Here is a 72,089-nt window from a genome sequence, read left to right as displayed (position 1 = left end):
TGTCCTTGCGTTGTCTCAGACCTGTTTGTGAGAGCTCCTGTGTATTACCTGGCTGTCTGACGTCCTTCCTGGTTCCTGATCCCTGGCTTGTTCCTGACTCTGCTGTTCTCCTTGTTCCTGATTCCGGCTCGTCTGACTACTCGCTTTGGCTCCTGACTCGGCTTGTCTGACTACCAGCTCTGGTTTTGATTCCTGGCTTGTTATTTGACTTGTGGACTTTTTATTATTTTTTGCTATTAATAAAGGTGTGATTTTTGCACTTCTCGTCTCAGTCTGATTCCTGGCACCCTGACAACATCCCAAGATGGCACTGGGTCACAGCTAATTACCATTACCCTACTGGAGCAGGATGCTGTGAGGGCTGACGATCGGGCCTTGATGGAATGCAACGAGATTGCAAACAATGCTACTACACTGGAAATGCATTTACCAAGGGAGCACAGGGAGGCCAGACAAAACCACCGACTAAAGTTCACACCATAAGATATCGCAGAATTTCCCAGCACCATACCCCAAAAAAGCAAAGTGAAGACGGCTCTATTGAACAGAGATACTGGGACTGCTACTGAGGGAATCATTATCCCCATACACCCGACCGCTACAACTGCAGTGAATGCAAGGGGGATCTTGCCACTGTGGAAGTGGTGATGGGAAACTAAATGTGACACCAGTCTGGAGAGATTATTCCCGAGTCACTGAGAGGTTGTACTTCCAGCATGAGAACCCATTGCATCTCAGTACACCTACTGCTAGTGAGAAAGCCTCCAACGATTATTCTCTCCCTCAATAATTTGGTGGACTAGTTGTGAACACAAGACAGGAGCTTTTTGCCAGTGCCAGGGAGGGTGTCTTATCACAGCGGCACAGGACCGGCATTGGGTAAATTAATTTGATATGGATATGAGCGATCCTCAACACATGAGGGATGCTGCTCACTACAGCCTTTACCTGGAGAGCTGTATCTATACTATGTTAAACATTCTCACCAATACTCATTATAGCTTATGTACATACCAATTGAAGATATTATGTTAGAGACATTTAGTTCCCTTGTCTGTTAAATAATAGTATAGAATGTCAGTAGATAAACTCACTTTTTTGACCAAGCCTTAATAATAAGGTACAGTTCTAGAACCGGTACCAGATGAAGTTTAAATTAACCTGATATGTCCTTATGCCATACTTTGAAGATGTGGGACATATGTATTTCTTGTTAACTTTGTTCTCTACCATTGGATTACATTTATATGATGTAGGCACTATATATTTGCATTTGTTCAATGGTTTTAATGTTGATGTTCTCTGACTATTACATTCTAATCTAAGCTTCTCTAAGCCTACTGCATAAGTTTCCTTCTGACTTATGGTTTAATTTTTATTGTGGGGAGTATTACTATGCATATTATGAAGTTCAATACTCTGGGCTCCTCAGCAGACATGGGTATAGTACATTAGGTGAATCTAGTTATGTAGGGTATGTAGTGCTTAATATCGTTAATAAGTGAATGTGAGGCCATTCTATATATTGCACTTGGACATGTAATATAGTTGAGTGACCTTGGTCTCTAGCCTATATACACCTATCGTAATAAGGGAGATTGTAGATGTATAAGATATCTCGCTTACCCAACAGGAGTAATCTAGCTACAATCGCTTGCTAACCTTTGTACTAGCTAATTTTTTTGGATTCTATAGTTGGCAGGGCTGAAATTTAGTCCTAAATTAATACAGGTCTTAATATACTCTAATGTCCATAAACCTTCTATACTATTTACCTAATGCCCAGCTAATATTTCCTGTCACCTATGTCATCACATTAATATAGCACCAATTCACTATTATAATATTCTGTGCTGTATAGGTGTCGAAGAGTGCACTGTTCGCTTACTTGACCACAAATAGTTGTTTTCAATGTTGTTATGCAGGATTATAAGATAAATAATGCCAACCCTGCTTGATATGAAGAATAATTTACAGTTAAGCCCTGTTTCCTACTTTTTATCCATACTCTGACTACTAATATAGTTATGTTTCGCTAACTTTTTTGCCCAAGTATCTCCGCGCTCCCCCCCTACTCCATTGGGCTTACATTGTAAGCATAGGAAAATGTATCCTATATAAACTCTACCCCTATATGCCTTTATTTGTTATATACCCCTATATTATCCTCAAGCCACTATGTAATAATACTAGAGGTCCAAGTGCGTCCATTACCTTTAACATGAGGTATACCTATTCCTAGTTTATTTTTACATTCTACTCTAGGGGAAATTGATCAGATTTACATCACCATGAAATCCGTGACCAAAACTACAGGAAAAGAGGTTTGGCTGAGAGTACATGGGTAACTTACCTAATAATAATTGTGTTTGTGTGTTAAAATTTTATGCTATACCTGTAAGATATAAGATACACAGTAGTGACATTTTATGCCATTTTTGATGCTAATGCTTGGACATATGCTTATGTCACTGATTGTATTGTGATCATGCCACTGTTTGTATACTGTATAATCTCAAATATAAAATGTTGAAAAAATATATATATATTTTTTATTATATAGCGTTATTATGAGTGTAACTCTACTTTGCAATGTATTTTTGATGTGTTTTGTAACTTTTTTGTTCTGTGAAACAGTTAACCAGACTAAAGTCACGGTAATCATTCTAGCGTAAATTGCGTTTGCGCTCAAGTGATCACGTTTACTTTCAACTCGTAATATGAGCAATAAGGCCAATGAGCGCAAACACACGCTGGTAATTTAGGCTTTTTAAAAGTTTTCATAGTGCAATTATTAGATATGTGCAAAGCTAAAAATGTTGCTTCGTTTCGTTTTCATTAGTTAAATAAATAATTTAGTTTAAAAAAAAAAAATTGTTTCAGCAAAATAATTATGTTAAGTTAAATAGGCCTAGATTTGGAGTTTTGGCGGTAACGACCCGAAAAACTAACGCCGGCTTTTTTCTGGCCGCACCATAAAAATAACTCTGGTATTGAGAGTCCACATAAAGGCTGCGTTAGGCTCCAAAAAAGGAGCGTAGAGCATTTTTAACGCAGCTTCAACTCTCGATACCAGAGTTGCTTACGGACGTGGCCAGCCTCAAAAACGTGCTCGTGCACGATTCCCCCATAGGAAACAATGGGGCTGTTTGAGCTGAAAAAAAACCAAACACCTGCAAAAAAGCTGCGTTCAGCTCCTAACGCAGCCCCATTGTTTGCTATGCGGTAACCCTTCCTACGTCTGCACTTAACACTCTAACATGTACCCCGAGTCTAAACACCCCTAACCTTACACTTATTAACCCCTAATCTGCCGCCCCCGCTATCGCTGACCCCTGCATATTATTATTAACCCCTAATCTGCCGCTCCGTAAACCGCCGCTACTTACATTATCCCTATGTACCCCTAATCTGCTGCCCTAACATCGCCGACCCCTATATTATATTTATTAACCCCTAATCTGCCCCCCACAATGTCGCCTCCACCTGCCTACACTTATTAACCCCTAATCTGCCGAACGGACCTCACCGCTATTATAATAAAGTTATTAACCCCTAATCCGCCTCACTAACCCTATAATAAATAGTATTAACCCCTAATCTGCCCTCCCTAACATCGCCGACACCTAACTTCAAACATTAACCCCTAATCTGCCGACTGGAGCTCACCGCTATTCTAATAAATGTATTAACCCCTAAAGCTAAGTCTAACCCTAACACTAACACCCCCATAAGTTAAATATAATTTAAATCTAACGAAATTAATTAACTCTTATTAAATAAATTATTCCTATTTAAAGCTAAATACTTACCTGTAAAATAAACCCTAAGATAGCTACAATATAAATTATAATTATATTATAGCTATTTTAGGATTTATATTTATTTTACAGGTAACTTTGTATTTATTTTAACCAGGTACAATAGCTATTAAATAGTTAAGAACTATTTAATAGCTAAAATAGTTAAAATAATTACAAATTTACCTGTAAAATAAATCCTAACCTAAGTTACAATTAAACCTAACACTACACTATCAATAAATAAATTAAATAAAATACCTACAATTACCTACAATTAAACCTAACACTACACTATCAATAAATGAATTAAATACAATATCTACAAATAAATACAATTAAATAAACTAACTAAAGTACAAAAAATAAAAAAGAACTAAGTTACAAAAAATAAAAAAATATTTACAAACATAAGAAAAATATTACAACAATTTTAAACTAATTACACCTACTCTAAGCCCCCTAATAAAATAACAAAGCCCCCCAAAATAAAAAAATGCCCTACCCTATTCTAAATTACAAAAGTTCAAAGCTCTTTTACCTTACCAGCCCTGAACAGGGCCCTTTGCGGGGCATGCCCCAAGAAATTCAGCTCTTTTGCCTGTAAAAAAACACATACAATACCCCCCCCAACATTACAACCCACCACCCACATACCCCTAATTTAACCCAAACCCCCCTTAAATAAACCTAACACTAAGCCCCTGAAGATGTTCCTACCTTGTCTTCACCTCACCGGGTACACCGATCCGTCCTGGCTCCAAAATCTTCATCCAAGCCCAAGCGGGGGCTAGACATCCATCATCCAACGGCTGAAGAAGTCCAGAAGAGGGTCCAAAGTCTTCATCCTATCCGGGAAGAAGAGTAGATCCGGACCGGCAACCATCTTCTTCCAAGCGGCATCTTCTATCTTCATCCGATGAGGACCGGCTCCATCGTGAAGACCTCCAGCGCGGACCCATCTTCTTCAGGCGACGTCCAACTGAAGAATGACGGTTCCTTTAAGGGACGTCATCCAAGATGGCGTCCCTCGAATTCCGATTGGCTGATAGGATTCTATCAGCCAATCGGAATTAAGGTAGGAAAATTCTGATTGGCTGATGGAATCAGCCAATCAGAATCAAGTTCAATCCGATTGGCTGATCCAATCAGCCAATCAGATTGAGCTCGCATTCTATTGGCTGATCGGAACAGCCAATAGAATGCGAGCTCAATCTGATTGGCTGATCGGATCAGCCAATCGGATTGAACTTGATTCTGATTGGCTGATTCCATCAGCCAATCAGAATTTTCCTACCTTAATTCCGATTGGCTGATAGAATCCTATCAGCCAATCGGAATTCGAGGGACGCCATCTTGGATGACGTCCCTTAAAGGAACCGTCATTCTTCAGTTGGACGTCGCCGGAAGAAGATGGGTCCGCGCTGGAGGTCTTCACGATGGAGCCGGTCCTCATCGGATGAAGATAGAAGATGCCGCTTGGAAGAAGATAGTTGCCGGTCCAGATCTACTCTTCTTCCCAGATAGGATGAAGACTTTCGACCCTCTTCTGGACTTCTTCAGTCGTCGGATGATGGATGTCTAGCCCCCGCTTGGGTTGGATGAAGATATCGGAGCCAGGACGGATCGGTGTGATACCTGGTGAGGTGAAGTCAAGGTAGGAAGATCTTCAGGGGCTTAGTGTTAGGTTTATTTAAGGGGGGTTTGGGTTAAATTAGGGGTATGTGGGTGGTGGGTTGTAATGTTGGGGGGGGGTATTGTATGTGTTTTTTTACAGGCAAAAGAGCTGAATTTCTTGGGGCATGCACCGCAAAGGGCCCTGTTCAGGGCTGGTAAGGTAAAAGAGCTTTGAACTTTTGTAATTTAGAATAGGGTAGGGTATTTTTTTATTTTGGGGGGCTTTGTTATTTTATTAGGGGGCTTAGAGTAGGTGTAATTAGTTTAAAATTGTTGTAATATTTTTCTAATGTTTGTAAATATTTTTTTATTTTTTGTAACTTAGTTCTTTTTTATTTTTTGTACTTTAGTTAGTTTATTTAATTGTATTTATTTGTAGATATTGTATTTAATTCATTTATTGATAGTGTAGTGTTAGGTTTAATTGTAGGTAATTGTAGGCATTTTATTTAATTTATTTATTGATAGTGTAGTGTTAGGTTTAATTGTAACTTAGGTTAGGATTTATTTTACAGGTAAATTTGTAATTATTTTAACTATTTTAGCTATTAAATAGTTCTTAACTATGTAATAGCTATTGTACCTGGTTAAAATAAATACAAAGTTACCTGTAAAATAAATATAAATCCTAAAATAGCTATAATATAATTATAATTTATATTGTAGCTATCTTAGGGTTTATTTTACAGGTAAGTATTTAGCTTTAAATAGGAATCATTTATTTAATAAGAGTTAATTTATTTCGTTAGATTTAAATTATATTTAACTTAGGGGGGTGTTAGGGTTAGGGTTAGACTTAGCTTTAGGGGTTAATCCATTTATTACAGTAGCGGCCAGATTCGGTCGGCAGATTAGGGGTTAATAATTGAAGTTAGGTGTCGGCGATGTTAGGGAGGGCAGATTAGGGTTATTGAGGCGGGAGTGAGGCGGATTAGGGGTTAATAACTTTATTATAGTAGCGGTGTGGTCCGCTCGGCAGATTAGGGGTTAATAAGTGTAGGCAGGTGGAAGCGACATTGAGGGGGGCAGATTAGGGGTTAATAAATATAATATAGGGGTCGGCGGTGTTAGGGGCAGCAGATTAGGGGTACATAAGTATAACGTAGGTGGCGGTCGGCAGATTAGGGGTTAATTATTGTAGGTAGCTGGCGGCGACGTTGTGGGGGGCAGGTTAGGGGTTAATAAATATAATATAGGGTTCGGCGGTGTTAGGGGCAGCAGATTAGGGGTACATAAGTATAACGTAGGTGGCGGTCGGCAGATTAGGGGTTAAAAATATTTAATCGAGTGGCGGCGATGTGGGGGGACCTCGGTTTAGGGGTACATAGGTAGTTTATGGGTGTTAGTGTATTTTAGAGCACAGTAGTTAAGAGCTTTATGAACCGGCGTTAGCCCAGAAAGCTCTTAACTACTGACTTTTTTCTGTGGCTGGAGTTTTGTCGTTAGATTTCTAACGCTCACTTCAGACACGACTCTAAATACCGGAGTTAGAAAGATCCCATTGAAAAGATAGGATACGCAATTTACGTAAGGGGATCTGCGGTATGGAAAAGTCGCGGCTGAAAAGTGAGCGTTAGACCCTTTCCTGACTGACTCCAAATACCGGCGGTAGCCTAAAACCAGCGTTAGGAGCCTCTAACGCTGGTTTTCACGGCTACCGCCAAACTCTAAATCTAGGCCTAAGAGCAGTTGCAGTATGCATTGACACTGTGTCAATGCATACTGCATCTGCTCTTACAGCTAGATTACGAGTTGTGCATTAGGCTTAAAAAGCAGCGTTAAGAGGTCCCAACGCTGCTTTTTAACACCCGCTGGTATTATGAGTCTTGCAGGTACAGGTGTACCGCTCACTTTTTTGGCCAGACTTGGAAATACCGCAAATCCACTTACGTCAATTGCGTATCCTATATTTTCAATAGGACTTGCATAGCGCCGGTATTACGAGTCTGCCAAAAAGTGAGCGGTACACCCTCTCCTGTCAAGACTGGTACCGCATTTTAAAGTCAGTAATTAAGAGTTTTACACTACAACGCTGTAGCATAAAACTCTTAACTAAAAGTGCTAAAAAGTACACTAACACCCATAAACTACCTATTAACCCCTAAACCGAGGCCCCCCCACATCACAAACACTAAAATAATTTTTTTAACCCCTAATCTGCCGAACCGGACATCGCCGCCACTATAATAAATGTATTAACCCCTAAACCGCCGCAGTCCCGCACCGCAAACAATAGTTAAATATTATTAACCCCTAATCTGGCATCCCTAATATCGCTGACACCTACCTACATTTATTAACCCCTAATTTTCCGCCCCCAACGTCGCCGCCACTATACTAAAGTTATTAACCCCTAAATCTAAGTCTAGCCCTAACCCTAACCCCCCCTAACTTAAATATAATTAAAATAAATATAAATAAAATTACTATAATTAACTAAATTATTCCTATTTAAAACTAAATACTTACTTATAAAATAAACCATACGATAGCTACAATATAACTAATAGTTACATTGTATCTATCTTAGGGTTTATTTTTATTTTACAGGCAAGTTTGTATTTATTTTAACTAGGTACAATAGTTATTAAATCGTTATTAACTATTTAATAACTACCTAGTTAAAATAAATTCAAAAGTACCTGTAAAACAAAACCTAACCTAAGTTACAATTACACCTAACACTACACTACAATTAAATTATTTCCCTAAATTAAATACAATTAAATTAAATAATCTAAAGTACAAACCCCCCCACTAAATTACAGAAAATAATAAACAAATTACAAGATTTTTAAACTAATTACACCTATTCTAATCCCCCTAACAAAATAAAAAAGCCCCCCCAAAATAAAAAAGCCCTACCCTACACTAAATTACAAATAGCCCTTAAAAGGGCCTTTTGCGGGGAATTGCCCCAAAGTAATCAGCTCTTTTACCTGTAAAAAAAATTACAAATCCCCCCAACATTAAAACCCACCACCCACACAACCAACCCTACTCTAAAACCCACGCAATACCCCCTTAAAAAAACCTAACACTAAACCCTTGAAGATCACCTTACCAGGAGAAGTCTTCACCCAAACGGGCCGAAGTCCTCAACGAATCCGGCAGAAGTGGTCCTCCAGACGGGCAGAAGTGGTCCTCCAGACGGGCAGAAGTCTTCATCCAGACGGCATCTTCTATCTTCATCCATCCGGCGCGGAGCGGGTCCATCTTCAAGACATCCGACACAGAGCATCCTCTTCTTTCCACGGTGACTGAAAAATGAAGGTACCTTTAAGTGATGTCATCCAAGATGGCGTCCCTTCAATTCTGATTGGCTGATAGAATTCTATCAGCCAATCAGAATTAAGGTAGAAAAAATCCTATTGGCTGATGCAATCAGCCAAAAGGATTGAAGTTCAATCCTAATGGCTGATCCAATCAGCCAATAGGATTGAGCTGGCATTCTATTAGCTGTTCCAAACAGCCAATAGAATGCGAGCTCAATCCTATTGGCTGATTGGGGTTAATAATATTTAACTAGTATTTGCGATGCGGGAGTGCGGGGGTTTAGGGGTTAATATGTTTATTATAGTGGCGGCGACGTTGGGGGCGGCAGATTAGGGGTTAACAAGTGTAGGTAGGTTGCGGCGACATTGGGGGCGGCAAATTAGGGGTTAATAAATATAATGTAGGTGTCAGCGATGTTGGGGACAGCAGATTAGGGGTTCATAAGTATAATGTAGGTGGCGGCGGTGTCCGGAGCGGAAGATTAGGGGTTAATAATATAATGTAGGTGTCGGCGATGTCGGGGGCGGCAGATTAGGGATTAATAAGTGTAAAATTAGGGATGTTTAGACTCGGGGTTCATGTTAGGGTGTTAGGTGTAGACATAAAATGTATTTCCCCATAGGAATCAATGGGGCTGCGTTAGTGAGCTTTACGCTGCTTTTTTGCAGGTGTTAGACTTTTTTTCAGCCGGCTCTCCCCGTTGATTCCTATGGGGAAATTGTGGACGAGCGCGTTACACCAGCTCACCGCTAACGTAAGCAGAGCTGGTATTGGAGTGTGGTAAGGAGTAGAATTTTGCTCAACGCTCACTTCTTGTCTGGGTTGTGAAAACCCGTAATACCAGCGCTGTCTGTAAGTGAGCGGTGAGCATAAACTGCTTGTTAGCACCGCACAGCTCAAAACGAAAAACTCGTAATCTAGCCGTTAGTGTTTTAACTGTCTGTGATCACTGAAGCAGTTCAGACACAGATCCTCAGTCAGTAATCTCTTCAATAAGGGTCAAACTACTCTATCATCCAAATATGACTGCTGCTAAAAGTAAGTTGTAGCTTCTATACTATAGTAAAATGGTCCAAGTCCCCTTCTCTAAATGTGTTTGAATATGTGTGCATGACTGAGCTTTAAAATATTATGTTAATGCTACTAAGGTTTATACACAGTATATATATATATATATTTATATATGTATATATGTGTATATATATATATATATATATATAAATATATATATATATATATATATATATATATATATATATATATATATATATATATATATACAGGTAGCCCTCAGTTTACGCCGGGGTTAGGTTCCAGAAGGAATAGTTGTAAATAGAAACCGTTGTAAATTGAAACCCAGTTTATAATGTAAGTCAATGGAAAGTGAGGGAGATAGGTTCCAGGCCCCTCTCAAAATTGTCATAAGTAACACCTAATACATTATTTTTAAAGCTTTGAAATGAAGACTTTAAATGCTAAACAGCATTATAAACCTAATAAAATAATCACACAACACAGAATATATAATTAAACTAAGTTAAATGAACAAAAAGATTTGCTAAACAGCATTATAAACCTAACAAAATAATCACACAACAGACTTCACTTGCATTTTTCTGCAAACAGTTATTTCTATGCATTCCAATTTGGACTGTTTTATAGACAGGAAGATCTTGTTCCTTTGAAATCTGCTCGATAGCTCAGGTTTGGTTAAACTGATTAATTTCAGCTTGCTTGGCTTTGCCGCAACACCAGCGGACAGCTCCACCTACTGGCTATTTTAATAAATGCACTGCTTCTCAATGCTTTTCAATAGCAGTCACATGACTGGAAAAAAAGGTTGTTATTCTGAAACGGTGTAAATTGAACCGTTGTAAAACGAGGGCCACCTGTATATATATATATATATATATATATATATATACTGTGTACACAAGTCCTGGTGAACATTTTCTAAAAAAAGTCACATTATACCCTAACCAAAAAATATTATGGCCGAAAAACAGCCTAAAACTAAGGGGGGTGGGGGGTGGCGGGGCAGCAGAATTTATAGTGCCTAGGGCAGCAATCAACCTAAATACGCCACTGGCTTACACTAATAAAACCTAACATTACTAAAAATAAAAAATCCTAAGATTACTAAAAAATTAAAATTACAATTACAAAAAATAATAAACACTAAAAAAAAAAAAAAATTACCATTACAAAAAACTTCTGCCCGTCTGGAGGACCACTTCTGCCGGCTTCGTTGAGGACATCTTGCCGCTTGGATATAGGTGGTGGCGATGTTAGGGGCGGCAAATTAGGGGTTAATAATATTTAACTAGTGTTTGCGAGGCGGGAGTGCAGTGGTTTAGGGGTTAATATGTTAATTATAGTGGTGGCGATGTCCGGAGCGGCAGATTAGGGGTTAAAATTTTTATTATAGTGTTTGTGATGCGGGAGGGCCTCGGTTTAGGGGTTAATAGCGGTAGTTTATGGGTGTTAGTGTACTTTTTAGCACTTTAGTTATGAGTTTTATGCTACAGCGCTGTAGTGTAAAACTCATAACTACTGACTTTAGAATGCGTTACGAATCTTGGAGGTAGAGGGTGTACCGCTTACTTTTTGGCCTCCCAGGACAGACTCGTAATGCCAGCGCTATGGAAGTCCCATAGAAAAAAGGGTTTACAAAGTTTACGTAAGTCGTTTTGCGGTAAGGCCAAAGAAGTGTGCGGTGCCCCTAAACCTGCAAGACTCGTAATAGCAGCGGTAGTGAAAAAGCAGCGTTAGGACCTGTTAACTCTGCTTTTTCATCTTAGCGCAAAACTCGTAATCTAGCTGATCATTATCCAAAAAAATTTAAATTATTCCTATTCTAATTCCCTGTTTAAAAAAAAAAAAACACCCACCCTAAAAAAAAAAAAAACCTAATCTATAATAAACTACCAAGGGCCCTTAAAGGGCCTTTTGTAGGGCATTGCCCTAAAGTTAACAGCTCTTTTGCAAAAAAAATAAAAACAAACACCCCCAAACATTACAAACCCCCACCCCCCAAAAACATAAAATAAAAATAAACCTAATCTACCCATTGCCCCGAAAAGGGCATTTTTTTATGGGCATTGCCATTAAAAGGGCATTCAGCTCTTTTTTGGCCCATTAAAAATAAAAAATGCCTAATCTAAAAAAAAAAAAAGAAACCACCCCAAATATATAAAAAATCCCATTACAAAAATTTACAAACTTAGGCCTAGATTTAGAGTTTGGCGTTAGCCGTGAAAACCAGCGTTAGAGGCTCCTAACGCTGGTTTTAGGCTACCTCCGGTATTTGGAGTCACTCAAAAAAGGGTCTAACGCTCACTTTTCAGCCGCAACTTTTCCATACCGCAGATCCTCTTACGTAAATTGCGTATCCTATCTTTTCAATGGGATTTTTCTAACTCCGGTATTTAGAGTCGTGTCTGAAGTGAGCGTTAGACATCTAACGACAAAACTCCAGCCGCAGGAAAAAAGTCAGTAGTTAAGAGCTTTCTGGGCTAACGCCGGTTCATAAAGCTCTTAACTACTGTAGTCTAAAGTACACTAACACCCATAAACTACCTATGTACCCCTAAACCGAGGTCCCCCCACCTCGCCGCCACTCGATTAAATTTTTTTAACCCCTAATCTGCCGACCGCCACCTACGTTATACTTATGTACCCCTAGTCTGCTGCCCCTAACACCGCCGACCCCTATATTACATTTATTAACCCCTAACCTGCCCCCCACAACATCGCAGCCAGCTACCTACAATAATTAACCCCTAATCTGCCGACCGCAAAGCGCCGCCACCTACGTTATACTTATGTACCCCTAATCTGCTGCCCCTAACACCGCCGACCCCTATATTATATTTATTAACCCCTAATCTGCCCCCCTCAACGTCGCCTCCACCTGCCTACACTTATTAACCCCTAATCTGCCGAGCGGACCGCACCGCTATTATTATAAAGTTATTAACCCCTAATCCGCCTCACTAACCCTATAATAAATAGTATTAACCCCTAATCTGCCCTCCCTAACATCGCCGACACCTAACTTCAATTATTAACCCCAAATCTGCCGACTGGAGCTCACCGCTATTCTAATAAATGTATTAACCCCTAAAACTAAGTCTAACCCTAACACTAACACCCCCCTAAATTAAATATAATTTTAATCTAACGAAATTAACTCTTATTAAATAAATTATTCCTATTTAAAGCTAAATACTTACCTGTAAAATAAATCCTAATATAGCTACAATATAAATTATAATTATATTATAGCTATTTTAGGATTAATATTTATTTTACAGGTAACTTTGTATTTATTTTAACCAGGTACAATAGCTATTAAATAGTTAAGAACTATTTAATAGCTAAAATAGTTAAAATAATTACAAAATTACCTGTAAAAGAAATCCTAACCTAAGTTACAATTAAACCTAACACTACACTATCAATACATTAATTAAATAAAATACCTATAATTATCTACAATTAAACCTAACACTACACTATCAATAAATACATTAAATACAATACCTACAAATAACTACAATGAAATAAACTATCTAAAGTGCAAAAAATAAAAAAGAACTAAGTTACAAAAAATAAAAAAATATTTACAAACATAAGAAAAATATTACAACAATTTTAAACTAATTACACCTACTCTAAGCCCCCTAATAAAATAACAAAGCCCCCCAAAATAAAAAAATGCCCTACCCTATTCTAAATTACTAAAGTTCAAAGCTCTTTTACCTTACCAGCCCTGAACAGGGCCCTTTGCGGGGCATGCCCCAAGAAGTTCAGCTCTTTTGCCTGTAAAAAAAACATACAATACCCCCCCCAACATTACAACCCACCACCCACATACCCCTAATCTAACCCAAACCCCCCTTAAATAAACCTAACACTAAGCCCCTGAAGATCTTCCTACCTTATCTTCACCATACCAGGTTCACCGATCGATCCAGAAGAGCTCCTCCGATGTCTTGATCCAAGCCCAAGCGGGGGGCTGAAGAGGTCCATGATCCGGCTGAAGTCTTCATCCAAGCGGGGCAGAAGAGGTCTTCCATCCGATTGAAGTCTTCATCCAAGCGGGATCTTCTATGGTCATCCATCCGGAGCTGAGCGGCCAATCGGATTGAACTTGATTCTGATTGGCTGATGGAATCAATAATTTATATTGTAGCTATATTAGGATTTATTTTACAGGTAAGTATTTAGCTTTAAATAGGAATAATTTATTTAATAAGAGTTAATTAATTTCGTTAGATTAAAATTATATTTAACTTAGGGGGGTGTTAGTGTTAGGGTTAGACTTAGCTTTAGGGGTTAATACATTTATTAGAATAGCGGTGAGCTCCAGTCGGCAGATTAGGGGTTAATAATTGAAGTTAGGTGTCGGCGATGTTAGGGAAGGCAGATTAGGGGTTAATACTATTTATTATAGGGTTAGTGAGGCGGATTAAGGGTTAATAACTTTATTATAGTATCGCTCAGGTCCGCTCGGCAGATTAGGGGTTAATAAGTGTAGGCAAGTGGAGGCGACGTTGTGGGGGGCAGATTAGGGGTTAATAAATATAATATAGGGGTCGGCGATGTTAGGGCAGCAGATTAGGGGTACATAGGGATAATGTAAGTAGCGGCGGTTTACGGAGCGGCAGATTAGGGGTTAATAATAATATGCAGGGGTCAGCGATAGCGGGGGCGGCAGATTAGGGGTTAATAAGTGTAAGGTTAGGGGTGTTTAGACTCGGGGTACATGTTAGAGTGTTAGGTGCAGACATAGGAAGTGTTTCCGCATAGCAAACAATGGGGCTGCGTTAGGAGCTGAACGCAGCTTTTTTGCAGGTGTTAGGTTTTTTTTCAGCTCAAACAGCCCCATTGTTTTCTATGGGGGAATCGTGCACGAGCACGTTTTTGAGGCTGGCCGCTTGCGTAAGCAACTCTGGTATCGAGAGTTGAAGCTGCGTTAAATATGCTCTACGCTCCTTTTTTGGAGCCTAACGCAGCCTTTATGTGGACTCTCAATACCAGAGTTATTTTTATGGTGGGGCCAGAAAAAAGCCGGCGTTAGCTACGTGGGTCCTTACCGACAAAACTCTAAATCTAGCCGTTAATTATCCAAAATAATAAAAATTATTCCTATTAAAATACCCCGTTAAAAAAAACAAACCACCCCAAAATAAAAAAACCTAATCTATAATAGACTACCAATAGCAGTTAAAAGCGCCTTTTGTATGCCATTGCCCTAAAGTTAACAGCTCTTTTGCTAAAAAAATTTACAACAAACAACCTCTAACATTACAAACCCACCCCCCAAATTCACAAAATAAAAAAAAACTAACTAAAAAAACATGATCTACCCATTGTCCTGAAAAGGGCATTTGTATGGGCATTGCATTCAGCTCTTTTACTGTCCTTAAAAGGAAATTCAGTTCTTTTTCGCCCCATTAAAGGGACACTGAACCCATTTTTTTTCTTTCATGATTCAGATAGCGCATGCAATTTTAAGCAACTTTCTAATTTACTCTTATTATCAAATTTTCTTCATTCTCTTGCTATCTTTATTTGAAAATCATAAAAACAAAACCACCTAACAGTCACACTAACCCCAAAATCGGTACTCACAGTTGCTGAAGTCCGGTGAAATATCTTCATCCCAGCAGTGAAGCATCTTCATCCATGTGACTCCATCTTCAGCCAATAGGAATGAGAGCTGCTTAAATCCTATTAGCTGATTTGAACAGCCAATAGGATTTAAGCAGCTCTCATTCCTTTTGGCAGATTTACATTTTCAGCCAATAGGATTCCAAAGGTACCCTTATATAAAAGGGGTACCGTGCATTGAATCCTCAGTGTTCGGCGGATGATCGCATGAAGAGGATCTCCATGTCGGAACCTCCACCCCTGCGCATCGAACGCTCCGCTTCCACAGGGATAAAGAAGATGCCGGTCCCGCGATAGATGAAGATGGAGCCGCCTGGATGAAGATGCTTTGCCGTTGGGATGAAGATGCTTCGCCGCTGGGACAAAGATGCCCTAGTTAGTTTTTTTTATTTTGTGGGTTGGGGGGGGGTGGGGGTTTGTAATGTTAGGGGTGTTTGTTTTTATTTGTTTGCAAAAGAGCTGTTAACATTACAGCAATGCCCTACAAAAGGCCCTTTTAAGGGCCCTTGGTAGTTTATTATAGATTAGGGTTTTTTTTTATTTTATGGTGTTTTTTTTTTTTAAACATGGTTTTAGAATAGGAATAATTTTTATTATTTTGGATAATTTCTTTTGTTATGTTATGTTTTTATTTTTAGTAATGTTAGGTTTTATTAGTTTAAGCTTAGGTTTTATTTTTATTTCACAGGTAAGTTTGTATTTATTTTAACTAGGTAGTTAGTAAATAGTTATATTGTAGCTAGCTTAGGTTTAATTATTATTTCACAGGTAAGTTTGTATTTATTTTTAAATAGGTAGTTAGTTAATAATTGTAACTTTAATTTAGGTCTATTTTATTTTTGTTAAAGTTAGGGGGTGTTAGGTTTAGGGGTTAACAGTTTAATTTAGGTTGCTGCGATGTTGGGGCTGGCAGTTTAGGGGTTAATAAGTTTAGTTAGTGTTGGTGATGTTTGGGAACGGCGGTTTAGGGGTTAATATGTTTATTTAGTGTTTCAGTTAGTGTCGACGATGTCGGGGAACTGCGGTTTAGGGGTAATAGCTTTAGTTAGTGTCAGCGATGTCTGGGAACTGAGGTTTAGGGGTTAATAGGTTTAGTTAGAGTCGGCGATGTTGGGGAATGGCGGTTTAGGGGTTAATAGCTTTATTTAGTGATTTAGTTGGTGTCAGTGAGGTTGGGGAACGGCGGTTTAGGAGTTAATACCTCTATTTAGTGATATAGTTAGTGTCTGTGATGTCGGGGAACTGCTGTTTAGATTAGAACAATGAAAAATTCAAAATATGAATAATGGATCTGAAAATTCAGAAACTGATTTATTCATTTTCTGAATTTTTCGAGATTTTAGTTATGGTGCCGATTCGGAAATTCAGATGCATTCGAATCTCTGAATCGTCCAAAATTCATCCGAAAACAAAATTAGTCCGAAACGAAACGCACATCTCTAGCAATAATTATATTTTCTCAACTCTTATTTTAGGGTTATGCTGCCTGTATGCCTGTGCTGTACCTTTACCAATAAAATTAGCGTTACCTGTATATACAAAATGTCTTGTTAGGTTCCTTTCCTTTTATAAAGATCGCCTGGGTGCTGGACTGTTCATGATCTTATGGATTCTTCCATTATTATAGAGGAGCTTTATTTTGGCTTTATTACTAAAATTACAGGGAGTGCAGAATTATTAGGCAAGTTGTATTTTTGAGGATTAAATTTATTATTGAACAACAACCATGTTCTCAATGAACCCAAAAAACTCATTAATATCAAAGCTGAATATTTTTGGAAGTAGTTTTTAGTTTGTTTTTAGTTATAGCTATTTTAGGGGGATATCTGTTTGTGCAGGTGACTATTACTGTGCATAATTATTAGGCAACTTAACAAAAAACAAATATATACCCATTTCAATTATTTATTTTTACCAGTGAAACCAATATAACATCTCAACATTCACAAATATACATTTCTGACATTCAAAAACAAAACAAAAACAAATCAGTGACCAATATAGCCACCTTTCTTTGCAAGGACACTCAAAAGCCTGCCATCCATGGATTCTGTCAGTGTTTTGATCTGTTCACCATCAACATTGCGTGCAGCAGCAACAACAGCCTCCCAGACACTGTTCAGAGAGGTGTACTGTTTTCCCTCCTTGTAAATCTCACATTTGATGATGGACCACAGGTTCTCAATGGGGTTCAGATCAGGTGAACAAGGAGGCCATGTCATTAGATTTTCTTCTTTTATACCCTTTCTTGCCAGCCACGCTGTGGAGTACTTGGACGCGTGTGATGGAGCATTGTCCTGCATGAAAATCATGTTTTTCTTAAAGGATGCAGACTTCTTCCTGCACCACTGCTTGAAGAAGGTGTCTTCCAGAAACTGGCAGTAGGACTGGGAGTTGAGCTTGACTCCATCCTCAACCCGAAAAGGCCCCACAAGCTCATCTTTGATGATACCAGCCCAAACCAGTACTCCACCTCCACCTTGCTGGCGTCTGAGTCGGACTGGAGCTCTCTGCCCTTTACCAATCCAGCCACGGGCCCATCCATCTGGCCCATCAAGACTCACTCTCATTTCATCAGTCCATAAAACCTTAGAAAAATCAGTCTTGAGATATTTCTTGGCCCAGTCTTGACGTTTCAGCTTGTGTGTCTTGTTCAGTGGTGGTCGTCTTTCAGCCTTTCTTACCTTGGCCATGTCTCTGAGTATTGCACACCTTGTGCTTTTGGGCACTCCAGTGATGTTGCAGCTCTGAAATATGGCCAAACTGGTGGCAAGTGGCATCTTGGCAGCTGCACACTTGACTTTTCTCAGTTCATGGGCAGTTATTTTGCGCCTTGGTTTTTCCACACGCTTCTTGCGACTCTGTTGACTATTTTGAATGAAACGCTTAATTGTTTGATGATCACGCTTCAGAAGCTTTGCAATTTTAAGAGTGCTGCATCCCTCTGCAAGATATCTCACTATTTTTGACTTTTCTGAGCCTGTCAAGTCCTTCTTTTGACCCATTTTGCCAAAGGAAAGGAAGTTGCCTAATAATTATGCACACCTGATATAGGGTGTTGATGTCATTAGACCACACCCCTTCTCATTACAGAGATGCACATCACCTAATATGCTTAATTGGTAGTAGGCTTTCGAGCCTATACAGCTTGGAGTAAGACAACATGCATAAAGAGGATGATGTGGTCAAAATACTCATTTGCCTAATAATTCTGCACACAGTGTAAAGGGGTATATAACCTGCAATCTTAAAATTGCATTAAATGGCAGAGAATTATAGTGGAAAGCTTATATACAAGGAAGCAGATGTGCATTAGCTCACAGGAAGAAATGATTCTGCCTACTACTGGGGTTCATTTGGATCTGTCTTTTAAAGGCTTGTCTTCTCCCTCTCATTTTCCTGTTGTAGGGTCCCCGAAGCATTTGTTGGGGTTACTAGGGGGAAGAGCAGGTACTTTTTTGGGGATGGTAAGTGAGACCCCTTCTTAGGGCCTAGTGGGCACAATGCACAGGTAGGGGTGCGGAAGGCTCCTGCTGTTGTCTCTACTATGATCATACCAAGTGGTCTGGTTGGCAGAACAGTGGGATGGGGTGTATGCTTGCAGAGCCTTTCTCATGTGGTGATGGATGCTGTGGCCTCACTTTTTCATTGGCTGGCTGTGGCAATATCCAGGCTGGAGGTGTCAGGTGCAGTGGGTGGTACAGTTTCCGCACAGGTGGTCCATGGGAGGTGCAGGCTTTGAGAAACAGTGAGCAGAATGGCTCTGTTGTGTTCTTTAGGTGTAGGTCTTCTGGGGTATTGTGCAGCTTTGTTGTTAACTTCAGCCAGCAGTGTTGTCTATCTTGGATCATGTTGTGATTGAAGCAATGTAGAGTGTGAGTGGCCTTCAGTGAGGACAGGTGCTCTCAGGACCAGAGTAGCGGCAGCAGGTGAGCACCAAGAGAGGATGGAGGACAGACAGTTCACAGCGGGGCAGACAGGTCACAGTGGGGTTCACAGTGGGGCTTCCTCAGCATGGAGCAATAGCAGCATGGTAGGGGTGGATGAGGAGTGAGGCTCTCAGGTAATGCTTCCTGACTGGCTTGTGAATTTGGTCTATAGGACTGCGCCAGGACACTGCATTCTCTTTATTTTCTACAAGTTGATGCATGCTCATGAAACTTCTTGTTCATTCTTAATAATACAGGTAGTGAAGGGATGGGGAATAGCAAGCATAGGCAGCCAGATGCAAGGGAGCCTATTATTATTGATTGATTAAGTGGCTGATCATGTCTCTTCAAGAGGTGGCTGCTTTTACTCTTGTTTATTTATGAGCCCTTGGAATTAGGGAGTTTGTATCTCCCTGATAAAGTGGTTTAGGGCATGAGCTGGCCAGATTTACCTAGTGTTTAAGAGAAGGACCAATGAAGGCGGTTTAAGCTTAATCTTGTTAAAAAACACTTAGGAGGTAATTATTTAGTTGCTCTGCTAGCATACATTTAATTAAAATGATTCAAATAGATATTGGCTAGGCTTGGGGATTTGGCACCTTAGGAGATTGTAGGGTGTTCAAATGTGGTATTTAGGCTAAGATGGAGATATATTGGATCAGCTAGTGCAGCATAAAGAGTGAGGTAAAATCTGAATAGATTAATTGGGAAGACTGATGTTCATGGTTTTGTGATATGGCACAATTTTATTACAGCCGAAATAAAAGATCTTTATAGATCTGGTGGTGTTCATTTAAAAGATGAGGGATTATATTTCTTGAGGACATTTTGTCCCCTTCCTGTAAGTCAGGTGAAAGGGGATAGTGTTTGTCGAAAAAAGTTATTTTGGGATGCTGAGTTATATTGGGATGCTGACAATTGTGGCAGGAGGTTGTGACCTTGGGTGATGGACAGGCTGATGGGAAGAGTGGTATATTTTAGGTAGTGCCTGAAGTTCCCATCCACCTTGTAGGTAGGCCAAAAGAGCTCTGGAAACCCCTAGTGTCATCTCCATGATCAGATAGGGCCGCTGACCTCATATATTTCTGGGGAGTTAGCATGTCAATTGCCGCCATCCTAGTTAATTTGTTGATTTAGTTAAAGTGAATGTCAAGTTTGATGAATCAGTGCCTGGTTTTTAAAAATCCTATAAAAAATAGGGGCACTTTCATTCATCAAACTTTACATTTCACTTGTTTTGTTAAAATACTTATCTTTTAATCTTGAAAGCCGCTTCAGCGATTCCCCCACCTGCCGCTCGTCACTTCATACGTCAGCAATAACGAATATAGCATCCTCCAATCACGGCTTCCTACCCAGGCGAATCATTGCCTGAGGCAACGCCGTGATTGGAGGAAGCCGGATTCATCATTTTTGACATATGAAGAGGCTTGTGATGGGCGGGGGAAGCGCTGAAGCGGCTTTCAAGATTAAAAAGTAAGTATTTGAACAAAACTAGTGAAATGTAAAGTTTGATGATTGAAAGTGCCCCGGTTTTTAATAAAACCGGGCACTGATTCATCAAACTTGATATTCACTTTAAGCAATGCATGCTTATCCCAACTCTGTTTCTGTGTGTTTTGTTGTGGTAATTAAGGGTGGGGTTACCTATTCAACTGGGAATAACATTGATAAACCTTTAAATAAACCTTTAATCCTTTACGTTTAAAAACATAAGTTTCAAATAACTAGATTTTTTGGGGCTATTATAGCTAGATTGTGTTACAATCATAATATTTAGCTTTCATGTTTTATTATTGTTTAAAATTCAATATTTTAGTGTTAGATTTCATTAGTAAGCGGCTTTCTTTTAATCTAAATTCCTTATTTTAATGACAGTCCTTAATCAGTAAAATAAGTATCAATATAATTTTTAAAGTTACGGTATCTCACAAAAGTGAGTACACCTCTCACATTTTGTAAATATTTTATTATATCTTTTTATGTGACAACACTGAAGAAATTACACTTTGCTACAATGTAAAGTAGTAAGTGTACAGCCTGTATAACAGTGGAAATTTGCTGTCCCCTCAAAATAAGTCAACACACAGCCATTAATGTCTAAACAACCGTTGGCAACAAAAGTGAGTACACCCCTAAGTGGAAATGTCCAAATTGGGCCCAAAGTGTCAAAATTTTGTGTGGCCACCATTATTTTCCAGCACTGCCTTAACCCCTATTGGGCATGGAGTTCACCAGAGCTTCACAGGTTGCAAATGGAGTCCTCTTCCACTCCTCCATGATGACATCACAGAGCTGTTGGATGTTAGAGATCTTGCGCTCCCACACCTTCCGTTTGAGGATGCCCCACAGATGCTCCATAGGGTTTAGGTCTGGAGACATGCTTGGTCAGTCCATCACCTTTACCCTCAGCTTCTTTAGCAAAGCAGTGGTCATCTTGGAGGTGTGTTTGGGGTCGTTATCATTTTGGAATACTGCCCTGCTACCCAGTCTCTGAAGGGAGGGGATCATGCTCTGCTTCAGCATGTCACAGTACATGGCATTCATGGTTCCCTCAATGAACTGTAGCTCCCCAGTGCCGGCAGCACTCATGCAGGCCCAGACCATGATACTCCCACCACCATGACACACTTGTCTTTGTACTCCTCACTTGGTTGCTGCCACACTCGCTTTGACACCATCTGAACCAAATAAGTTTATCTTGGTCTCATCGGACCACAGGACATGGTTCCAGTAATCCATGTCCTTAGTCTGCTTGTCTTGGGCAGACTGTTTGTGCATCATTTTAGAAGAGGCTTCCTTCTGGGACGACAGCCATGCAGACCAATTTGATGCAGTGTGCGGCATATTGTCTGAGCATTGATAGGCTGACCCCCCACCCCTTCAACCTCTGCAGCAATGCTGGCAGCATTCATACATATGTTTCCCAAAGAAAACCTCTGGATATGACACCGAGCATTTTCACTCAACTTCTTTGGTCGACCATGTTGAGGCCTGTTCTGAGTGGAACCTGTCCTGTGAAACCGCTGTATGGTCTTGCCCACCATGTTGCAGCTCAGATTTAGGGTCTTGGCAATCTTCTTATAGCCTAAGCCATCTTTATGCTGAGCAACAATTCTTTTTTTTAGATCCTCAGAGAGTTCTTTGCCATGAGGTGCCATGTTCCAGTGACCAGTATGAGAGAGTATGAGAGCGATAACACCAAATTAAACAAACCTGCTCTCCATTCATACCTGAGACCTTGTAACATTAATGAGTCACATGACACGGGAAGGAAAATGGCTAATTGGGCCCAATTTTGACATTTTCACTTATGGGTGTACTCACTTTTGTTGCCAACGGTTTAGACATTAATGGCTGTGTGTTGAGTTATTTTGAGGGGACAGCAAATTTACACTGTTATACCGGCTGTACAGTGACAATTTCTTCAGTGTTGTCACATGAAAAGATATAATAAAATATTTACAAAAATGTGAGGGTGTACTCATTTTGTGAGATACTGTATATAAGAGATCATCATATCTTTAAGAAGAATGATGTCTATATAACATTTATTTCCAGCAGTATTGATTATTAATTAAGGAAAAAAATCTTCTGGGGCTGTATAGCACCAAAATAACTTTCCTATATAACTTTGCTATAGAGCCTGATCCTAATTGCTTTAAATCAAAGATTAAGCCTGGTAACCTAGTGTATAAACAGATTGGTGAGTATTCGCTACATACACACTTTTGGGGAAAGGAAGTGCGGGCTCAATGCATAAATACCAGCCAGAAGTCTTTTTTTTAATTTCACAAGCTCACAAGTCTTTGTGCGCTGGTATTACAAGTCAGGCGCTTTCATAGGCTCTAATGGGAGCCTCATTTTCATGCTGTGAGAGACTGCAAACCACCTAGCGCAGTGCAGGGGGCAAATCGAGCAGTGTTGGGCAGCAAAATAAAAAATATATATGTATATCTACATATAAGTTTATGTCTTTATATATGTATATACACATATTAACACATAAATATATATATATATGTATATAAGCATATATAGTTACAGTAAAAATACAGTCACCCGTTGACCTTAATATAAAGGCACTTTCAGTGCTGTTCTTTTTTTTCAAACACCCCACATTCCTAATTTTTAACCCCTTAAAACTGCTTTGTGCAGTTTTAAAAAAATAAAAATAAAGATGTACATATTTTAGTTTCATTTTGAACTTCTTTATTTGGCGGGCAATTGAGGCAACTTTTTTTATTGACCAGAGGTCTGATTAATTGCGCTAAGCCCAAAGTGAAACTGCAAGCTCACGGGAGCATTAATCAGCCACTGGTAATGGCTGGTTATTTAATGTGCGCCCGTAAAGGAATTTGTGTGAGGTGCCATGTAAAGTGATACCCTGAAGGGTGGGTTCCTGCCGGATAAGTTCGCCAAAGGGTTCTATGGCAAGGGCGAACAACAGGGGAGGCAAGGGGCAGCCCAAGCTCCACATGTAATCTAGCCCATAATGATTTAAAAACATAAAAATAAAAAGGAAGTGACCAGGTAATTGGATATATACAGTGTAAGTCCTTCATCCATCAATAGATTCCCATGAAGGCAGAGATGGAAGAGTGAAAACAGCAGACTGGAGGTCAAAGATATTCTATAGATTCACACCTCCCCATAGTGTGTCATAAAGCCAGAGTCTTGATACAGGCCAGAATGTCTAGAGTAAAAAATCTTGAAATACTTTATTTCCTATGTCCTTCACCTATTTTTTTTTATTTCATATGAGGGCACTTTTTGCACTGAATTATATATATATATATAAATATATATATATATATATATATATATATATATATATATATATATACCAAGCAGTGGTGTAAGTGCACTCTCACCAACTTTTGCAGCTTGTCAGGGTGCTATAAGGTTAATAATAGAATGTAGCAAAGAAGCACTCACTGAACAGTTCCAACTGTGACAAAAAGTTTTAATTCAAACTAGTGACGTTTCGGGACAGTAACAGTCCCTTCCTCTGACAAATTAACAATGTGAAAATACAAGCCTTAAATAGGCACCAAACTGCCCTCCCCACGTGATTGACCAATCATGGCCAAAGTTACATGACACACCTTACAAAGTGACCAATAGCTATCTATAATACAAAACTAGTGTATATAGTGATACAAGTGGATAGTAGAAAAGTAATTTAAACATGAAACTCCGTGTTGCCAATAAAGAGGGGGGGCAATCTCAATCCAACCACACATAAAAGTCAGCTAAATATCATTAAAACTGTAAACAAAACAGTAAATCGACAGTGAAAGAAGGGGATCGTAATTCAACCAATCATTGTCGCCCTGGCCCATGGAGATCGTAATCCCACCAACCAGCAGTGTTCTAGCTTTTGGAGATCATAGTAGCACCAATCAGCGACACTATGGCACCCAGTGCCAGATACGTCATAGCTACATGCGTTCAAGCTACGCCCACCTGTCACTAGGGACGCATATTGCCTCTAAAAGCTAAACATATCCCATTTAGCTTACCCTCAAATATAGCGCTCCCCAGATCGCTGCATGTCTGTAATAAACAAACAAAATAGTGAGGCCGCCCTTAAATCACCAGTGTTAAATCTAAATATGTAGCCGAAACTGATCTGAATTTGTGTTGAAACTACCATCTCAAGCATCTCAGGTAGCACAGATACCGGACAATCAGTGTCTTACAGAATCAGCGTTGTAACTCTATACACGCAGATTAAAACCAATATGTGAGCCCTGTGAGTGCCGCACTCAGTTCTTCAGCTATAGTCGTCCTGTCAAAGGTAAATACAATGCCGTAAACTATCCTATCAGTAGTGTGTCCGCCCCCATATGGGCGTATCAAAACATTGCCGAGTATTAACCGTGTCTATGTGTCACACTATGACTGATGAGCGCACCTAGCAAATTCTTACCGTTACCACTCACCTGTTTGTGGCTGGCACTGGCTATGTTCTCATCAAATGCAGACATTAACATACAAAGAGAGAGTAGCATTATCAGACCGGCACTAAAAAAATATATAAATATACGTGCTTCATCTCATGTCGACACCTAAGTGTGATATTGATCCATCTCTATGCATGAGCTAACTGAATACAGGCTCACCTCCAGTGCATCAGTCACCAACCTAAAATAAAATATATACAAAAAATAAAGCCAAATAATAAAACAAACAGAGGGAAATAAGACAACTCTAACACAATAAAAGACAGCCATTATCCACCCATAATGGATGATATCCATAAGTCAGCTGTATATCACTGTCATCCCATAGTGTCATCATTGCAAACTTTAAAACAAAATGTTTCTATCTGTCAATCAAAATAGCGCTGAATGTCAGTTTGGAGTGAGACAGACCACCCAAATGAAGAACAACACGGGGTGTCAAAAAAAGTGAAACATAAAATTAAATTAAAATAAGACAAGATAAAATCAATAAGTCCATATAATGGACAGGGAAGTTACAACATAATGATAAGAGGGCCACATATGGATCAGGGACAGAGGATCAAACATTATCATCAGTAATATTGTGCTCATAGTTCAATCTAATGTACTCGAAATATAGAAATAAATAAAAATGAAGAAAAATAAATAAAAAATAAAATAAAAATAAATATAAAAATAAATATAAATATAATAAAATAAAAAAAAATAAAAAAATAAAAAATAAGAAAAAATAAAGAGAAAAAATAAAAAAGAGAAAAAGGAGAAAGAAGAAGAAGGATGAAAAACTGAACCAGACAAAGAGAGAGAAAGAAAGAAAAAGAAGAAAAAGAAAAAGAAAAGAACAATCATTGAATGAAAAAGATGTAAAACAAATAGAAAAGGAAAATGAATAGAAAGAGATAGAGGAACAGAGAAATAGAGAAATAGATGGGGAGGAGAGAGAAGAATAAAGACTTATGGATCACGAACTCTCAGTGATGTGAACCTCAAAGTTCATATAACCTGGACCTCAAAGTTCATAGATAACATTGCCATCCTGTGTGGGTATTGAGACCCCTGGGGCTGAGGGTACCCAGTTCATAGATCCATCTTGATTCTTTGCGTAGTAGCATGTTATCTCTGTCTCCTCCGTGGAATCGGTATGTGGTCGATCAGTCGAAATCTCAGGTCATTGACGGTGTGGCCTGCCTCCAAGAAATGTCTTGCCACCGGCTGGTCTGCCTTTTTATTTCTTATGGCCAAGCGAATGCTGGACCTATGGTTGGCCATCCTCGTCCTAGCATCGTCAGTTGTTTTGCCAATGTAAAATTTTCCGCAGGGGCAATTCAAAAGATATATTACGAATTGAGTGGTGCAAGTTAGATAGTACTTGATCTCGTATGTCTTGTTGCTTTCCGGATGACGAAAGTGAGAGCCAGTAATCATCCCACTGCAAGTCACGCAGCTAATACAGCGATAGCACCCTTTCTTGTTTGTCTTCAGCCATGTCCGTACACCCCCTTCAGGGTTGACGTCTGCTTTAACAAGATGATCTCTCAAGTTCCTTCCTCATCTGAACCCTATCCTCGGTGCCTTCCAATTCTTGAAAGGCAGCGTGTGATCTGCTTCAATCAGTTTCCATTCTTCTTTAATGGTATGGGTTAATGGTATGATCTCCGGTGAGTATGTGGTCACGAAAGTGAGTTGATCATCTTGTTTAGATGGAGTCTCCTCTCCTGGTTCCACAGCTGATAATTCCCAATGATTTCATCTCCAGCAGATCCTTTTGCCTATATCCTCTTTCACATCCTCTTTCACATACTCACCGGAGATCATACCATTAACCCATACCATTAAAGAATAATGGAAACTGATTGAAGCAGATCACACGCTGCCTTTCAAGAATTGGAAGGCACCTAGGATAGGGTTCAGACGAGGAAGGAACTTGAGAGATCATCTTGTTAAAGCAGACATCAACCCTGAAGGGGGTGTACGGACATGGCTGAAGACAAACAAGAAAGGGTGCTATCACTGTATTAGCTGCGTGACTTGCAGTGGGATGATTACTGGCTCTCACTTTCGTCATCCGGAAAGCAACAAGACATACGAGATCAAGTACTATCTAACTTGCACCACTCAATTCGTAATATATCTTTTGAATTGCCCCTGCGGAAAATTTTACATTGGCAAAACAACTGACGATGCTAGGACGAGGATGGCCAACCATAGGTCCAGCATTCGCTTGGCCATAAGAAATAAAAAGGCAGACCAGCCGGAGGCAAGACATTTTTTGGAGGCAGGCCACACCGTCAATGACCTGAGATTTCGACTGATCGACCACGTACCGATTCCACGGAGGGGAGGAGACAGAGATAACATGCTACTACGCAAAGAATCAAGATGGATCTATGAACTGGGTACCCTCAGCCCCAGGGGTCTCAATACCCACACAGGATGGCAATGTTATCTATGAACTTTGAGGTCCAGGTTATATGAACTTTGAGGTTCACATCACTGAGAGTTCATGATCCATAAGTCTTTATTCTTCTCTCTCCTCCCCATCTATTTCTCTATTTCTCTGTTCCTCTATCTCTTTCTATTCATTTTCCTTTTCTATTTGTTTTACATCTTTTTCATTCAATGATTGTTCTTTTCTTTTTCTTTTTCTTTTTCTACTTTTTCTTTCTTTCTCTCTCTTTGTCTGGTTCAGTTTTTCATCCTTCTTCTTTCTCCTTTTTCTCTTTTTTTATTTTTTCTCTTTATTTTTTCTTATTTTTTCTTTTTTTCTTTTTATTTTTTTATTTTATTATATTTATATTTATTTTTATATTTATTTTTATTTTATTTTTATTTATTTTTTATTTTTTTTTCTTCATTTTTATTTATTTCTATATTTCGAGTACATTAGATTGAACTATGAGCACAATATTACTGATGATAATGTTTGATCCTCTGTCCCATATTGCCCTTATGGAAGATCCATATGTGGCCCTCTTATCATTATGTTGTAACTTCCCTGTCCATTATATGGACTTATTGATTTTATCTTGTCTTATTTTAATTTAATTTTATGTTTCACTTTTTTTGACACCCCGTGTTGTTCTTCATTTGGGTGGTCTGTCTCACTCCAAACTGACATTCAGCGCTATTTTGATTGACAGATAGAAACATTTTGTTTTAAAGTTTGCAATGATGACACTATGGGATGACTGATATACAGCTGACTTATGGATATCATCCATTATGGGTGGATAATGGCTGTCTTTTATTGTGTTAGAGTTGTCTTATTTCCCTCTGTTTGTTTTATTATTTGGCTTTATTTTTTGTATATATTTTATTTTAGGTTGGTGACTGATGCACTGGAGGTGAGCCTGTATTCAGTTAGCTCAAGCATAGAGATGGATCAATATCACACTTAGGTGTCGACATGAGATGAAGCACGTATATTTATATATTTTTTTAGTGCCGGTCTGATAATGCTACTCTCTCTTTGTATGTTAATGTCTGCATTTAATGAGAACATAGCCAGTGCCAGCCACAAACAGGTGAGTGGTAACGGTAAGAATTTGCTAGGTGCGCTCATCAGTCATAGTGTGACACATAGACACGGTTAATACTCGGCAATGTTTTGATATGCCCATATGGGGGCGGACACACTACTGATAGGATAGTTTACGGCATTGTATTTACCATTGACAGGACGACTATAGCTGAAGAACTGAGTGCGGCACTCACAGGGCTCACATATTGGTTTTAATCTGCGTGTATAGAGTTACAACGCTGATTCTGTAAGACACTGATTGTCCGGTATCTGTGCTACCTGAGATGCTTGAGATGGTAGTTTCAACACAAATTCAGATCAGTTTCGGCTACATATTTAGATTTAACACTGGTGATTTAAGGGCGGCCTCACTATTTTGTTTGTTTATTACAGACATGCAGCGATCTGGGGAGCGCTATATTTGAGAGTAAGCTAAATGGGATATGTTTAGCTTTTAGAGGCAATATGCGTCCCTAGTGACAGGTGGGCGTAGCTTGAACGCATGTAGCTATGACGTATCTGGCACTGGGTGCCATAGTGTCGCTGATTGGTGCTACTATGATCTCCAAAAGCTAGAACACTGCTGGTTGGTGGGATTACGATCTCCATGGGCCAGGGCGACAATGATTTCTTGAATTACGATCCCCTTCTTTCACTGTCGATTTACTGTTTTGTTTACAGTTTTAATGATATTTAGCTGACTTTTATGTGTGGTTGGATTGAGATTGCCCCCCCTCTTTATTGGCAACACAGAGTTTCATGTTTAAATTACTTTTCTACTATCCACTTGTATCACTATATACACTAGTTTTGTATTATAGATATCTATTGGTCACTTTGTAAGGTGTGTCATGTAACTTTGGCCATGATTGGTCAATCACGTGGGGAGGGCAGTTTGGTGCCTATTTAAGGCTTGCATTTTCACATTGTTAATTTGTCAGAGGAAGGGACTGTTACTGTCCCGAAATGTCACTAGTTTGAATTAAAACTTTTTGTCACAGTTGGAACTGTTCAGTGAGTGCTTCTTTGCTACAATATATATATATATATATATATATATATATATATATATACCATTGAGGCCTTCTCAGTCAAACACCTTGCCGTAAGCCATATTCCTTTTTAAACCCTTTTAATACACACACACACACATATATATATATATATATATATATATATATATATATATATATATATATATATATATATATATATATAGTGTTTCAAGATGTATTCCAGAGCTGGCCTGTTGCCAAACGTTTTAGCTTGCATAGACATAAAGTGCAAAGCAACAAAAACATACTTATATACCCTCTAAAACTAATTAAACACACCTGTGTGTAGTTACCACCAGAGCATACAGAGCGTGCATGATGCGTCTCTAGGACACGCCCTTCATGGCCTGCACCTAGCGAAGACGTCATCACAGCGAGCCATTGTTACCGGAGCAACATGAAAACAACATAGAACCATAGTATGCAAACAAATAGGGTTCCAGGAAAGCAACGAAGACCCTTATTTAAAAAATGTTCAATCTTTATTTGGAGATAGAATAAAAAATAGCAGAGCAGCATCCAGGAGATACTGAAGTAACATGTAAGATCAGTCTTACGTGTTTCGGCAGTACTTCGCCGTAATCATAGACCATATGTGACATTAGATGCAACAAGTATTTAAAGGTCAAACCCCTTTACAATTGGGTAATTAAAAACACACCCATTATTCATGCTATCAGTCATATATACAAAGGATTTTCACCCATTGATAACTTGCGGCTAGATTACGAGTTTGCGTTATGGGTGAAAAAGTCTCATAACGCTGCTTTTTCACTACTGCTGATATCACGAGTCTTGCAATTGGATTGAGCTTCAATCAATAGGATTGAAGCTCAATCCTATTGGCTGATTGCATCAGCCAATAGGATTTTTTCACCTTTAATTTCGATTGGCTGATAGAATTCTATCAGCCAGTCGGAATTCAAGGGATGCCATCTTGGATGACATCATTTTAAGGAACCTCCATTCTGCATCAGAAGGATTAAGATAGAAGATGCCATCTAGATGAAGACTTCTGCCCGCATGGAAGACCACTTCTTTCCGCTTGGATGAAGACTTCTCCCGGCTTCGTTGAGGATGGATATCTGGTTTTCAAAAACTGTAAGTGGATCTTCGGGGGTTGGTGTTAGTTTTTTTTAAGGGTTTATTGGGTGGGTTTTATTTTTAACTTAGGGTTTGGGCAAAAAAAATGAGCTAAATGCCCTTTTAAGGGCAATGCCCATCCAAATGCCCTTTTCAGGGCAATAGGGAGCTTAGGTTTTTTTAGATAGGATTTTATTTGGGGGTTTGGTTGTGTGGGTGGTGGGTTTTATTGTTGGGGGGTTGTTTGTATTTTTTTTTTACAGGTAAAAGAGCTGATTTCTTTGGGGCAATGCCCCGCAAAAGGCCCTTTTAAGGGCTATTGGCAGTTTAGTTTAGGCTAGGGTTTTTTTATTTGGGGGGGGGCTTTTTTATTTTGATAGGGCTATTAGATTAGGTGTAATTAGTCTAAATATTTGATAATTTATTTTTTATTTTGTGTAATTTAGTGTTTATTTATTTTGTAATTTATTTAATTGTATTTAATTAATGTAATTTATTTAATTGTAGTGTAAGGTTAGGTTTTAGTGTGAGACAGGTTAGGTTTTATTTTACAGGTAAATTTGTATTTATTTTAGCTAGGTAGTTAGTAAATAGTTAATAACTATTTAGTAACTAGTCTACCTAGTTAAAATAAATACAAACTTAGCTGTGAAATAAAAATAAAACCTAAGATAGCGACAATGTAACTATTAGTTATATTCTAGCTATCTTAGGTTTTATTTTATAGGTAAGTATTTAGTTTGAAATAGGAATTATTTAGGTATTAATTGTAATTTTTATTTTTATTTATTTTAATTATGTTAACGTTAGTGGGTGTTAGGGTAAGACTTAGGTTTAGGGGTTAATAACTATAGTATAGTGGAGGCGACGTTGGGGGCAGAAGATTAGGGGTTAATAAGTGTAGGTAGGTGGCAGTGATGTTAGGGGCGGCAGATTAGGGGTTAATAAGTGTAATGTAGGTGGCGGCGATGTTAGGGGCGGCAGATTAGGGGTTAATAAGTGTAATGTAGGTGGCGGCGATGTCGGGGGCAGCAGATTAGGGGTTAATAAGTATAATGTAGGTGGCGGCGATGTCGGGGGCAGCAGATTAGGGGTGTTTAGACTCGGGGTTTATGTTAGGGTGTTAGGTGTAAACATAAATTTTGTTTCCCGATAGGAATCAATGGGGCTGTGTTACGGAGCTTTACACTCCTTTATTGCAGGTGTTAGGCTTTTTTTTAGCCGGCTCTCCCTATTGATGTCTATGGGGAAATCGTGCACAAGCGCGTAAAACCAGCTCAAAGCAGTGCTGGTATTTGAGTGCGGTATGGAGCTCAATGGAGCTCAACGCTGCTATATTGCCTGTTGCCTGTTTATGAAAACCTGTAATAGCAGCGCTATAGGGAGGTGAGCGGTGGAAATAACTTGCAAATTAGTAGCGAGCCGCTCATAACGCAAAACTCGTAATCTAGCCGATAGGTACTTAACATATAAGTAATGTGCTTATGATTTTAATATAATATAACATAAACTGATTTCAACTGTCCTAACTGTGACACACTAAATATCGACTATAGTTAGATAGTTGTAATGCTTCTATGTGGGATAATAATACCCAAGATAAGATAAATAACAACAAATGTGAATATCAATATTTAGTATTGATGATAACAAAAAACATCTCTAGACTCTAGTTTGGCATATGGATACAAATGTATTGCTTGCCAATAGATGCCAAATCAAAATCAAAATCAGAATTTAAATATATCAAATCCATGTAGTTAATATAAATACAAAATAGCTAAACAGATTAGACATAATTTATAAATTAATTTAATTATTAATAATCTCTCATATGAAAAAAAAAGGAGCATTGATATTTCTAGCATCTAATGTAAACTAGAAGATATAGTGTATCAGTGTGAAAGGTGTCAAACATGTATGGCTCACTATATCGAAATACAAAGGCAGACCTGGTTTAATCACCCATAGGAATCATTCCCAGAAGTTAATGATGTCATTTTCTGAGTCAAAGCCAGCAGGGGTCAAAGGTACCTAACTTGTTAATCCAGTACACCTCCTGTCTGGCCAAAGTAGACCACTTATTGCCCCCTCTGGGGGGGGGGTTAATTAACTCAATCGCATTCCATTTGAAGGTGGAAACATGTCCCTTGTGAATATCGATAAAGTGTTTTGCTAGTTCAGAGCAACGTTTAACGTTTGAGATATATCTAAGATGCTCACATATCCTGGTACGGACATCTCGGGTAGTCATCTCTACATACTGTTTGGAATGAATTGAGCATTCAATTAGGTATATCACAAACGTCGAAGAGAATTTTACACAGCCCTTAGTATAAAAACTTTGACCTGTCAAAAATGAAAATTGTCTCACTCTCTGAACGTTTGTCCAGTCCCTCCTAACGATTGTGTCCACTTGTGACATCGACTTAGCTGTCTGGCATTGTTGATTAATGAGTTTTTTTTTATTTCCTCTAGATAGAAATTTTTCAGACATGTCATCTAATTGAGTTAGTTTACGGGTATCCTGGGTGTTATTGCGCACAACCCGCAGGAACTGTGAAGAGCTTACCCCATTTTTTTTAAAGTTAGGATGATAACTGTTATAGTGTAAGATGGAATTTTTTTTATCTGTTGTCTTGTTAAATAGTGTAGTTTGTAATAAACATTCTCCATTATTGACTGCTCTAAAGATATCTAAATCAAAAAAGTGTATCTTAACCAGATCCGCTTCAATCTTAAATCTGATTGTAGATTCTAAAGTGTTAAGACCCTCAAACCAGGACATAAGGGCTTCATTCGTACCCCTCCAAATCTGAAATACATCATCAATGTAGCAGCAATAGAATAAAATAGACTCATGTCTGGGAAAGAAAATATTACTTTCTTTGCATTTAGCCATATATATATTGGCATATGCCGGGGTCACATTCGACCCCATGGCAGTGCCAAGTATTTGAAGGAAATATCCTTCTTCAAATCAAAAGAAATAGTTTTCCAGACATAGTTCAAGTTGATGGATTACAAACTCTATTGGTGGTCCGCTATATACATTGCTTTCGGTCAGTATACGTCTGACCATTTCAATTCTATGTTGATGTGGGATAACTGTATAGAGACTCACCACATCCATGGTGACCAGTAAGTCAGTCTCCCTAATATCAGTTAGAGGTTTCAACAGATTAATGAGCTCAAATGAATCTTTAAGGTATGACTTAGTGTTTTGTACCACAGGTTGGAGGTGGAAGTCTAGATATTCAGCAATGGGTTGAAGTAAAGACCCTCGGGCAGATATAATTGGGCACCCGGTAGGGGTTCGTGAGGGACTTGTGTATCTTTGGTAATAGATATAGAATGGGACAGATTGGTTTGTCCACACTCAAAAATGTGTACACATCCTCATCCATAATGTTAGCCTGAAAAGCTAGACTTAACACCTCATCCACCTGTTTTTTAAAAGTACACATTGGGTTGAAGGGGAGTCTATGGTATGTTATCCCATCATTCAATTGCTTAAGGGCTTCATCTCTGTACTGTGCATAGTCTAACACTACTATTGCCCTGCCCATGTCAGCAGGGCGGATAACAATAGAGGCATCCTTCGCCAAAGTTTGGATAGCCCGCAGTTCACCCGTACTCAGGTTATTCCAAGATTTACCAATCATTTTATGGGTGTTGGCTAGTGCAGAAGTACAGGTGCGATGAAATGTTTTGATGGACATATGGGTATTGGCAGGTTCAAAATTGCTGGCTATTTTAAAAGGTTTCTGAACATAAGGTGCATGATCTTTAAATAAGTCACGCACTTTTAATTGCCGCTGGAACTTGCCAAGATCCAGAAAAACATCAATAAGGTCCACTTTGGGAGTAGGTACATATGTTATGCCCTTATTTAGTACAGACATCTCCTCAGTAGTTAGAGTTCTAGGGCTTAAATTATACACTATTGTTTCGTTTTTTGGGGGGCATTTTTTCTTTTTGTCCCCCCTCTTGCAGTGTCTCCTTCTGTGCCCAACGGTAAAGGGGATTTCTGTGTAGATCTAGTGTTTACACTAGTTACACTCTGAGGTACAGGGGCAGTGGTGTTGTCATTGTCAGAGGAGTCACCTCCACTGCTGTCAACAGTAGTCAGGTTAACATGTCTAGTTTAAATTACGCCTCCGGTTACTTTTATCGTTACCATATAACCATCTATAAACCCTTTTGTCCCTGTAGTCATTTTCTACTGTGGTAAATTTCTTATTTTTAAATGCCAGTAGGTCCTGTTTGTACTTAGACACTTGTGTGGTAAGTTTAGTTAGCCAGTCAGTACTACTGTATTTTATCAAACTTCGAAACAAATTTGTCTTCACTGATGATATTTCCATTTTAACAGCTTGTTTTAATCTAGTAACTTCCTCACAGCTAGATTATGAGTTTTGAGCGCTATAGGGAAATTAACGACCGCCACAAAAGCGTTGTTATTTCACCTCCCTATAGTGCTGCTATTACAGGTTTTGAAAAACCCGGCTTGTGCGGGTGATATGGTGATGTTGAGCTCCATACCTCACCCAAATACAAGCAGTGTACAAGCCTAACACCTGCGATCGCGGAAGCAAAAGCTCCGTAACGCAGCCCCATTGATGTCTATGGGGAAAGAAAAAGTTATACCTAACACCCTAACATAAAAACCACGTCTAAACACCCCTAATCTGCCGCCCCCGACATCGCCGCAGCCTACATAATGTTATTAACCCCTAATCTGCTGCCCCTAACATCGCCGCCACCTAAATAAAACTATTAACTCCTAATCTGCCGCTCCCGATATCGCTGCCACCTACATACAGTTATTAACCCCTAATCTGCTGCTCCTAACATCACTGCCACCTAAATACACTTATTAACCCCTAATCTGCCACCCTTAACATTGCAGCCACCTACATTACAGTTATGAACCCCTAATCTGCCGCCCCCAATGTTGCCACCACTATACTAAAGTTATTAACCCCTAAACCTCTGGCCTCCAACATCACTAACACTAAATAAATATATTAACCCCTAAACCTAACCCTAACGTAACCATAACCCTAAGCATAACCCTAACGTAACCCTAAGCCTAAGTCTAACCCTAACCCCCCTAACTTAAATATAATTAAAATAAATCTAAATTAAACTTACAATTATTACCTAAATAAGTCCTCTTTAAAACTAAATACTTACCTGTAAAAAAAAACCTAAGGCCTAGATTTAGAGTTCGGCGGTAAAAGGGCTGTTAACGCTCCGCGGGTTTTTTTCTGGCCGCACCATAAATTTAACTCTGGTATCGAGAGTTCAAACAAATGCTGCGTTAGGCTCCAAAAAAGGAGCGTAGAGCATTTTTACCGCAAATGCAACTCTCGATACCAGAGTTGCTTACGGACGCGGCCGGCATCAAAAACGTGCTCGTGCACGATTCTCCCATAGGAAACAATGGGGCTGTTTGAGCTGAAAAAAAACCTAACACCTGCAAAAAAGCAGCGTTCAGCTCCTAACGCAGCCCCATTGTTTCCTATGGGGAAACACTTCCTATGTCTGCACCTAACACCCTAACATGTACCCCGAGTCTAAACACCCCTAACCTTACACTTATTAACCCCTAATCTGCCGCCCCCGCTATCGCTGACCCCTGCATTACACTTTTAACCCCTAATCTGCCGCTCCGTAAACCGCCGCCACCTACGTTATCCCTATGTACCCCTAATCTGCTGCCCTAACATCGCCGACCCCTATGTTATATTTATTAACCCCTAATCTGCCCCCCACAACGTCGCCGACACCTACCTACACTTATTAACCCCTAATCTGCCGAGCGGACCTGAGCGCTACTATAATAAAGTTATTAACCCCTAATCCGCCTCACTAACCCTATCATAAATAGTATTAACCCCTAATCTGCCCTCCCTAACATCGCCGACACCTACCTTCAATTATTAACCCCTAATCTGCCGACCGGAGCTCACCGCTATTCTAATAAATGTATTAACCCCTAAAGCTAAGTCTAACCCTAACACTAACACCCCCCTAAGTTAAATATAATTTTTATCTAACGAAATAAATTAACTCTTATTAAATAAATAATTCCTATTTAAAGCTAAATACTTACCTGTAAAATACATCCTAATATAGCTACAATATAAATTATAATTATATTATAGCTATTTTAGGATTAATATTTATTTTACAGGCAACTTTGTAATTATTTTAACCAGGTACAATAGCTATTAAATAGTTAAGAACTATTTAATAGTTACCTAGTTAAAATAATTACAAATTTACCTGTAAAATAAATCCTAACCTAAGATATAATTAAACCTAACACTACCCTATCAATAAAATAATTAAATAAACTACCTACAATTACCTACAATTAACCTAACACTACACTATCAATAAATTAATTAAACACAATTGCTACAAATAAATAACATTAAATAAACTATCTAAAGTACAAAAAATAAAAAAGAACTAAGTTACAGAAAATAATAAAATATTTACAAACATAAGAAAAATATTACAACAATTTTAAACTAATTACACCTACTCTAAGCCCCCTAATAAAATAACAAAGCCCCCCAAAATAAAAAATTCCCTACCCTATTCTAAAATACAAATATTACAAGCTCTTTTACCTTACCAGCCCTGAACAGGGCCCTTTGCGGGGCATGCCCCAAGAATTTCAGCTCTTTTGCCTGTAAAAAAAAACATACTATACCCCCCCCCCAACATTACAACCCACCACCCACATACCCCTAATCTAACCCAAACCCCCCTTAAATAAACCTAACACTACCCCCCTGATGATCTTCCTACCTTGTCTTCACCATGCCAGGTTCACCGATCCGTCCTGGCTCCAAGATCTTCATCTAACCCAAGCGGGGGCTAGACATCCACTGAAGAAGTCCAGAAGAGGGTCCAAAGTCTTCCTCCTATCCGGCAAGAAGAGGACATCCGGACCGGCAAACATCTTCTCCAAGCGGCATCTTCTATCTTCTTCCATCCGATGACGACCGGCTCCATCTTGAAGACCTCCAGCGCGGATCCATCCTCTTCTTCCGACGACTAGACGACGAATGACGGTTCCTTTAAGGGACGTCATCCAAGATGGCGTCCCTCGAATTCCGATTGGCTGATAGGATTCTATCAGCCAATCGGAATTAAGGTAGGAATTTTCTGATTGGCTGATGGAATCAGCCAATCAGAATCAAGTTCAATCCGATTGGCTGATCCAATCAGCCAATCAGATTGAGCTCGCATTCTATTGGCTGATCGGAACAGCCAATAGAATGCGAGCTCAATCTGATTGGCTGATTGGATCAGCCAATCGGATTGAACTTGATTCTGATTGGCTGATTCCATCAGCCAATCAGAAAATTCCTACCTTAATTCCGATTGGCTGATAGAATCCTATCAGCCAATCGGAATTCGAGGGACGCCATCTTGGATGACGTCCCTTAAAGGAACCGTCATTCGTCGTCTAGTCGTCGGAAGAAGAGGATGGATCCGCGCTGGAGGTCTTCAAGATGGAGCCGGTCGTCATCGGATGGAAGAAGATAGAAGATGCCGCTTGGAGAAGATGTTTGCCGGTCCGGATGTCCTCTTCTTGCCGGATAGGAGGAAGACTTTGGACCCTCTTCTGGACTTCTTCAGTGGATGTCTAGCCCCCGCTTGGGTTAGATGAAGATCTTGGAGCCAGGACGGATCGGTGAACCTGGCATGGTGAAGACAAGGTAGGAAGATCATCAGGGGGGTAGTGTTAGGTTTATTTAAGGGGGGTTTGGGTTAGATTAGGGGTATGTGGGTGGTGGGTTGTAATGTTGGGGGGGGGGTATAGTATGTTTTTTTTTACAGGCAAAAGAGCTGAAATTCTTGGGGCATGCCCCGCAAAGGGCCCTGTTCAGGGCTGGTAAGGTAAAAGAGCTTGTAATATTTGTATTTTAGAATAGGGTAGGGAATTTTTTATTTTGGGGGGCTTTGTTATTTTATTAGGGGGCTTAGAGTAGGTGTAATTAGTTTAAAATTGTTGTAATATTTTTCTTATGTTTGTAAATATTTTATTATTTTCTGTAACTTAGTTCTTTTTTATTTTTTGTACTTTAGATAGTTTATTTAATGTTATTTATTTGTAGCAATTGTGTTTAATTAATTTATTGATAGTGTAGTGTTAGGTTAATTGTAGGTAATTGTAGGTAGTTTATTTAATTATTTTATTGATAGGGTAGTGTTAGGTTTAATTATATCTTAGGTTAGGATTTATTTTACAGGTAAATTTGTAATTATTTTAACTAGGTAACTATTAAATAGTTCTTAACTATTTAATAGCTATTGTACCTGGTTAAAATAATTACAAAGTTGCCTGTAAAATAAATATTAATCCTAAAATAGCTATAATATAATTATAATTTATATTGTAGCTATATTAGGATGTATTTTACAGGTAAGTATTTAGCTTTAAATAGGAATTATTTATTTAATAAGAGTTAATTTATTTCGTTAGATAAAAATTATATTTAACTTAGGGGGGTGTTAGTGTTAGGGTTAGACTTAGCTTTAGGGGTTAATACATTTATTAGAATAGCGGTGAGCTCCGGTCGGCAGATTAGGGGTTAATAATTGAAGGTAGGTGTCGGCGATGTTAGGGAGGGCAGATTAGGGGTTAATACTATTTATGATAGGGTTAGTGAGGCGGATTAGGGGTTAATAACTTTATTATAGTAGCGCTCAGGTCCGCTCGGCAGATTAGGGGTTAATAAGTGTAGGTAGGTGTCGGCGACGTTGTGGGGGGCAGATTAGGGGTTAATAAATATAACATAGGGGTCGGCGATGTTAGGGGTAGCAGATTAGGGGTACATAGGGATAACGTAGGTGGCGGCGATTTGCGGTCGGAAGATTAGGGGTTAATTATTTTAAGTAGCTTGCGGCGACGTTGTGGGGGGCAAGTTAGGGGTTAATAGATATAATACAGGGGTCGGCGGTGTTAGGGGCAGCAGATTAGGGGTACATAAGTATAACGTAGGTGGCGGTCGGCAGATTAGGGGTTAAAAATTTTAATCGAGTGGCGGCGATGTGGGGGGACCTCGGTTTAGGGGTACATAGGTAGTTTATGGGTGTTAGTGTAGTTTAGGGTACAGTAGTTAAGAGCTTTATAAACCGGCGTTAGCCAGAAAGCTCTTAACTCCTGCTATTTTCAGGCGGCTGGAATCTTGTCGTTAGAGCTCTAACGCTCACTGCAGAAACGACTCTAAATACCAGCGTTAGAAAGATCCCATTGAAAAGATAGGCTACGCAAATGGCGTAGGGGGATCTGCGGTATGGAAAAGTCGCGGCTGAAAAGTGAGCGTTAGACCCTTTAATCACTGACTCCAAATACCAGCGGGCGCCCAAAACCAGCGTTAGGAGCCTCTAACGCTGGTTTTGACGGCTACCGCCGAACTCTAAATCTAGGCCTAAGTTAGCTACAAAATAAATAATAAATTGTAGCTATCTTAGGTTTTATTTTTATTTCACAGGTAAGTTTGTATTTAGTTTAACTAGGTAGACTAGTTTGTAAATAGTTATTAACTATTTACTAACTACCTAGCTAAAATAAATACAACATTACCTGTAAAATAAAACCTAACCTGCCTTACACTAAAACCTAACATTACAATAAAATAAAATAAATTAAATTAATAAAATACAATTATCTAAATTACAAAAAAAATAAACACTAAATTACAAAAAATAAAAACGAAATTATCTAAAATAAAAACGAATTACTCCTAATCTAATAGCCCTATGAAAATAAAAAAGCCCCCCCCCAATAAAAAGAACCCTAGCCTACACTAAACTGCCAATGGCCCTTAAAAGGGCCTTTTGCGGGGCATTGCCCCAAATAAATCAGCTCTTTTACCTGTAAAAAGAAATACAAACACCCCCAAACAGTAAAACCCCCTACCCACCCAATCAAACTAACACTAACCCCCGACAATACACTTTTCGAAGACCGGACATCCATCCTCATCCAGGCGGCAGAAGTCTTCATCCAAGCGGGCAGAAGTCCTCATCGAAGCTGGCAGAAGTCTTCATCCAAGCGGGCAGAAGTCTTCATCCAGACTGCATCTTCTATCTTCATCCATCCGGCACGGAGCGGGTCCATCTTCAAGACATCTGACGCGGAGCATCCTCTTCTTACGATCGCCGCTGGAAAATGAAGGTTCCCTTTAAGTGATGTCATCCAAGATGGTGTCCCTTACATTCTGATTGGCTGATAGAATTCTATCAGCCAATAGGAATTAAAGGGGAAAAATCCTATTGGCTGTTGCAATCAGCCAATAGGACTGAGCTTTCATCCTATTACTGTTGGGGCGTGTTTGTATTTTTTTTTTTTTTACAGGTAAAAGAGCTTATTTCTTTGGGGCAATGCCCCGCAAAAGGCCCTTTTAAGGGCCACTGGCAGTTTAGTGTAGGCTAGGGTTTTTTTTTATTTTGGGGGGCTTTTTTATTTTAATAGGGCTATTAGATTAGGAGTAATTCATTTTTATTTTTGATCATTTTGTTTTTTTATTTTTTGTAATTTAGTGTTTATTTTTTTGTAATTTAGATAATTATATTTTATTAATTTAATTTATTTTATTGTAATGTTAGGTTTTAGTGTAAGGCAGATTAGGTTTTATTTTACAGGTAAATTTGTATTTATTTTAGCTATGTAGTTAGTAAATAGTTAATAACTATTTACTAACTAGTCTACCTAGTTAAAATAAATACAAACTTACCTGTGAAATAAAAATAAAACCTAAGCTAGCTAAAATGTAACAATTAGTTATTTTGTAGCTAGCTTAGGTTTTATTTTATAGGTAAGTATTTAGTTTTAAATAGGAATTATTTAGGTAATAATTGTAAGTTTAATTTAGATTTATTTTTATTATATTTAAGTTGGGGGGTTAGACTTAGAGTTACTTTAGGGTTATGCTTAGGCTTAGGGTTACGTTAGGGTTAGGTTTAGGGGTTAATATATTTATGTAGTGATGTGGGAGGCCAGAGTTTTAGGGGTTAATAGTTTATTTTAGTATATTTCGTTGTGGGGGGCTTGAGGTTTAGGGGTTAATAGGTTTATTATAGTGGCGACAATGTCGGGGATCGGCGGAATAGGGGTTAATACATTTTTTATGTGGCGGCGATGTCCGGAGCGGCAGATTAGGGGTTAATAATTTTAGTATTTGCCATCCGGGAGGGCCTCGGTTTAGCGGTTAATAGGTAGTTTAGGGGTGTTAGTGTACTTTGTAACACTTTAGTTATGAGTTTTATGTTACAGCTTTGTAGCATAAAACTCATAACTACTGACTTTAGATGGCGGTACGGATCTTGTCATTTTAGGCTGTACCGCTCACTTTTTGGCAAAACTCGTAATACCGGCGCTATGGGAGTCCCATCGAAAAAGAACTTTTTTAAAAGTGCGGTACTGACGTTGCGTGACGGCCAAAAATGTGTGCGGTACACCTATTCTGACAAGACTTGTAATAGCGACGTTAGGGAAAAAGCCAGGCAGAAGTCATCATCCGATCTGGGCAGAAGAGGTCCTCCATCCGGGCAGAAGTCTTCATCCAAAGCGGCATCTTCTATCTTCTTCCATCCGACGAGCAGCGGCTCCATCTTGAAGACATCTGGCTCGGAGCATCCTTCCTGGCCGACGGACTAACGACGAATGAAGGTTCCTTTAAATGATGTCATCCAAGATGGCGTCCCTTGAATTCCGATTGGCTGACAGAATTCTATCAGACAATCGGAATTAAGGTAGGAAAAATCCTATTGCCTGAAGCAATCAGCCAATCGGATTGAAGTTCAATCCGATTGGCTGATCCAATCAGCCAATAGGATTGAGCTCGCATTCTATTGGCTGATTGGAACAGCCAATAGAATGCAAGCTCAATCCTATTGGCTTGCGCCGAAACCTGCGCCGTATATTTGATTGCGCCCCCTGTGCTAGTGCGCTATCAATAGCGCTCCACTTGTAACCTAGGCCTAAATGTTGTAAGCGATAAATGTCAAAGAAACATCCTGGAAGAACCCAGAACAAGAAAATATAACTATATGACATTTTCTCTTGTATGGTGTATCCAGTCCACGGATCATCCATTGTTTGTGGGATATTCTCATTCCCAACAGGAAGTTGCAAGAGGACACCCACAGCATAGCTGTAATATAGCTCATCCCCTAACTGTCATAGCCAGTCATTCTCTTGCAACTCTCAACAAGCTAGGACGTTGTAGGAGAGAGTGGTTAAATATAGCTAGTTTATTTTCTTCAATCAAAAGTTTGTTATTTTTAAATAGTACCGGAGTTGTGCTATTTTATCTCAGGCAGTAAATAGAAGAAGAATCTGCCTGAGGTTTCTATGATCTTAGCAGGTTGTAACTAAGATCCATTGCTGTTCTCCCATATGTCTGAGGGGATTACACAGATGAGGTAAAACTTCAGCGAGAGAATGGCGTGCAGTTTATTCTGCTATCAGGTATGTGCAGTTATAATTTTTTCTAGAGATGGAAAACACTAGAAAATGCTGCTGTTACCGGATTAATGTAAGTTAAGCCTGAATACAGTGATTTAATAACGACTGGTATCATGCTTACTCCCAGGGGTAATACCCTTATAATATTGCAATATAAAACGTTTGCTGGCATGTTTAATCGTTTGTATATATGCTTTGGTGATAAAACTTTATTGGGGCCTAGTTTTTTCCACATGGCTGGCTTAAATTTAAACTAGAAACAGTTTCCTGAGGCTTTCCACTGTTGTAGTATAAAAGTTACAGTTGGTGCAGTTAAAATTACAATCTGTGACATCCAGCTTCCCTCAAAGGCCCTCTGAATGCTATAGGACATCTCTAAAGGGCCCAAAGGCTTTCCAAAGTCGTTTATTGGGGAAGGTAGGGCCACAGCTTGCTGTGGCAGTTGGTTGTGAATGTTAAAAAATGTCTATTTCGTTTTTTTGATCCGTTTTTTGAACTAAGGGGTTAATCATCCATTTGCAAGTGGGTGCAATGCTCTGTTAGCCTATTATACACACTGTAAAAATTTCGTTTGATTTACTGCATTTTTTCACTGTTTTTCAAATTCTGACAAAATTTGTTTCTCTTAAAGGCACAGTACCGTTTTTTATATTTGCTTGTTAACTTGATTTAAAGTGTTTTCCAAGCTTGCTAGTCTCATTGCTAGTCTGTATAAACATGTCTGACATAGAAGAAACTCCTTGTCTATTATGTTTAAAAGTCATGGTGGAACCCCCTCTTAGAATGTGTACCAAATGTACTGATTTCATTTTATGCAATAATGATCATTTTCTGTCTTTTTTATCACCAGAGGAATCTGACGAGGGTGAAGTTATGCCGACTAACTTTCCCCACGTGTCAGACCCTTTGACTCCCGCTTAAGGGACTCATGCTCAACTGGCGCCAAGTACATCTAGGGCGCCCATAGCGTTTACTTTACAAGACATGGCGGCAGTCATGGATAATACACTGTCAGCGGTATTAGCCAGACTACCTGAACTTAAAGGTAAGCGAGATAGCTCTGGGGTGAGACAAAATGCAGAGCATACTGACGCTTTAAGAACCATGTCTGATACTGCCTCACAATATGCAGAAGCTGAGGAAAGAGAGCTTCAGTCAGTGGGTGATGTTAATGACTCAGGAAAGATACCTGATTCTAATATTTCTACATTTAAATTTAAGCTTGAACACCTCCGCGTGTTGCTTAGGGAGGTTTTAGCTGCTCTGAATGACTGTGATACCATTGCAGTGCCAGAGAAATTGTGTAGACTGGATAAATAATTTGCAGTGCCGGTGTGTACTGATGTTTTTCCAAATACCTAAAAGGTTTACAGAAATTATTAATAAGGAATGGGATAGACCAGGTGTGCCGTTCTCTTCCCCTCCTATTTTTAGAAAAATGTTTCCAATAGATGTCACCACACAGGACTTATGGCAGACAGTCCCTAAGGTGGAGGGAGCAGTTTCTACTCTAGTAAAGCGTACTACTATCCCTGTCGAGGACAGTTGTGCTTTTTTTTTTTTTTTTAGATCCAATGGATAAAAAAATTAGAGGTTACCTTAAGAAAATATTTATTCAACAAGGTTTTATCCTACAGCCCCTTGCATGCATTGCCCCTGTCACTGCTGCTGCGGCGTACTGGTTTGAGTCTCTGGAAGAGGCTTTACAGGTAGCAACTCCATTGGATGACATACTTGGCAAACTTAGAGCACTTAAGGTAGCCAATTCTTTTATTCTGATGCCATTGTTCATTTGACTAAACTAACGGCTAAGAATTCTGGTTTTGCTATACAGGCGCGCAGAGCGCTATGGCTTAGATCATGGTCAGCTGACGTGACTTCAGAATCTAAGCTACTTAACATTCCCTTCAAGGGGCAGGCCCTATTCGGGCCTGGTTTGAAGGAGATTATTGCTGATATCACTGGAGGAAAAGGTCATGCCCTTCCTCAGGACAGGTCCAAATCTAGGGCCAAACAGTCTAATTTTCGTGCCTTTCGAAACTTCAAGGCAGGTGCGGCATCAACTTCCTCTAATGCTAAACAAGAGGGAACTTTTGCTCAATCCAAGACGGTCTGGAGACCAATCCAGACCTGGAAAAAAAGTAAGCAGGCCAAAAAGCCTGCTGCTGCCTCTAAGACAGCATGAAGGAATGGCCCCCTATCCGGTAACGGATCTAGTAGGGGGCAGACTTTCACTCTTCGCCCAGGCGTGGGCAAGAGATGTTCAGGATCCCTGGGCGTTGGAAATTATATCCCAGGGATATCTCCTGGACTTCAAAGCTTCCCCCCCAAAAGGGAGATTTCACTTTTCACAATTATCTGCAAACCAGATAAATAGAGAGGCATTCTTACACTGTGTGTAAGAGACCTCCTAGTTATGGGAGTGATCCATCCAGTTCCAAAGGAGGAACAGGGACAGGGTTTTTACTCAAATCTGTTTGTGGTTCCCAAAAAAGAGGGAACCTTCAGACCAATTTTGGATCTAAAGATCTTAAACAAATTCCTCAAAGTTCCATCATTCAAGATGGAAACTATTCGTACCATCCTACCAATGATCCAGGAGGGTCAATATATGACTACAGTGGATCTAAAGGATGCTTATCTTCACATTCCGATACACAAAGATCATCATCGGTTTCTCAGGTTTGCCTTTCTAGACAGGCATTACCAGTTTGTAGCTCTTCCCTTTGGATTAGCTACAGCCCCAAGAATCTTTACAAAGGTTCTAGGGTCGCTTCTGGCGGTCCTAAGGCCGTGGGGCATAGCAGTAGCCCCTTATTTAGACGACATCCTGATACAGGCGTCAAACTTCCAAATTGCCAAGTCTCATACGGACGTAGTGCTGGCATTTCTGAAGTCGCATGGGTGGAAAGTGAATGAGGAAAAGAGTTCTCTATCCCCACTCACAAGAGTTTCCTTTCTAGTGAGATTCTGTAGAAATGAAAATTTACCTGACGGAGTCCAGGTTATCAAAGCTTCTAAATTCCTGCTGGGTTCTTCATTCCATTCCGTGCCCTTCGGTGGCTCAGTGTATGGAAGTAATCGGCTTAATGGTAGCGGCAATGGACATAGTGCCGTTTGCACGCTTACATCTCAGACCGCTGCAACTATGCATGCTCAGTCAGTGGAACGGGGATTACACAAATTTGTCCCCTCAACTGAATCTGGACCAAGAGACCAGGGATTCTCTTCTCTGGTAGCTATCTCGGGTCCATCTGTCCAAAGGTATGACCTTTCGCAGGCCAGATTGGACAATTGTAACAACAGATGCCAGCCTTCTAGGTTGGGGTGCAGTCTGGAATTCCCTGAAGGCTCAGGGATCGTGGACTCAGGAGGAGTCTCTCCTTCCAATAAATATTCTGGAACTAAGAGCGATATTCAATGCTCTTCAGGCTTGGCCTCAGTTAGCAACTCTGAGGTTCATCAGATTTCAGTCGGACAACATCACGACTGTAGCTTACATCAACCATCAAGGGGGAACAAGAAGTTCCCTAGCGATGTTAGAAGTTTCAAAAATAATTAGCTGGGCAGAGATTCACTCTTGCCACCTATCAGCTATCCATATCCCAGGTGTATAGAACTGGGAGGCGGATTTTCTAAGTCGTCAGACTTTTCATCCAGGAGAGTGGGAACTCCATCCGGAGGTTTTTGCACAACTGATTCATCGTTGGGGCAAACCAGAACTGGATCTCATGGCATCTCGCCAGAACTCCAAGCTTCCGTGTTACGGATCCAGGTCCAGGGATCCCAAGGCGACACTGATAGATGCTCTAGCAGCGCCCTGGTCTTTCAACCTGGCTTATGTGTTTCCACCGTTTCCTCTGCTCCCTCGACTGATTGCCAAGATCAAGCAGGAGAGAGCATCGGTGATTCTGATAGCACCTGCGTGACCACGCAGGACCTGGTATGCAGATCTAGTGGACATGTCATCCTTTCCACCATGGTCTCTGCCTCTGAGACAGGACCTTCTACTTCAGGGTCCTTTCAACCATCCAAATCTAATTTCTCTGAGGCTGACTGCCTGGAGATTGAACGCTTGATTTTATCAAAGCGTGGCTTCTCCGAGTCAGTTATTGATACCTTAATACAGGCACGAAAGCCTGTCACCAGGAAAATTTAACATAGGATATGGCGTAAATATCTTTATTGGTGTGAATCCAAGGGTTACTCATGGAGTAAGGTCAGGATTCCCAGGATATTATCTTTTCTCCAAGAAGGTTTGGAAAAAGGATTGTCAGCTATTTCCTTAAAGGGACAGATTTCTGCTCTGTCTATTCTTTTGCACAAGCGTCTGGCAGATGTTCCAGACGTTCAGACATTTTGTCAGGCTTTAGTTAGAATCAAGCCTGTGTTTAAACCTGTTGCTCCACTATGGAGCTTAAATTTGGTTCTTAAGGTTCTTCAAGGAGTTACGTTTGAACCTCTTCATTCCATAGATATCAAACTTTTATCTTGGAAAGTTCTGTTTTTGGTAGCTATTTCCTCGGCTTGTAGAGTCTCTGAGCTATCTGCCTTATAATGTGATTCTCCTTATCTGATTTTTCATACGTATAAGGTAGTCCTGCGTACCAAACCTGGGTTCTTACCTAAGGTGGTATCTAACAAGAATATCAATCAAGAGATTGTTGTTCCATCCTTGTGTCCTAATCCTTCTTCGAAGAAGGAACGTCTATTACACAATCTGGACGTGGTCCGTGCTTTAAAGTTTTACTTACAAGCTACTAAAGATTTTCGTCAAACATCTGCTTTGTTTGTTGTCTACTCTGGACAGAGGAGAGGTCAAAAGGCTTCGGCAACCTCTCTTTCTTTTTGGCTAAGAAGCATAATCCGCTTAGCCTATGAGACTGCTGGACAGCAGCCTCCTGAAAGGATTACAGCTAATTCCACTAGAGCTGTGGCTTTCCACTTGGGCCTTTAAAAATGAGGCTTCTGTTGAACAGATTTGCAAGGCGGCAACTTGGTCTTCGCTTCATACTTTTTCAAAATTTTACAAATTTGATACTTTTGCTTCTTTGGAGGCTATATTTGGACGAAAGGTTTTACAGGCAGTGGTTCCTTCCATTTAAGTACCTGCCTTGTCCCTCCCTTCATCCGTGTACTTTAGCTTTGGTATTGGTATCCCACAAGTAATGGATGATCCGTGGACTGGATACACCTTACAAGAGAAAACACAATTTATGCTTACCTGATAAATTTATTTCTCTTGTGGTGTATCCAGTCCACGGCCCGCCCTGTCATTTTAAGGCAGGTAATTTTTAAATTTAAACTACAGTAACCACTGCACCCTATGGTTCCTCCTTTCTCGGCTTGTTTTCGGTCGAATGACTGGCTATGACAGTTAGGGGAGGAGCTATATTACAGCTATGCTGTGGATGTCCTCTTGCAACTTCCTGTTGGGAATGAGAATATCCCACAAGTAATGGATGATCCGTGGACTGGATACACCACAAGAGAAATAAATTTATCAGGTAAGCATAAATTGTGTTTTTCAAATTTTGTAAACTTTATTTTTCATTCCTACTATTTTATTTTTCATTCCTACTATTTCTGAAAGAAAAAATTGTATCTCATTAACTTAAAAGGATACTAAACCCAATTTTTTTCTTTTAAAGGGACACTGAACCCAAATTTTTTCTTTCATGATTTAGATAGAAAGTTGCTTAAAATTGCATGCTCTAATTAACTCCTATTATCATTTTTTCTTCATTCTCTTGCTATTTTTATTTAAAAAAGAAGGCATCTAAGCTAAGGAGCCAGCCAATCTTTGGTTCAGTACCCTGGACAACACTTGTTTATTGGTGGGTGAATTTATCCACCAATCAGCAAGAAAAATGGGCCGGCATCTAAACTTACATTCTTGATTTTCAAATAAAAATACCAAGAGAATAAAGAACATTTGATAATAGGAGTAAATTAGAAAGTTGCTTAAAATTGCATGATCTATCTGAATCACAAAGAAAAAAAAAATTGGTTTCAATGTCCCTTTAATGATTCAAATAGAGCATGCAATTTTAAGCAACTTTTTAATTTACTCCTATTATCAATTTTCTTCCTTCTCTTGCTATCTTTATTTAAGAAGCAGGAATCTAAAGCTTAGGAGCCGGCCTATTTTAGGTTCGGAACCCTGGATAGAGTTTGCTTATTGGTGACTATATTTAGCCAACCAATAAGCAGGCATAACCCAGGTTCTGAACCTAAAATGGGCCAGCTTCTAAGTTTTACATTCCTGCTTCTTAAATAAAGATAGCAAGAGAAGGAAGAAAATTGATAATAGGAGTAAATTAAAAAGATGCTTAAAATTGCATGCTCTATTTGAATCATTAACCCCTTAACGACTGAGGACGTGCAGGGTACGTCCTCAGAAAAAAGGCAGTTAACGCCTGAGAACGTACCCTGCACGTCCTCAGTGTGGAAAGCAGCTGGAAGCGATCCTGATCACTTCCAGCTGTTTTCCGGTTATTGCAGGATGCCTCAATATTGAGGCATCCTGCAATAAAAAATTTTACCCCTCCGGTGCAGAGAGAGCCACTCTGTGGCCCTCTCTGCACCGGACATCAATGGCCGCATTCGTTGGTGGGTGGGAGCTGAAGTGGGAGGTGGGTGGGCGGCCATCGATGGCTTCTTGGTCAGAGAGGGGGGCGGGATCGGGGGCGGGATCGCCGGGGGCGCGCACGGGCGTGCGCGCGTGCACGGGGGGTGGTGGGCGGGCGCGTGCACGGGGAGGGAGCGGGTGGGAACCACTTACACTACAGAAACTTTTTTTGTATTATGGGGAGAAAGGAGGGAAAAAAAATCCCTAATTAAAGTCATCTAAGGGATCTGGGAGGGGGTGGGGGATTAGTCTTGGGGGGGGGGAAGCTACACTGCAGAAACACCAAAAAATAAAAAAATAAAGACATTTTTACATGCAAACTGGGTACTGGCAGACAGCTGCCAGTACCCAAGATGGCCCCCAATAAGGCAGAGGGGGAGGGTTAGAGAGCTGTTTTGGGGGGGATCAGGGAGGTTGGGGGCTAAGGGGGGGAATCTTACACAGCAGCATATGTAAATATGCTATATATAAAAAAAGGATACCTTTTATTTTAGTACTGGCAGACTTTCTGCCAGTACTTAAAGGGACATTCCACCCACATTTTTTCTTTTATGATTTAGAAAGAGAATGCAATTTTAAACATCTTTCTAATTTACTTATATTATCTAATTTGTTTTATTCTCTTGATATTCTTTGATGAAAAGCATATCTAGATATGCTCACTAGCTGCTGATTGGTTGCTGCACATAGAAGCCTCGTGTGATTGGCTCACCATATGCATTGCTTTTTCTTCAACTAAGGATATTTAAAAAATGAAGCAAAATAAATAATGGAAATAAATTGTAATGTTGTTTAAATTTCTATTCTCTATCTGAATCATGAAAGAAAGATTTTGGGTTTAGTGGCCCTTTAAGATGGCGGGGACAATTTTTGGGGTGGGGGAGGAAAGAGAGCTCTTTGGGAGGGATCAGGGGGTCTGATGTGTCAGGTGGGAAGCTGATCTCTACACTAAAGCTAAAATTAACCCTGCAAACTCCATACAAGCTACCTAATTAACCCCTTCATTGCTGGGCATAATTCACGTGTTGTGCGCAGTGGTATTTAGCAGCCTTCTAATTACCAAAAAGCAACACCAAATCCATATATGTCTGCTATTTTTGAACAAAGGAGACCCCAGAGAAGCATTTACAACCATTTGTGCCATAATTGCACAAAATGTTTGTAAATGATTTCAGTGAGAAATCTAAAATTTTGAAAAATTTAACGTTTTTCTTTATTTGATCGCATTTGGCGGTGAAATGGTGGCATGAAATATACCAAAATGGGCGTAGATCAATACTTTGGGTTGTCTACTACACTACACTAAAGCTAAAATTACCCCAAAAAGCTCCCTACATGCTCCCTTATTAACCCCTTCCCTGCTGTGCATAATACACGCATGGTGCGCAGTGGCATTTAGCGGCCTTCTAATTACCAAAAAGCAACGTCAAAGCCATATATGTCTGCTATTTCTGAACAAAGGGGATTCCAGAGAAAAATTTACAACCATTTATGCCATAATTGCACAAGCTGTTTGTAAATAATTTCAGTGAGAATCCTAAAGTTTGTGAAAAAAATTGTGAAAAAGTGAACAATTTTTTTTATTTGATCGCATTTGGTGGTGAAATGGTGGCATGAAATATACCAAAATGGGCCTAGATCAATACTTTGGGATGTGTTCTAAAAAAAAATATATACATGTCAAGGGATATTCAGGTATTCCTGACAGATATCAGGGTTCCAATGTAACTAGCGCTCATTTTGAAAAAAAGTGGTTTGGAAATAGCAAAGTGCTACTTATATTTATTGCCCTATAACTTGCAAAAAAAGCAAAGAACATGTAAACATTGGGTATTTCTAAACTCTGAACAAAATTTAGAAATTATTTAGCATGGGTGTTTTTTGGTGGTTGTAGATGTGTAACAGATTTTGGGGGACAAAGTTAGAAAAAGTGTTTTTTTTTTCCATTTTTTCCTCATATTTTATATTTTTTTTTATAGTAAATGATAAGATATGATGAAAATAATGGTATCTTTAGAAAGTCCATTTAATGGCGAGAAAAACGGTATATAATATGTGTGGGTACAGTAAAAGAGTAAGAGGAAAATTACAGCTAAACACAAACACTGCAAAAATGTAAAAATAGCCTTGGTCCCAAATGGACAGAAAATGGAAAAGTGCTGTGGTCATTAACCCCTTAATGACCACAGCACTTTTCCATTTTCTGTCCGTTTGGGACCAAGGCTATTTTTACATTTCTACGGTGTTTGTGTTTAGCTGTAATTTTCCCCTTACTCATTTAATGTACCCACACATATTATATACCGTTTTTCTCGCCATTAAATAGACTTTCAAAATATACCATTATTTTCATCATATCTTATAATTTACTATAAAAAAATTTATAAAATATGAGGAAAAAATGGAAAAAAACACACTTTTTCTAACTTTGACCCCCAAAATCTTTTATACATCTACAACCACTAAAAAAAACCCATGCTAAATAGTTTCTAAATTTTGTCCTGAGTTTAGAAATACCCAATGTTTACATGTTCTTTGCTTTTTTTGCAAGTTATAGGGCCATAAATACAAGTAGCACTTTGCTATTTCCAAACCACTTTTTTTCAAAATTAGCGCTAGTTACATTAGAACACTGATATCTTTCAGGAATCCCTGAATATCCATTGACATGTATATATTTTATTTTAGAAGACATCCCAAAGTATTGATCTAGGCCCATTTTGGTATATTTCATGCCACCGTTTCACCGCCAAATGCGATCAAATAAAAAAAATTGTTAACTTTTTCACAAACTTTAGGTTTCTCACTGAAATTATTTACAAAAAACTTATGCAATTATAGCATACATGGTTGTAAATGCTTCTCTGGGATCCCCTTTGTTCATAAATAGCAGACATATATGGCTTTGGTTTTGCTTTTTACTAATTAGAAGGCTGCTAAATGCAACTGCGCACCACACGTGTATTATGCCCAGCAGTGAAGGGGTTAATTAGGGAGCATGTAGGGAGCTTCTAGGGTTAATTTTAGCTTCAGTGTAGTGTAGTAGACAACCCCAAGTATTGATCTAGGCCCATTTTGGTATATTTCATGCCACCATTTCACCGCCAAATGCGATCAAATTAAAAAAAACGCTAAATTTTTCACAATTTTAGGTTTCTCACTGAAATTATTTACAAACAGCATGTGCAATTATGGCACAAATAATTGTAAATGCTTCTCTGGGATCCCCTTTGTTCAGAAATAGCAGACATATATGACTTTGGCGTTGCTTTTTGGTAATTAGAAGGCCGCTAAGTGCTGCTGCGCATCACACGTGTATTATGGCTAGCAGTGAAGGGGTTAATTAGGTAGTTTGTAGGGAGCTTGCAGGGTTAATTTTAGCTTTAGTGTAGAGATCAGCCTCCCACCATGACACATCAGACCCCCTGATCCCTCCCAAACAGCTCCCTTCCCTCCCCCACCCCACAATTGTCCCCGCCATCTTAAGTACTGGCAGAAAGTCTGCCAGTACTAAAATAAACGTGTTTTTTTTAAAAAAAAAAAAAAAAAAAAATCTTTAGCATATTTACATATGCTTTGTAGGATCCCCCCTTAGCCCCCAACCTCCCTGATCCCCCCCAAAACAGCTCTCTAACCCCCCCTCTGCATTATTGGGGGCCATCTTGGGTACTGGCAGCTGTCTGCCAGTACCCAGTTTACAATATATTTTCTGTTTTTTATTTTATTTTTCTATGGTTTTCTGTAGTGTAGCTTCCCCACGACCAACCCCTACCCCCACCCCCTCCCAGATCCCTTAGATTACTTTTTTTGGGGCATGTATTCCCCCTCTTCCTCCCACTTACATAGTGTAGTGTAAGTGGTTCCCACCCGCTCCCTCCCCGTGCACGCGCCCGCCGCCCCCCGTGCACGCGCGCGTGTCTGTGCGCGCCCCTGACTTTGCCGCCCCCGATCCCGCCCCCCTCTGTGTGTCAGCAACCATCGATGGCCGCCCACCCGCCTCCCACTGCAGCTCCCACCCACCAACGATTGCGGCCATCGATGTCCGGTGTAGAGAGGGCCACAGAGTGGCTCTCTCTGCACCGGAGGGGTAAAAATTGTTATTGCAGGATGCCTCGATATTGAGGCATCCTGCAATAACCGGAAAGCAGCTGGAAGCGATGAGGATCGCTTCCAGCTGCTTTCCAAACCGAGGACGTACGCCATACGTCCTCAGGCGTTAACTGCCTTTTTTCTGAGGACGTATGGCGTACGTCCTCGGTCATTAAGGGGTTAAGGGGTTAAAGGGACATTGAAACCAATTTTTTTTTTCTTTGTGATTCAGATAGATCATGCAATTTTAAGCAACTTTCTAATTTACTCCTATTATCAAATGTTCTTTATTCTCTTGGCATCTTTATTTGAAAATCAAGAATGTAAGTTTAGATGCCGGCCCATTTTTCTTGCTGATTGGTGGATAAATTCACCCACCAATAAACAAGTGTTGTCCAGGGTACTGAACCAAAGATTGGCTGGCTCCTTAGCGTAGATGCCTTCTTTTTTAAATAAAGATAGCAAGAGAATGAAGAAAAAATGATAATAGGAGTAAATTAGAGCATGCAATTTTAAGCAACTTTCTATCTAAATCATGAAAGAAAAAATTTGGGTTCAGTGTCCCTTTAAAGAAAAAAATTGGGTTTAGTATCCTTTTAAGTTTTTCTTTCAGAAATAGTAGGAATAAAGATAGCAAGAGAAGGAAGAAAATTGATAATAGGAGTAAATTAGAAAGTCGATTAAAATTGCATGCTCTATATGAATCATGAAATATTTTTTTTTATTCAGTATCCCTTTAAATATGTCATTGTAAACTGTGTTTGTTTAATTTGTTGGGAGTGAAACATTTCTAAAAATGTGTTGCCTGTTGTTACATTCACCCATCCAAATATTGGCAGCAAATCCTATTGAGTTATAAAATCAATGTATGCTTAGATGCAATAAGTCATACACAATATACAGATGCTGTTAGTATTACCACTAATCATTACATCAAATATAAGCAAATCAAGGAACCATTTATATTGTATCCTACCTTCCAATTGCTTTAATCCTAATCAATTAGAGTTTCCTGTTTAAAAAAAATTGTATTTGACTTGAATGTTTTTTTTTACTTCCTTTTTATAGACTTCCAATTTATTAGAAGTGCATAAACTAAAATAATTAAAAGGTCATTAAACTCATTTTGTGTTACTGAAAAAAAAGTGAAATGTTCTAAAGTAGTGTTTCTCAACTCCAGTCCGCAGGACCCTTAAAGGGCCAGTAACCCCACCAAATAAGGTTATATAATAATGCACACAGTGCAGAATTATATAACTTTAGCCTAGCGTCACGTTTCTTAAGCAGTGTATAGCAAAGATATTTAGCTACGATAATCTATTTTTCAGAACGCCGCTCCTGGTTCTACTGAGCGGGTCTGTTTTTTACCTAAGCGCATCGGGCACGCTGTCTAGTCACAGCACGCCCGATCGCGCCATTAAACTGAATGTGCTCGCTCCCGCTCGGGTATGGTAGCGAGAGCGAGCTACATTCAGTTTAATGGCGCGATCGGGCGTGCTGTGACTAGACAGCGTGCCCGATGCGCTTAGGTAAAAAACAGACCCGCTCAGTAGAACCAGGAGCGGCGTTCTGAAAAATAGATTATCGTAGCTAAATATCTTTGCTATACGCTGCTTAAGAAACGTGACGCTAGGCTAAAGTTATATAATTCTGCACTGTGTGCATTATTATATAACCTTATTTGGTGGGGTTACTGGCCCTTTAACAGGCCAGAGTTTCATTATATCTTAACTAGAGCACAGGTGAAATAATCATCTGAAGAGAGAGAGCAGGTTAGCAACCACGGTTACTGATCAGCTGACTATTTCACCTGTGCTCTAGTTAAGATATAATAAATATCTGGCCTGTTAAGGGTCCCGAGGACTGGAGTTGAGAAACACTGTTCTAAAGGGATCTAAACACTGTTAGAAGGTTATCTTGACAAGAGGTATTTTATTGCACTTCACTGTGGGATGCGAGGGTCCTCTTCTGCTGGCGGAATGTTCAAAGCAGCATCGCCATCTGCAGCAAAGGTGTAATGTAAATGATTAAACAGTAATTCTTTACACAGTATTTAATGATAAACAGTGGCGTAGCGTGGGGGGGGGCCACAGGGGCGGTTGCCCCGGGCGCATAATTCTTAGGGGCGCAAAATTTGCGCTCTTACTGTCTCACATCATACCTCCTGCAGCACTAAGGGAGGAAACTTTAAAAAAAATATATCTTTTTTTTTATATATATATAAATGTATTTTATTGCAGACCTCCCAACTGTCACTATTAGCAAATTTAAGGGTCTGTCCCGCACTGACATGATCACCCTACAGTCCCGCATTGCCCCCGACCCCTGAGCCACTCTGCGCTGTACTAGAAATAAAAAAAAATGCCTTTCTATTGGCTCCTACGTTGCCATGTGATGCACATTCTTCTCCAATCACATATACCTGCTGCTGCACGTGCCAAAGTAACTGAGACATAGTGTATCAGCATGTATATGTTGTTATTGGATCACAGCAGCCAATGCAGGCATGAGGCTCCTTGCTCTTTGAGTACTGCTGCTATTACTGCCACCTAGCCCGTAGAACTTTAACTGGTAACAGTGCACTAAATATGTGGGGTTATTAAAAAAACATTTTACAATTTTGACAAGACAATTCGTTATTTTACATTAAAAAAACGTTGGTTTTTTTTGCCCGGTAACTTTTCTGATGGGCGGGGCAGGTGGACTCTCAAATGTACAGTACTGTCTGTGGAGGGCTGGGGGTATGAGCGGCGCCGGCGAGAGTGCTCTGTGGATACAGACTGATAGAGACAGTGGAACGGATTCGGATTTAATTTAGGAAGCACTTGTCAGAGTCAGACTCAGGTAAAAAAACTTATAAAGTGGCCGTGCACTTTAGCAATCCAGCCTGGGGTTGTTCGCATGACTCAAGAAATACCCTATTTACTATTATATTATTTACATTTTCCCCAAGTGCACACATGTACTTTGCAGCACGTATCACATATTTAGATTGCTTATTTCTATTAAGATTATACGTTGAATAAATTAACCTCTGTCTTGATAGCTATAAGTATAAACTTAATAGAAATAAGCAATCTAAATATGTGATACGTGCTGCAAAGTACATGTGTGCACTTGGGGGAAATGTAAATAATATAAAAGTAAATAGGGTATTTCTTGAGTCATGCCGCTCATGCGTTATAAAGATAATTTGAGCAGCAGGTAGCAACTCTGCAAATAAGTCGTTCTGACTCGTTCAATAATCTAATAGCCCTAGCTGTGTGCACACGGGGTATTGTAGTGTGCGGCGTGCTGTGTGTTTGCTGGGATTTAGGGTAATCTATTAGCCTTTGGAGACAAAGGCGCTAAAAAAATCTGCCTTCTCACACTCTGCTCTGTGAAATATGATCCTGTTTCTATGGGTTAGGGGGCGCAATACTTGCCTTGCCCTGGGCGCTGACAACCCACGCTACGCCACTGATGATAAATACAATTTACAACAAGTGTGAACCGAAACTCTTTAGTTACAACAGTTAAACTTGTACACCTATTTGAAGTGGGGGATTGTGGGTATGTTGTACATGTGTATATAGTGGTGTATGTGTGTATATATATATATATATATATATATATCGACACTGTATATAAATATATATATATATATATATATATAAATAATTATACTGTAAAAAAGTATATTATGTATTTTAAGTTTTGTTATTATTGTAGTGAATGGGTTTCCTTCTAATACAGCAGTTGTAACACATTCGGTCCAGTGCAAACACAATATCAGAACTGAACCCGTTTCAGACAGTGTGAGCTTACTTTAAAGCTGTGTGATTGTCTCTGCTGAATAAAATCAATGTTAAAAAATATGACTTCCTTTAAAATCATGTTTTACATAGTGCAATGTTTATAAAGCGCACTTTTGTATAAGAAAAAATGTGCGGCTACTGTTTGTTATTCCCAGATGTGGGAAGTGACCCTGTAGGTGTTTTGGAGCTATGGGGAGGCATTAAAAGACCCTTACTAACATCAGTCTGTGCTTGGTTATTCTCTATGGAAGTCCTAATGTTCTTGTTTCTGACCTGCTCCTTTGATCCTGCCCCTGGCGTGTTTCCTGGTTTATGCTCTTTGCCTCACCCTTTCCTGTACTTTGATTTGTAGACTGATTACCTGGCTGCTGACCTTATATAACTGTTCTTTGGATTATTCTTTTGTTTATCCCTTTTGTTGTGATGACTGGCAGCTGTCTACTTGCCTGTTGCTGAACCCTGGCCTGATATTCGATTAGTCTTCTGTTCATCTCTTAAAGGGCCAGTAAACCCACAAAATATTGTTATTTAATTCTGCACATAGTGCAAAATTATATAACATCAGGTCAGCGCCAGCTTTCTACCTGAAAGGATTTCAGAGAAAAATTCCTACAAATATGACTTTTAGAGTACGCTCTACTGAGCGGGTCTGTTTGTTTTCCCTAAGTGCATCGGGCATGCTGATTATTCACAGCCACCACGATAGCGCCATTAAACTCAATGTAGCTCACTCCCACTACCAGACCAGAGCAGGAGCAAGCTAAATTGAGTTTAATTGCGCGATCGGGCCGGCTGTGACTAGACAGCGTGCCCGATGCGCTTAGGGAAAACAAACATTATTTTGTGGGTTTACTGGTCCTTTAACTACTGGAGTTTACAGTTATCTATTGAGAGCTGATACAATTCAGCTCCAGCCCTGAGCTTGCAACACATCTGCTGCAGAATTTGTTCCAGCAAGTAAATCAGGTAACTACATATTTAACTTATAAAAGGAGAGTCAGAGAGAGTGACAGAGGGAGATTAGGAGGCCTATTTATCAAATGTCTGTCAGACCTGATCCGACAGTGCGAATCAGGTCTGACAGACATCGCTGAATGCTCTCCGAATTCAGCATTGCACCAGCAACTCTTATGAGCTGCTAGTGCAATGCCGCCCCCGCAGATTTGCGGCCAATCGGCCGCCAGCTGGGGGTGTCAATCAACCCGATCGTACTCGATCGGGTTGAATTCCGGCGATCTCTGTCTGCCTCATCAGAGCAGGCGGACAGGGTTATGGCACAGCGGTCTTTAGACTGCTGCTTCATAACTGCTGTTTCTGGCGAGTCTGAAGACTCGCCAGAAACACGGGCCCTCAAGCTCCTTTCAGAGCTTGATAAATGGGCCTCATAGTGACAGAGAGGGTGGGTGATAGGTGGGGAGAGTGATAAAGGAGAGAGAGTGTGTTAGTGTGAGGAGAGAAAGTAGTTTGTGTGAGATAATCCAAAGTCAGCTCCAAAGCAAGGATCCCAGAAAAACATAGGGGCCCTAGATTGGACTATAAAAATATGCATCCAAATAGAGGTTGTTATTAAGCATTGCAAAATGTTTTTTGCTACACCTAAGATTGCTTATGTTATCCAGTAAGTGGCAAATGTTTTTCATCAGGTCAGAGCCGTAAAAAATTGAATAATTGTGTGAAAACTGCTCTTTTAGGAAGTGGCTTAAAACAGAATAGACATACAGAATAGAGCAGTGTATAGTCCACAGACATCCTTAATGGTTAAAGGGTAGTTTGATACTATAGAATGGATAATGTTACCTTGCAAGGTAATCCACAAAATAACATTTGCCTTGGCACCGTGTTTCACTGAAGGATAAGAAGCTGAATGAGAGAGTGCAATGATGCCAGTGTAGTATTTCAGTGCCGTGCTAGTCTCTCTCTAGACAGGCTTTGGTACAGGATAAAAGTTCCACTACATTTAGAGAACTATTTAGCACAGAATCAAAAGCACGGAGTGCTTATCCAAAAGATGAGTTTTACTGTTCTGTCGAATGCAGATGATGACAAACTCATAGTAGGTAGGGCGTTTAAAAGTGTTTGCCTGTAGTGGCAGTGATGATAATATATAATAAGTCATTTTTTGTAGTTTTAGTTCTCTAGTATTATAATTTGTCACAGTATTAACTTACAGAAATAGTATTAGATGTGCAGAATTGGTAGAGGATTTTAAATAAAGTCGCTCAGCCTTGCCTTGCAAATGCTCAAGTCTTGCAATAAATTAAGTAATGTACAGAATAAAGACACACGGGTTCTCTTCAACTTAAGACCAAAGCTTTTACTGATAAAAATGCCCAGACTTTGGCCTCTAGTTATCAACATGTCTACTTACCTGCCTTCGCCGGCCCCAATACGCCCGCCTAAGCTCGCCTACCATCACCGGCGCGGACCTGAATACGCTCGCCAAAGTTATCAATAAATCTGTCAAAAAGCCGTGCACAAAGTACGGGGCGATGAGCAGCGGACTGTGATAGTTATCACTCATTCGATCTCGCTGCTCCTCTGCTTTTTGACAGCTTTATTGACAAGCTGTCACTAAGCACCCACACTAAAATACACTGTTCTACCCCCTATACCGGCGCCCCCGGAGCCCCCTGCAACTAAATAAAGTTATTAACCCCTAAACCGCCGCTCCCGGACACCGCCGCAACTATAATAAATGTATTAACCCCTAAACCGCCGCTCCCGGAGCCCACCGCCACCTACATTATACTTAGTAACCCCTATCCTGCCCCCCCTATACCGCCGCCACCTATAATAAATTTATTAACCCCTATCCTGCCGATCCCGGACCCCGCTGCAACTAAATAAATTCTTTAACCCCTAAACCGCCGCTCCCGGACCCCGCCGCCACCTATATTAACGTTATTAACCCCTATCCTGCCCCCCCTACACCGCCGCCACTATAATAAAATTATTAACCCCTAAACCTAAGTCTAACCCTAACCCTAACACCCCCCTAACTTAAATATTAATTAAATACATCTAAATAAATTTAACTCTTATTAAATTAATTATTCCTATTTAAAACTAAATACTTACCTTTAAAATAAACCCTAATATAGCTACAATATAAATAATAATTTTATTGTAGCTATCTTAGGATTTATTTTTATTTTACAGGCACATTTCAATTTATTTTAACTAGGTACAATAGCTATTAAATAGTTATTAACTATTTAATAGCTACCTAGTTAAAATAAAGAGAAATTAACCTGTAAAATAAAAACTAACCTAAGTTACAATTACACCTAACACTACACTATCATTAAATAAATTATTCCTATTTAAAACTAAATACTTACCTGTAAAATAAACCCTAAGATAGCTACAATGTAATTAATAATTACATTGTAGCTATCTTAGGATTTATGTTTATTTTACAGGTAACTTTGTATTTATTTTAGCTAGTTAGAATAGTTATTAAATAGTTATTAACTATTTAATAACTACCTAGCTAAAATAAATACAAAATTACCTGTAAAATAAACCCTAACCTAAGTTACAAGTTACGGAGCGGAGCCATCTTCAGACGAGCCTACGCGGAGCCATCTTCTTCCACCGACGACTGAACGACGAATGACGGTTCCTTTAAGTGACGTCATCCAAGATGGCGTCCCTCGAATTCCGATTGGCTGATCCAAAAAAAAAAAAAATCTGATCCAATCAGCCAATCAGATTGAGCTCTCATTCTATTGGCTGATCGGGACAGCCAATAGAATGCGAGCTCAATCTGATTGGCTGATTGGATCAGCCAATCAGATTGAACTTCAATCTGATTGGCTGATTGGATCAGCCAATCAGATTTTTCCTACCTTAATTCCGATTGGCTGATAGAATCCTGTCAGCCAATCGGAATTCGAGGGATGCCATGTTGGATGACGTCACTTAAAGGAACCGTCATTCGTGGTTCAGTCGTCGGTGGAAGAAGATGGCTCCGCGTAGGCTCATCTGAAGATGGCTCCGCGTAGGCTTGTCTGAAGATTGAAGACGCCGCCTGGATGATGACTTCAATCGGATGAAAGACTTCTTCAGTGCCCTTTGGATGATGACTTCTGCCGCTCCGGATCTCCTCTTCGGTTCCATCGGTGGTCGGCTGGCTGAAGACGGCTAAAGGTAGGATGATCTTCAGGGGGTAGTGTTAGGTTTATTTAAGGGGAGTTTGGGTTAGAGTAGGGGTATGTGGGTGGTGGGTTTTGATGTTGGGGGGGTTGTATTTTTATTTTACAGGCAAAAGAGCTGTTTTCTTTGGGGCATCCCCCGCAAAAGGCCCTTTTAAGGGCTGGTAAGGTAATTGAGCTGTTAACTTTTTAATGTAGAATAGGGTAGGGCATTTTTTTATTTTGGGGGGCTTTGTTATTTTATTAGGGGGCTTAGATTAGGTGTAAGTAGCTTAAAATTGTTGAAATATTTTTTAAATGTTTGTAACTTATTTTTTTATTTTTGTAACTTAGCTTTTTTTATTTTTTGTACTTTAGTTAGTTTATTTAATTGTATTTAATTGTAGTTATTTTTAGGTAATTTTTTAATTAATTTAATGATAGTGTAGTGTTAGGTTTAATTGTAACTTAGGTTAGGATTTATTTTACAGGTAATTTTGTATTTCTTTTAGCTAGGTAGTTATTAAATAGTTAATAACTATTTAATAACTATTCTAACTAGCTAAAATAAATAAAAATAAATCCTAAGATAGCTACAATATAATTATTATTTATATTGTAGCTATATTAGGGTTTATTTTAAAGGTAAGTATTTAGTTTTAAATAGGATTAATTTAGTTAATAAGAGTTATAATAATATTTAGATGTATTTAATTAATATTTAAGTTAGGGGGGTGTTAGGGTTAGACTTAGGTTTAGGGGTTAATAATTTTATTATAGTTGCGGCGGTGTAGGGGGGGCAGGATAGGGGTTAATAAATTTATTATAGGTTGCGGCGGTGTAGGGGGGGCAGGATAGGGGTTAATAAGTTTAATATAGGTGGCGGCGGGGTATTGGAGCAGCGGTTTAGGGGTTAATACATTTATTATAGTTGCGGCAGTGTCCAGGAGCGGCGGTTTACGGGTTAATAACTTTATTTAGTTGCGGCGGTGTAGGGGGGGACAGATTAGGGGTTAATATGTATAATGTAGCTTGCGCTGGGCTCAGGGAGTGGCGGTTTAGGGGGTAATACATTTATTTAGCTGCGGCGGTGTAGGGGGGGGGCAGATTAGGGGTGTTTAGATTCGGGGTACATATTAGGGTGTTAGGTGTAGACAGCTCCCATAGGAATCAATGGGATGTCGGGCAGCAGCGAACATGAACTTTCGTATGGTCAGACTCCCATTGATTCCTATGGGATCCGCTGCCTCCAGGGCGGCGGTTTGAAAACCAGGTAAGCTGGGCCGGAAAAGTGCTGAGCGTACCTGCTAGTTTTTTGATAACTAGCAAAAGTAGTCAGATTGTGCCAAACTTGTGTGCGGAACATCTGGAGTGACGTAAGAATCGATCTGTGTCGGACTGAGTCCGGCGGATCGAAGCTTACGTAACAAAATTCTACTTTTGCCGGTGTAAAGGGCTTGATAACTTAGGCGAATCAGCCTTGCCACAAATACGCTGCGGAATTCCAGCGTATTTGAGGTTGACGGCTTGATAACTAGAGGCCTTTATGTCTTGCAAGGGACATGTTATCACCTCAGACAATAAAGTGCAGAATAATAAGGTTAGATGTAGGTTTACTGTTGCAAGCTGGTAAGGTAATTATTACATCAACTGCATGTGTGCATGCCCGAAATCAGTTTTTCAGGACAACTAGCTAATTATGTTTTGTTTTTTCTGTTTGTTTTTGCCATATAAACAGCATGAGGCAAGATAGTTCTGCACATGAAGCATTCTCAGGGGCCGCATGGAGCTTGATGCCCCTTCTGCAGAGGGTGGCATTGCACAAGCAGCTCTGGTGTCGGCATTCAGTGATGTCTGTCGATCATGATATGCTACAGCGTATCATGTTGGACAGACATTGATAAATCGGCCCCAAAGTCTTCACACCTTGCTTGTTAATTTATTATATGGAGCCACAAGATAGATACATACGTTTTCTCAAAACATCAGTTTAAATTAACATGTATCATATTTAATATATATGAAAAATGCACCAATCAGCTTAACTTGGTAAATAATATACACAGTGTATTATCTATAAAATTATACATTTTTCTAAATTGGTGGATTATGATTCAATACAGAACTAAAGACTTTAAAATGCAGGTCTGTTTAAGTTGTTTACATATTAAAGTGCTGAATTTCAATTTTCTAGGGAATAATATATCAGGTCAAAACAATGTTGAGGTATAAAGCAAACCCTTCTTGGTAGTAGTATAAAATGTGCATGATTATATCATATTTTAATAATTACATAACTAATGACATAGCATGACACACAGTTACATCACAACCTTTCCAAAACAATATGCACTAAATTTACATAATGACCTGTAATTGTCGAGTAAGGTAACAGAAGACATTGTAGAATAAAACACCTAAACTGATTGGTTCACAGCATTTTCCCTTTGCATCCTAGCAGTGTTAGTCATAAACATAGGAAAAAATAAATCTGGAGAGTTGCAAGAATTAAAAAATAAAATATTCCAGGGGAGTAGCTTATACTACCCCGGTCCTCTTTTTTACAGAGCCCTTCTCCTGTAGTGCAGGCCCTGGAAGCCACCATGATAAGCCACCTGTTAGCAAGGTGTGGGCTGTGTGAAGAAGAAGACCGAGTTAGCACAGCTCTCCAGTGCGCTAAAAGTAAGTATTAACTCCTAAAAGTTTTTTAAAGGAAACAAATTTTTTATTTTCTTTAAATTTCATTGGTGCATTCTTTGGATATTCATTTAGTTAAAATGAAACAAATATCGGATTTTCATTACGACTCTGTATTCGTAACGAAACAAATGCACATCTCTATTTGAAACCATCTCATGTACCAGCATTAAACAGAGTTCACAACAATCCTGCATTATGCAGCCTTGTAAAGGTTTGTAAACAAAAGTTGAAGCTTGTATTATTATTAAATACAGTGGCCTTAAACAGTATTGCATTCTTACCTCCTGATCTTGAAGCTTCAAACTTTCATAAGGGGTATCTTTACTTTAAAAAAATAAATAAATAATGCTATGTCATTTGTCTGTAAAAATTACTTAGAAATGCAAATATGATAGTCACACTGTCAGTAGTATTTACTTATTGACTGAAAGAGTACAAGAGTTAATGCCATAAAGGGTGACACTTAAACAAAAAACCCTCAGTATACAGTCATGGCCAAAAATATTGGCACCCCTGCATTTCCGTCAGATAATGCATCACTTTGCCCAGAAAATTGTTGCAATTACAAATATTTAGGCATTCTCAGGTTTATTTCTTTTGTTTGTATTGCTATGACAGAAAAAAAAGTCAAAACTGATGCATTCTAAGCAAAACTCCAAAAATGGACTGGGCAAAATTATTGCCACCCTCAATTTAATATTTGGTAGCACACCCCTCGGAAAAAAACCCTGAAATCAATTGCTTCCTGTAACCATCAATTAATTTCTTACAACTCTCTACTGGAATTTTTGACCACTCTTCTTTCACCAACTGCTCCAGGTTTTTCAGAGTGGAAGGGTTTGAATACAATATTGACTTTCTCTGTGTGTTGTATTAATGTGTTTTGTAATTTTCCCTATGGTTCTTCCACCCAGACCTATCTGGGGTTAACTGCCTGTGACTCTGGGGACAGCACAGCTTCCTGTGAGTGCCCGTGAGCACCCAGGGCTGAGCTTGTTGCAGGGTCATGGGATGTGTACCCGGTCCGGTATGAGAGTGCAGTCCCCTTCCGTGTTTTATATATATATATAAAAGTAACAAAGGCAGATTGCAGCAGACGAATAGAGTTAAAAGTTCCAAATTTTATAACAAAACTTTAAAATGTCCACAACATCCATGGGGACAGTGATTAAGACACAATCACTTGTACAAAACGGCTGACATGTTTCGACCCTCAGGTCGTAATCATAGCTGTTTATGGGAACACCTGACAACCTATTTAAGGAAGTAGGTTACATTTCATTGGTTAAAATTCAATCGGAAATGACAAGAAGAAAACAGCGCATCCACGAATCACAGCAGCGTTTATTCAGGTAAATGACACACACAGAAAATTGCACACTTACAAGATGACAGTAATGTATGAGCGGTAATGCCCTCTGGCTAGTTGACTTTCGCCTGTAGCAAATCTCAGAGGGAACACCTCAGACGCCGACCAGCAGCACCAAGAGACCCGCTTTCTGTCACATACGGCAGGTGCCAAAGAGAAACTCAAAAGAGCAGCAGTCCTAAACACTTTGATGGTAGGAGTTAGTTACCCTACGCGTTTCCTCTGCACACGGGCAGACTTCTTCAGGGGTATATGAAAATACAAGCTAACAAACTACCTGTAGGACTGCAATTTATACACACACCTCTGACATACTTCCTCTCAGGAAGGGATTTACCTTTTTACCACATATATCCTAATACACTCGTATCTGACAGATTACTTGGATTATATGGGCACTAGTGGTTAAAAAAGGCTCACACATATATAACTACACTAAAATAACAACATATCTAAACAAGTATTAAATGCATTTAGCTGTATAAAAATAGATATATATAGCTATATTATAATTCATAAAATCATTTGATCCATATAAAAACACCAACATAAATGCAAACAATGTATAAAGCCACAAGAATTAATCAAGATATAAAACTAGCCCTATACTAAATCTATTAAAAAAAAAAAAAAAACTCTATAAAAAACTCTATCCCTAGTAGACCTAATACTAAAATTTATAATAAGATAAGCCTAATATTTATTACCTAAAAAATTGAGGATGTGGAGTATTAAATTTATTAAATACCTAAATAAATAAAATAGATGAAAATTTTTTATATTAACCCATGAATGCCTGGAGGTCAATATCAATATTTAAACCTTTTGGTTCCAAACACTCTAAGCGATGGATCCATTTGGTTTCGCACTTTCTAAGTAGCAACAATCTCCTATTAGGACATGGTCCAGGTTTAATTTGTTCCAAAATTCTAATCTTCAAATCACTAAAATCCCTATTATGTACATAATTGAAATGGTTAGATACACTATGTTTATCATACCCTGATTTAATGTTCTCAACGTGATCGTACCACCTTCTTTTTATACATCTTTTTGTACGACCTACATATATTTTCCCACATTTACATAACAATTGGTAAACCACATATGTGGATTTACAGTTTGTTCTACCCTCTATTATGTATTTTTTACTTTTATCAAAGTTGTATATTTCATTACCCTTCAAGACATGATCACACATGATACAATTTTTTCTAAAACATTTAAAAGTACCAGCTTGTGCTTGCAGCCAGCGGGAGGAGGGAATAATGTTACTTTTTAATTTTGAGGGAGCCACCATACTTTTTAAGTTCCTATTTTTCTTAAAGATAACCTGGGGATTCATTCCTATTTGATCTTTTAAAATAGGGTCACCCCTTAGTACTTCCCAGTGTTTCTTCAAAATGTTCTTAACTACTTGAGCACCCTCATTATATGTGGTGATAAATTTAACCTGACTGTGGTTATCCTGGAATCTGTTGTTATTTTTGGTACTCTTATAATCTCTGGGGAAAGTTCTACACTTTTCCTTTGCCTCTTCAATTAAATCTCTGTTATATCCTTTTACAAACAGTTTATTTTCCAGAACTTTGGCCTCGTCCATATAGTCATCCTCATATGTACAGTTCCGCCTAATGCGTCTAAACTGTCCATAAGGGATATTGTCCTTCCACCTTTTTAAGTGTCCACTGCTGGCATTTAAAAAGCCATTTCTGTCTGATGGCTTTCTAAAGTTTCTAACAGCCACTTTATTTTCTTTTATGAAAAGGGTAATATCTAAAAAATCGATAGAATTCCTGTTAGTACAACTCGTGAAAGTGAGATTATATGCATTGTTATTCATGTATTTTAAAAATTCACTTGCTTCTTCTTCCGTTCCTTTCCATATAAGTACTATATCATCTATATACCTGTAAAATTTATGTATATTATCTCTATATGGATTATTTTACCAAATACATTTATTCTCATAATAGGCCATATAGATGTTGGCATATGACGGTGCCATCGTGGTACCCATGGCCGTACCCTGTATTTGCCTGTAGAAAGTTCCTTCAAAATGAAAATAATTATATTCTAATATAAAATAAATAGCTTCTGTCAGAAAATCTACATGGATTTCTGGGATATTCCATCCTCCACACATCTCTCTAAAGGCAACTACACCTAAATCATGGGGGATATTTGTGTAGAGGGCGGAAACATCACATGTCATCCAAATGAAGTTAGGGTCCCATTCCATACCTTCTACTTTATTTATAATATCAGCTGTATCTCTAATGTATGATTTTATTGTTTTGACCATTGGTTGAAGGTACCAGTCAATGTACATTGACAAATTACTTCCTATGGAATCTATGCCGGATATAATAGGCCTTCCGGGGGGTCTCAAGGGGTCCTTATGGATCTTCGGGATGTGATAAAAAAGATCCATAAGGACCCCTTGGGACTGTTGTATTTTCACATATCTGTTGTGTACGTCGGTGATTGTATTTATGTCCCATATGTTTATACTATAGGGGAGTGGTTGTGTGTCTTCTGAGAAACAGATATTAGATACACCCCGTTTTTACTTTTTGATTATTTTTTTAAAGGGGAAGTTCTACTGGTGCCCCACCTGATTCAGTGTAGCGCTGTCATTTTCTCCTGTTTTTGTTAAAATTCAATCGGTGTTAAAAATTCAACAAGGTGTGTCAAACAGTAATTACTATATCTACTCTCCTTACAATTTAAAAAAGCCCACTACCAAAGTGCTGTATAGTGAAATATAGCTAAGTAACTAAACAGACAAAATTCAAGGATTATACAGATAAACAGATGAACTGACATAATCTACATTATTATAATTTACATAATTTGAAGCATTCCATCTGATGAAAGCTAAGAAGCTAAATTGACAAAATTGGCAAAATAACCAAAAATGAACAAAATAAACAAAAATAAAGAAAAATAAAATGAAATAAACTTGCATGAGAACACTATACGTTGTAATTAGTGATGCATAAAATTGCATGGGAATGGCATCTTTATATGTCAATGAAAAAATAGTCACAACAGCAAGAAGAGTGCATGCACAAAAGCATATTCAAATAGACCAATAATTGATCATTATGGTTCATAAATGATCATTTATAATCACTCATAAATTCTTGTAAGCAATTGTGCTATTTTACATATATATATATAAAAAATACCATCAGGCTCCTGTGTGTAAATTTATTAGTATTCACAGACAGCTACACAAGTGATGAAACAAATGCAATTATGGTGTATTGTGGGTTTAAAATTATTCCTGAAATCAAAAGGCAAGCTGCTGAATAATAGCAGCTTTTTATGAATTTGAACATCATTATCACATGTGTAAGATTTACCTAATAACCACATGCACCAAAGGGCAGGACAGACTTATACATACATATGCATAAGTAGCCATGTATAAATGTATAAATGTTCAGAACTATAGATGTATAAATGGAGACATTACTATGGATGTGTAAATATGAAAAAATGAAAAGATAAATAGAAATGAAAATGAAAATTAAAATGAGGATGAGGATAGACTAGCTGCAGAAGAGGGAGATGACCCACTAGCGGAACCCTGCAGAAAACGATTATTTCCAGAAATTAATGAAATCGTATTCAGATTTCAAGCCATTTGGCACCCTAGTTTGGAGTTTAAAAATCCAATACATCTCCCTCTTCTGCAGCAGCTTTTCACGATCACCACCTCTAGGGGGACAGAAAACCCTTTCTATAGCTTGCCATCTCAAGGTGCTGATATTCTTATCATGGCAGCGTGCAAAATGTCTAACCAGTGGAGTGCTTGCCTCACCCGCCTGTATTGTAGACAGATGATTTCTAATACAAACTTTTACCTCGTTTGTAGTGAGGCCTACATATTGAAGGTGACAAGATGTGCAAGTTAGCAAGTATATCACGTATGTAGTGGTACATTTCAAACAACTAGTAATGGGGAAAGTTTCCCCTGTAACCTCTGATTTAAATATGTTTGAGGCTGTGATATACTCGCAAACCCGACACTTCTGTCTGCACTTGTAAAGACCCTTTTGCGTGAGCCACGAGCTAGCTGGTCTATCAGGCTCAGGTAGTGATGAGGGTGATAGTGTGTTCGCCAGAGTGCGTGTTCTCCGATAAGAACAACGCAATCCATTTTTCACACATTTTTCCAATTTGTCATCAGCGGACAAAAAGTTAAAATGTTTTCTGACGATTTTACAAATATCTGAATATTGTGCACTAAACTCTGTAACAAATGTGATACCCTGAGAATCAGTATCAGATTTACTAGATGTTTTTGACTCTTCTCGAATGAGTCAATATTCTGTACTTGTTTCTCCGCTTTGCGTATGACTTTATCAGAATAACCTCTTTGTTTGAGTCTTCTGGTGAGATCTTTAGATTGTTGGACTGGAAAAGTTTTGGATTTCTAAATAGTTTGGATTTTGGAACATTTGCATCTGTAAAAAGGGACAGTTTGTAGAGGACATGGTACCAACTGTAAACAACTGCCATTTATGGAATATATACATGTTATAATATAGCTTATACATGTAACCTAAAGGTAGTTATATTTCATTTTTACTACTTTTGTATGCACATTAGTACAGTACTGTAATCAGAAAGGTAATTTTTGTTGTTTTCATATAAATAAAGAGTAGCATTTGCATTTAAGAACACAAAAACCAAACCAAAGACACAGGCAGAGAAGATTGTGATTTACAGGTGGGAAAAATTGTTTGGATTTCAGAATGTTTGGGAATTTCTACCTGTATGCATGTACATATATATATATATATATATATATATATATATATATATATATATATATATATATATATTTACAGAACTTTATAAAAGCAGCAAAAATAAACTAACTTCCAATATTAGTCTTACAGATATTTTCTACTGTTACTCAAGTCATTAAATTCAATAAAACTTGCTTGTGAAACTAATATCTCACTGAAAAAAATGAAAACTTGAAATGCCCGCAAGTTTGCATCTTGAAAATTGAGGAATTCATAAGGATTTGTAATTGCCCCTCATCAGAGCAACTTGTGTTGAGACCAGCTCCATTGAAATATATGTAACAACTTTTAGTTTTTAATCGTTAACTTCCTGCCTCATAGAAGGACTTCCACTATCAAGGATACCGGCATCACAAAAAAAGTTTAAAAAGCATTACAAAAGGGGGTGGAGTTAGCCAGCATCCAGAGCAGATGCGCCTATTCATAGCTCCATTATCTAAAAGTACTTAAAAGCAGTTTTGGGCATAGTTATAGCCCCAAATTGGACTAAATATCCTGCCTACCCTGTTCTCCTAGTGGGTATACTGTCTTTTAGACCTTCCGGTGAGTCAAGCCAAGTGCCGGTCACCTCCGGAGACACCCGGGCCTTGCGCCCTCAGACCAGATACAGTTCCACACGATTTCACTTCTGGAGCCCGGATCTGAAGATTGCGATGGGGATATCAAGCACCTACACATACTGTGATTGGGTGATCGGCAGGAGCACTGATAGATTAGAGGCTGCTGGAGACCGCCCGGACTGAGAAGCCTGTTGTTCACCATGTTGGAAGGTCACTAATTTGGCTAGGCCGCACCACCGGAGTATTAGATCGAGGGTAGCCACGCAGCAGGCTAAACGGAACTAGAAGGCTGAAACCCTAGCAGACATCCGGCAGAGCAGCTCAGAGCGGAGGTTCCTTCTGGCCTAGATGGGGCTCTTCACATTACGAGTAAGTGCGTAGCAACTCAGCTGCACCTTAAGAGACACATAAAGGCACTAACAGACCTTGCTTTGGGAAAGGGCCCTGATCATTCATAGAGACATCAGGGAGATGCTCCGGGATATCTAG

The sequence above is a fragment of the Bombina bombina genome, chromosome 2, assembly GCF_027579735.1.
Source record: "Bombina bombina isolate aBomBom1 chromosome 2, aBomBom1.pri, whole genome shotgun sequence".
NCBI classification, from domain to species: domain Eukaryota; kingdom Metazoa; phylum Chordata; class Amphibia; order Anura; family Bombinatoridae; genus Bombina; species Bombina bombina.
The sequence above is the reverse complement of the archived record's forward strand: the minus strand, read 5'-3'. Positions refer to the sequence as shown.